At 40.7% G+C, this 72,089-nt stretch overlaps 2 protein-coding genes across 5 annotated transcripts; one reads left to right on the top strand and one right to left on the bottom strand.

Moving 5' to 3' along the window:
* Nucleotides 1-25,616: 25,616 nt before the first annotated feature.
* hlfa (HLF transcription factor, PAR bZIP family member a) lies at nt 25,617-42,235 on the top strand. The gene is made up of 5 exons (XM_028599771.1): nt 25,617-26,037; nt 26,970-27,326; nt 40,225-40,439; nt 41,136-41,354; nt 42,004-42,235. Exons 1-4 carry the CDS (start codon nt 25,932-25,934, stop codon nt 41,349-41,351), a joined length of 894 nt encoding a protein of 297 aa, XP_028455572.1. The 5' UTR covers nt 25,617-25,931; the 3' UTR covers nt 41,352-41,354; nt 42,004-42,235.
* Nucleotides 42,236-48,202: 5,967 nt separating this feature from the next.
* Nucleotides 48,203-63,994, bottom strand: mmd (monocyte to macrophage differentiation-associated). 4 transcript variants are annotated; one of them, XM_028599443.1, is made up of 8 exons: nt 55,203-55,368; nt 54,846-54,879; nt 53,800-53,881; nt 53,063-53,223; nt 51,937-52,011; nt 51,732-51,833; nt 50,575-50,644; nt 48,203-49,485 (listed from the first exon to the last, which is right to left on the bottom strand). In XM_028599443.1, the coding sequence occupies exons 2-8, from the start codon at nt 54,869-54,871 to the stop codon at nt 49,282-49,284; spliced, it is 720 nt and encodes a 239-aa protein (XP_028455244.1). In that variant the 5' UTR covers nt 54,872-54,879; nt 55,203-55,368; the 3' UTR covers nt 48,203-49,281. The 4 variants fall into 4 exon arrangements, with proteins under 4 accessions (XP_028455244.1, XP_028455243.1, XP_028455242.1 ...); XM_028599442.1 differs by having other exon boundaries at nt 54,846-54,947; nt 55,203-55,366; XM_028599441.1 differs by lacking the exons at nt 54,846-54,879; nt 55,203-55,368 and adding an exon at nt 63,770-63,994.
* Between the last annotated feature and the right edge of the window lie 8,095 nt (nt 63,995-72,089).

The raw sequence follows: 72,089 nt of genomic DNA on the forward strand, positions 1-72,089 counted from the left end.
GAGCTGCTGCAGCTCTACCCGGCTTTACAGAGCTTTAAAGTGATTTTCAGCTCATTGTTTATCTGTCAGGCCCAGAGTCCAACTTTACTGTTTCGGTTCACTCACACAGCTCTCATAGTCATTTTCAGTGAAAAAGCTCTAAAAAAACACTGTACACTACCTGCCCAGCAGCAAACAGCAGACAGACAGTTAGAGACGAGCTGGTGAACATAGTGGAGCATTTAGCAGCTAAAGAGACAGAGATTTAACTCAGGAGTTGGTGGAGACCAAAAACAGAGCTAAGAGTGACCCATTGGGATCAGATGTCCTCTCCACCCCAATCATTTTCATACATTTCCTTAGTTTCTCTTGTTATTTCCCTCCTGATTCAATTTATTCAATTTATTAATTTTGCTCAGGCTGAATAAATAACTGTCATGATAACCACAGGTGATGTAAGCTGTCATCACGTTAATGCCATGGACGAAAAGGCCGAATGCCTCTGAACACAAAGGCTGCAGGTTTTAAACTGATACATGGCCAGAACAAAGACAGCATACGAGCAGGAAAACATCATCTCTTTGTTTCCTGCTGCAGTTCTGATAACCTTTTCCTTTCCTCAATACCACATGGAGATTACAGATTTTTTTGAAGTCTGTCATGGTTTCATCTCAGCGTGATAAAAACCATCAAACTGGTTACTGGATTGAACTGCCTCGCTGTTTGTCGCTCCTTCAGTCATCTTTGAAACTCATTTTTATTAATTTTAATAATTAGTATGAAAAATAGTCTGAAGTTCTGGTATCTTGGACAAGAAGTGTAGCAGCTCATATTTATCCTATGCTTCTGCAACATACAAAAGGGTCGCAAAGATGCTTTTAGAAACAACAGAAAAGCAGTTTCCTCATATCATGTCAAAGTTACGGGAACATCCTTCTGTTTTTGTTGAGTGGTTTAAAAGGACAGGTGCCTCACCCAAAAGGTATGAAGGTGTGGAGGAGAACAGCGTGTAAAAAACAACAACTGTCAGGGGGTTTATTAGACTCTGAGTGTGACAGTCTTCAATTATCCTTTCACAAAACAATGTGATGCCGTGAGTAAAGTGTCAAAAAAGGTTATAGTAGTAGTAGATTGAGTGTATCATTAAAGTCTCAAGACGTGTGAAGTTGTAACTCCTGTACAGGAAAAAGACAACAACAACTCTTTGACTTCAGCGGTGATCCTTGAACTTAGTTTCAACCCCTTAAATCATGTCAATAAGCAAAAGAAAGCGACGAAAAATGGCTGGTCATTTGTTGAAATGGTTAAAGCCAGACTAAGGCCTTATTTACACTTTTCAGTGTCTCAAAATCCAGATGTGACGTAATACACTCAGCCATATGTTACCCAGATTACAAATCCGACTGCAACCCTCTTGGTTTTTCAGTACAGAGGGAAGTGGTAAGCTGTTTGGCTAAAACCACCACAACCACCATGGTTTGGGTTCAAAAGAGTACAATTGTTACGTAACTTAAGTTACATACGTAAGTTAAAAAAAAGGCAACGTTGACTTTTGGTTTCACACAGGAGACGAACAGCGATCTCCTGGGTGAAAGTTTGTTTGACCCATCCATCCACCAAGACCTCCTCCCTACGCTGACTTGCAGACAGGGCTGTGTTGAACCAGGGGATGTGTATGTCCACCACAACAAAGGATCCTAATTGAATTTCCATTGGCATTGTTTCTGTGGTGCCAGCATGTAAAGCAGTGTTAAAAGGTCATGGTCAATTTAAATATTTCAGTGAGATCAGGCTGCTTTTTTGCTATCAGATAGACATCTGACCTGCCCAAAATCAATAAGTGAGTAACGAGCCAAAAAGCTTAAGCTAAAACATAGTGTTACAATAGCTGAGTTTGCTAACATTACCTAATATTAGCCACAATAAGATATGGGTTATACCAGACATGAGTGTACTGAAATGAGCAAATGTGCATTTTACTTCTTATGAATTTAATTGTTTGTATTTGTAAAAGGAAGAATGGGTAGTTCAAAAGTTCCTTAGTTTTGCAGCTGAACAAAAATAAAGGCCATCCTTTCTCAGTAAGAGAGGAAATAACTTCTGAACCATGTCGTTTTATTTGTCCAAATGTAACCAGACCGGAAGATCCAAATGGAAGATCCGAAAGGTAGCCTCGGAGCAACCTCTATCTCACCTGGTAGAGTGTGCGCCCCATGTAGGCTAAGTCCTTGGCAGCAGCCTGGGTTCGAATCTGTCCTGTGGCTCTTTGCTGCGTGTCATCTCCCCCCCCTCCCCACCACCTTTTCTGTCTATCACTATCTCATAAAATAACCGAATGGCACCTGAACCTGCCAATTAATGTGCCACAGTCAGAAGCTCCTATTACTCACCTGAACATCAAACTGTGCCAAAAGCATCAGCAGGTTTAATCATCTTTAAAGGATTTTAATGCCAGTTGAAAAAGGTTAAAGTGTGCATGAAATGACTCTCTTAAGTAAATAATTTTCTACCTGCCACTACAAACATATGAAACAATCCTATTTGTGATAAAGAAATATGTTGGTATATGTTGTGTCCACAGTCTGCAGCTTGTGCTCATTTAACCAAAACTGCATTACAATTCTTTCTGCATTTAAGCATTGCAGTAAATGCTTTCCAGGAAGCAACAAGGATAGTGCACCATATTAGCATTGTTTCAGTGGGAACATGCAGCCCACACAGCTGCCTGCTTGTCTCAGTGTGTCTTTGTTGCCTGGTTCAGTGGTGGGTTTATAGCTGGTACTGTTCTCTGCCTCGTCCTCCACAGGGAACGACTCATCATCCAACATGTCCTGCAAAGATGGGGGACGCTGTCAGCTTCAAATGTTCTCTATATGGAGGTTAAAAAGGACCCAAATATTCAGCTCTATACTGCTTCTTGGATCTGGTGGTTATATATTTTTTTTAATTAGCTCCAACTGAAAGGCTTATGATGTCCACATTTTCTTCAAGATAATTTAAAAAAATTAACACACAAAGATATAAACTTTATTGTGAAAATATTGACCGTCCTGAGCTCCGACCTTAAAGATATACAAACCAGAAGAGAGTCTTACCCTGTACAACCCCTGAGACTGCTTTTATGAATGCTTACTAATCCTGCTTCTGCCTTGGGAGTCAAGCGGATAGACTAGGAGATCAATTCAATTAAATTTTATTTATAGTATCAAATCATAACAAGAGTTATCTTAAGCCACTTTACAGATAGAGTAGGTCTAGACCACACTATAATTTACAAAGACCCAACAATTCCAGTAATTCCCCCAAGAGCAAGCATTTAGTGTGACAGTGGCGAGGAAAAACTTCCTTTTAGACAGAAACCTCGAGTGGTGAGGAAAACTTCCTTTTAGGGAGAAACCTCTGACATACCCAGGCTCTTGGTAGGCGGTGTCTAACGGTGCTGGTTGGGGGTGTGATGAACAGGGGCAATAATAGTCACAATAAAGATAATGGAACTATGACTAGAATAGTAGTTGTAGTAGTTCATGGCATAGCAGGGCACTGCAGGACATAGCAGGGCACTGCAGGGCATAGCAGGAAGATCAGTGTGTTCCAACAGTACTGCATTTTCACACATTCACAGTATTACATTAGGACTCCCTGTATGGGATCAATATAATCTCTATTAACTGCATATGAATGCAGAATCTGTAGGCAACGGGAAAAGATTTTGGTATCGGAAGCATTCCGGTTTGTGTTTGTAGTCCGAGTAGTATAGTCCAATCAAGTTTGAGAGGGCTTTGGTTGCATGCAGATAAAACGTCTGTGTAGAGCGCAAAAGAGATGGAAGACATTGACCAAAACCCATCGGATATCATCTGGCGACGATTTTGCTTTTTGTGAACTTTTTGTTTTCAGCATTCATATGCAGATATCTGATAGACGGAGTCTCTCAACTCCAACTCCAGTCTCTTGTCTCAAGTTGCTTATAGGACATAGGACATTTTTGTGGTTCCCTGATTGGCACCACCTGTCTGTCAAAGGTGTCTCCATGTTCTTTGTTCAGCCAATATGGGTGGCTGCGGCTTGTTTTCTCTTTATTCAGTGTCTTTTCCTCCACACGGTGAGAGGTTTTCCAGGAAAAAGCTTTGTATGTTTTCAGAGAGGAAATGCAAAATTGTTCAAGTAAATCACCCGCAAAACAAACATTTGTCTGGTTTTTAATGCTTCTGAAACAGCCATTGGGCACATTGTGAGAAACTGTAAAGCTCAATTGAAAGCCATATTTATGTAAGTAAATGAATTAACAGCTCCTGGTGAGGCATGTTTTACTTCCAGACTGATACTCCTGCAGTGGCTGCTGAGAACCATCCTCCCACACAGTGCTGTGATTATTGTATTGGTCAGACATTAGACAATGACAGAAATAGCAGCATTATTGAAGTGGAGGTGGAGGTGGATGAGCACTGAGGTTTATACTGACTGTTCAGAGCTGCTATTGTCAATGCTGCAAGCTGAGGATGTAAAGATGGTCAGAGCAAGTTAAAGTAAGCACGTAAGAAAGCCATTCTAATTAAGAGGCGACTGGCTCAGAGGCGACCATGTTCGAGTGTATAAGTAAAACTAGGTCGCTTTAACCAACATACGTAAGAGTGACAGCATGAACTCCCCTGACTGTGGTTCAAAGGATCAGAGAGTTTGTGTTGCCTAGAAACTGAGAAAATGCTTATTCTTCAGTTCTCCAAGGTTTCACATTGTTAATGTTGCACCATCATCACAACTCTTCAGTCTGTGTGATACTGCCGGCCGAAAGGCTGATACTTGTGTACAATATGGTGTTAATGCAATATTTTAGACAGGAAACTACATCAAAGCCGTATTCTCATATGAACTCCGGACAATGTTTGACAAATCAGATGCAGACTTTGTCAGCAGTTTCCATTTCTCACATATAGCATACAACAGGAGATTGTCCGTGTCAGACGCGTTCTGACTTATTGGAAATCCTCTGTTTGGTTGAGGCGAGGGGTGGCGCCTGGGTAGAGCATGCAGGAGGCAGGACATGACACGGATTGCACCGTGGTCACGTTGCTGTTCCTTGAATTTGTCTGAGGATTTTGGCGTCGGCCCTTACCGAAGTTTCCGAATCTCGTTGTCTCTTCGGTTGGACATTTTCATTGGCGCCTTTGTGTGAATGACACTTCTTGTTTGTTTTCTTTTGGATTTGTGCGCGACATAATAGCAACGTCATCAACACGCCCACTCGCTCACTGTGACTTCACAATGAGCTGCTCTATGCACACATGGGCACAGTCAGTCGGCCAGACTTTGTACTAGGGAGCTGGCAGGTCTGTTTGAGGTCCGGTCCAACTGATTCATACATTTGCATACTCATTTGCGTAATGTCTAGATAAGTTCAGAGGTTGCAGTGCATGTGTGAAAGGGGCTTAAATTGCTTAAGCATTTGTTTTGTCTGAGTCACATGTATCAGCCATGATTTTCTTCTCAATGAGGTGACGTGTAGGTTACGAGAACAAGGACTAATCCTTTATTCTTGATGCAGGGTTATTCAAGTGGGAGCTTTGGGCTTGAATGTGAAGCACGTGTCAGTCAAGCATTCACGTTGTACAGCAATAACACAACTGCACACTGCATTATACTAATGACAAATGATGTATGTGATCCTTTTTCCCTTCTGCTTCTGTGTAAATATAATGACAGAAAGTGCCCTCTGGCACATTAAGGTGGCTTGTTAAGATTTTCAGGACACCAGAGGATTTAGTAATCCTCCCATCAGCTGGTCAAAGCTAGCAGCTGACTATTTTTGTTCTTGTAATACTACACCGTGCTATTTCTGTCATATTTTAATCGTGGCTGACCCCGTCTGCAGGAATACAAGCTGTACTGTACAGCATGGGTTATCATGGGGAGACATTAGTGTTGACGACATTATTAGTTTGCATGTACACTAACATTCCCCTAATTTTCGGAATATGATAAAATATGGCTAATGTAACCAGGATATTCCGATCGGATATTCCAATTAAGGCCTTTTTCCAAATATAGCATTCTCCAATTAGGACAAGTGGGATAAGCTGGTATTATTCAGGTTTTAGAAGCATTCTTTGGACATGTTTACAGCTCACTCACTGACCGCAGTTTGCAACAGTTTACGGCCTCTTGCCTGCTCTGTGCATTGCTATGGTTGTTATACACAAACCAACTAGCCAACAGTTTTTGCAAGGCTGGGGTAGAGTTGCATGCCCAAAAGAAAAGAAGGAGAAACACACCTACTTTTAAACATTATGAAAGACTTGGATATCAACAGGTTCTTAGATATGCTCAAATATCACAACTCCAACCTTTTCAAGAAGGTGGTTGAAGAACTGAAAGAGGAGGCTTTGATCGCACACATATTTTCTACAATATATCATACACTGAGGCTTTTTTGGTATAGGACTGACAAAACAGGTAATCTGAAGCCATTTCTCACTACTTTCTGACACCAAAATGATTACCTGATTAATAATACAAACTAACTTTTACATTCTAAGAATGTAAAAGTTAGTTTGTATCAGTTGTTTTTAGTCATAGACTGCATGGTTTCAGCTGGTACTGAAGTCATTTCAGTGCCGGTTTACAAACCAAACCTCCAGTTTTTCAAAAAGGACACAAGTTGCTCATATTTCAGAGTGACAGGGCGCCTGCCTGTTATCTTCACAAGGTTACTAGAGGGAGATTATAAAGGTCAGAGCAAAATGTCTAAAAGCAATGGAAATGGAAACATAGCTCAGATACTTTATTTTTTAAATGACTTACATCCTGTTCTTTCCCTTTAAGTAGCTTTAAGTGTTACATGTGTTGTATTGCACTTGTCTGTCATTCATTACCACATATATTCATCTGATCTTACATTGAGGCTAGATGAAGATATATTCAAACCCAAGACTCAGTGTTTTTTATGGCAACTCCATTCCACCGAATGGAAACAATTTTACATGTTTTGTGCATCATTTATTACACATTTCCCCAAAATTCAGCCTCTCGTATTTGGTATGTTTGGAACATTTGGATCTACATTACATGAGATATTACAAAAAAGTTTTGTACGTTTAAAAAAACGTTTGAAGTCTGTAACCACCACCAGGTCAGTGTTAAGAGGTTAAAATATCACAATGTAATTTGATATATACTCTTTGTTTATCTCTCTGTAACTTCAGACTGTTACTCCTTTACCTGTCCTGTAACTGCATTATTTTTAATTGATTGATTATTCTGCTGTGTTTCTGTGTGTTATTGTATTTGTGTGTGTTTATTCCTCTGTATAACTTTTAACAGAGAATTGCTTTAAAAAACACATACCGGTATGTGTCTCAACTGGTATCTAGGTTCATTGTTATGACCGGCTCACAGGCCACAACAAAAGAGGCAGATGCACAGCAAAGTTAATATTAATAAACTGTCATTTATTAAACAAAAAAATGCAAACATAAAGACACTGAGGTGGGGAAGTCAGGATCAGTCTGGTATGAGGGTGTATGGATGCAATGAGCGATGTATGGTGCACGTTGTCAGCGTTTAACAAATAAAATAACTAAACAAAGGGGAACTAATGCTGGTGCTAGCTGAAGGTATTGCTGCACACTCAGTGTTGGGGAGTAACGGAATACATGTAACGGCGTTACGTATTCAGAATACAAATTATGAGTAACTGTATTCCGTTACAGTTACAATTTAAATAGTTGGTATTTAGAATACAGTTACATTGTTGAAATCAATGGATTACCTAACGATATTTCTCTGTTTCACGAGTTTATTCACTCTGAATAAAAGGCAACTCTATCGCATTTTCCAGAAGCCCCGATATGAAATTGAAAAAAATTAGCTCCGTGATCAGTCACAATGGAGTCGGAACCGGCACGAGAGCCAGGGCAGCAATAAGTTTCTATCTTGGAAATTCAAACAGCATTTGACATTAAAGAAAGAACAGGGAGAATGAAATATAGCTAACTGTGCCGTGCAGCCTCTGCTTGCCAGCAACCAACCTCCTTTCATCGTCCAAATTACTCCACCTCCAACCTGAAGAAGCATCTTAAAGTAAGTTATTTTTTTAATTAGCCAAGGGTAGTCGTCTGCTGTAGTTTTACTGGTCACCTTGCTATTTTAACATTGACGTGGGACTTTCCATTCTCCTATACGTATACGTGCTGATTTACTAGCTCCAGAGCCGTTTAAAGACTGACAGCCCCGTTTGACATGCTAACTAACGTTAGCTAAAATTAGCTCGTGGTAGCTTAGACCGTGGTTAGATTTTTGTAGTAGACCTATGCAGTTTGGGACTACCAATACAATAATCTATCTGCTTGTTCAGGTACACATTCAGCCAGTTGGAATGAAAAGAACACACCATAATATGCCTGTTTAGTAAGCTGGATGTGATGGTCGCATTCCTACACTTATAAAACGCAATTCAATGTAGAAGTAATCCTGAAGTAATCCAAGTATTCAGAATACGTTACAAATTACATTTGCGGGCATGTATTCTGTATTCTGTAACGAAATACGTTTTGAAAGTATCCTTCCCAACACTGTGCACACTGGTCCCTGGGCAGGCAGGGTTAAATAGACTGGGAGGACTGGAGTTACCCCATTATGACCTCAGCCACAGACCTGAAAGTGATTGACCACAAGCAAAACAACAGTACACAGGCTCTGAGCCAGCCCACATGAAACGTAGTTGAGCCCCGTTCTTTAGGACTTCCTGTCTCCCACTTTGTGTATCACTGAGCAGATCTAGCTCCATAGCAACTAAATGCGTGATAGTTGTGAGTGCTATGACATTAGCGCCTGTGTGAATCACTTGGCCTGAAGGTTGGATGGCGAACCTCCAAGGGGCTTCCGTGACAACAGCCCCCCCCCTACAAAACCCATACACTCATACAATCACACACACTACTCCAAAGCCTCGGCTGCCTCCTCAGACACTGGCTCTGCTCTGGCCGTCTGAAGGCAGGAGGACGGTACAGCCAGGGCAGCTGCTGTTGCCCTACCAACACTCATACAACGGAAATAACAGACGGGCCAGACAAGCCTAAAGGATGGCGTGTGCCTTATCTATTCAGCAGTACAAACAGTGCATCAGTCTCTATATTTACCTGAGCAAATTCTCTTCTTAACTCATTTAACTAAACAAACCTGGTTCTATGTACACGAGCGTAAACATTATCCTATTATGAGAACCCAAGTTAAGATACTTGGCTCACTCCCATATTAAACCTGTTCCTGCAGAATGGAAAGTTCTTTCAACTTCAGTTCTGCCCAAGAAGGACTTAAACTGGAGTTCTGCCAATAGATGCATGAACACGTCTCTGCAAGCACAGAGGACATTCAGTCCTCTAAATGTGTGTCAATGGGCCTGTAAGTGCCGACATGCGTGATAACCCTGAGATAATCAGTTAAATCAGAATCACAAACGGCCAATGATGTGGCACAAGTTTTGACGAATTATCATCTTATGCAAAAATATGACATTGGCAGCATTTAGTCCAGATGCAGGAAGTGGCATACAGATAAAACTGAGGGTGTGGCATTTAACACTGACATCCTGGTTAAACTGTTTTATTATTTGAACATGAATCCAGTCTTCCCCTTACCTGCACCATAAGACTTTAGTGGCATAAACCTAAAGACCCACTGTGTAATTCTGTTGTAAAGAGCACAATAATAAATCTAAATTTCATATCTCAATGCTAGTGTTGGATAAAAACTCTACACCCTTTAGAGTTGAGTTATTTAGAATTGATCATCAATATAATTTGGGGGGAAAATTTAGGGTGTTTACATTAAACCATTCAGTGGCTTAAAGATTGCATTTAAAGGGGACTCAAATTTCTATAATCAATCCTGATGTTGGGTGATAGGCCTGGATTGCATTCAGTGTTTCACTCAATCCCAAAAGGTGTTGGATGAGGTTAAAGTCAGGGCTCAGTGAATGCAAGTCTTCATCATCATCTTTGGCAAAGGAACGTTCCTTCATCCCGTCAATGGATGTCTCAAGCAGCATGCGGGTTGAAAAGGGAATTATAAAGATCAAACGGTTTTATGGAGCCAGTTTTAGCCACACTGGTGCACTGATAACAAGAGGTAGGACAACAATATTGTTTTGTAAGTCACAAGTAAGTCTCAAGTCTTGGTTAGGAAGTCCCAGTTCAAGACCAATGATACCCTAGTCAAATCCAAGTCCTAAACTTTACAAGGACAACAAACATGTCAACTGCACTGGCGGCTGCTGTGCCATTCATCAGAAGCTTTGCCTTCTTCATACAACAAGGCCCAGACAAAAGAAGCGCTGAATGCAAAATATGTGGTATCAAGATAAAGGATTCTGGCTCAACCTCACCTGAAAACGCACCATGATAGGTTAGCAAACATGTTTAGCTCAGCATTGGCCATCTAACGTTTGCTTTAGCTACAACCTACAGTTGTACGACAGTCGTTCGCTAGATGTTAACGGGGTGATAGAATGATTATATAGGGTATTTTACACTTTTCCTTAAGGTCTCCTAATAGGGTATGTAACATTGGTTGGGCTGAAAATTGCCCAAATGCTATTTTATTAGGCCCTTAACTACCCTGTGAATATGGTTCTATTTGGAACAAGAGCTTTTCTTCCAAATATGGTATGCTCATGAATATTCAGAATGAGCTACGCGCTGATTGGTTTGAGCAAACTACATAGAAACACATGGGAGACTCGACAGCAGGTCTCATATTTCAGACACTGCAAAGTTATTCATTGTTTATCGGGCTATTTCGTTATTAAAATCACTTCTGAGACTTTTTTTAGCGAGAAATCAACTATATAAAGCTCAAATATGGGCCGTTTTACGGAACTTGATGGCCAATTGCAAATTTGGTAAGACTGTGTGTCGGAGTTCAGCGGCCGGTGCTGCCTTTGTTGCTGCCTCGCCACCCGGCCTGCCTTCCTTCACAGACCCCGGCCTGCTATGAGGTACTTGGAGCTCCGTCACGGCAGCCCACAGCACTCCATATCCATATATTATTCAACTATGACAGGGTAAAATCAGTTTTGCATTCTATCACCCCTTTAATTAAATTAATGAGGGTTTGTTTGTTTGTCAAACTTGTGGTATGTGGTTGTGGCTGTGCATCACCCAGCAGTCTGCCAGAGAGGGTAGGCGTAACTAACACAACAGACTGTAGCACAACAGTTGGTTGGTAACTTTAAAGATGAAAGAGTCTAAGTCAAGTTAAGTCTCTTTGGATACATCTACACTACTACATTTTGTTTACGCCTCACACCCACTATGGCATTTTCAGAGCCCCTAAAACGTAGACATTTGGAAACACTGCTGCCCCCGTTTTTATTTGAAAACTCCGGGCTTTGTAGTCTGGACGGCCACAAATGGAGACCTTTGGAAACGACTATGCACCGTCAGTCAGTCGGTTAGGTAGGCTCATATACCTTTCAGAAACAGTTCCACCTTATTGTCAGTCCAAGCAAATGAATAATTGCTTTTCCTTTTGCTATTGTTGTTCTTTCGACAAAGTATTTTCTGTATTTTCATCTTTAAACATCCATGATTTTCAACCGCGGAGTAACGTAGGACAATCTGCTTCCTGTTTACACCCGCATGCACATGCCTAGTGTATGCGAATGGTCATGTGATATTCGTTGTCAGCAGTTTTGTGCCTGAACACGTTCATTGAACGATAGTTCATGAACTTGTTCATATTTTGGGCGAACGTGAGCTGAACGGGAGTATTACTGCCTGATGAATGTTACTGTGAACTCGTTCATTCTGGTGTCTGTGAACAGCACGCTCTCTCAGTTTAACTTTGTTCAATAGGGTGGCAGATTTCTATAGAGCCTTCCAGGCGAAAACCTGGCTTAAACACACCATAAACGGGCCTTAATATGTAGCGGAAAAAACGCCCAATCTGGCAACACCAGCCACCAGTGTCGCACCGCCGCATGCGTCATCAAAACAAAAAGCAGCAAGGAGTCGACAAAGCAGCAAGGAGGCGTCTTATGATCATTTAAACGAGTTTTATGACAAGGTCAGTGAGGATGGGAAAAATCTTACATTTCTGTGCAAACTTTGCCCGCCGGCTTTCAAAAAGAAAATCCGCACTTCAGTCACATCCACAGCAAACCTGAAACGGCACATTGAACTGATTGGATATGAAGATGAAATCTGACGCATAGTTTCAGTGTTAAAACTGATAAAACAATTGCTGTCTGTAGTTGTATATGGGCTGTGGCAATCATTTTGAAAAATAATAGCTCACAGCAACATATGGAAAAAAAGAACTATGAACTAGTTCATTTTAGGAACTGTGAACTTAGTTCAAAATTTTGAAGTATGAACTATGAACTGAACTAGTTAATTTTAAAATTTGTGAACTGAACTTTGAACTAGTTCATGTAGAAAGTGAACTTTCCCAACACTGGTTGTCAGACCTGGTAATATGGACAGATGTTAGTTCTACTACTGGAGCTAAAACTCTTGTGTGGACGGAGATTGTTTTTGTCTCAAAACGCCGCTTAAAAAGGAAAACGTAGTAGTGTAGATGTATCCTTTCATTTTGTGAAGTCTAAAGTCAGCAGGTTCATGACTCAAGTCAATGTGATGGAAGTCCACAGTTGTGTTGATAACCACTGCTATCATCCATGTACAGGAGTCTTTCACACATGGATATATCTGCAGCATGGGAAAAGCCAATCAAAGCCAACTCTTGTTAATTGTGGAGGATAATCACGTGTTCTCTGGTTGCAGCAGTCACTCCCTCACTAAGGGATGCCTGGGCTCAACACCAATAACTTCAATCAACTGAACATCAGAATGGGAGCAGACAGCAGTCGTTTAATGAGGCGCTCTGCTGTGTCCAAATTGTTTACGCTCTGTGTCATGGAAAAATGAGAGTGCTGAATTAAAATGGCCTGCTGTGCCGTGTGGACATTCTCTACCTGATTTCTGCTTTCTGACTCACACCGCTCTCCGCACACCGCTGCAAGAGGCATAAACATGGAAATACACTGGCACATAACATCAACACAACATGTTGTTTTGTTTACGAGATAGGAACAGAGGATTGGGATAGATGTAGGAAAAAGACAATCAAAAAAGGAGGACAAAAAAAGAAACAAAAGGAGAGAAAACAAGGGGGAGACAAACAGAGAAGACATAGAGAGACAGAGGGCATGTGCTTGGAAACGTGTCTGTCCATGCTGACGGCATGTTACTCCAGTCTGAGAGCAGAGCACGGCAGGGGAGAATGTGTGTGTGTGTGTGTGTGTGTGTGTGTGTGTGTGTGTGTGTGTGTGTGTGTGTGTGTGTTATTTCTCTCTCTGCATGTGTGTGCAGGCTTGCTTCAGCAGCTTCAATACTATCTTTGTTTTGCAGAATCACACAGACTGAAAGAAGTCTCATTAGACTGAGTTTACTTTACAATCAGTATGTAATCAAACTTATTAATTTAACATCAACATGGGACTAAATCATCTTGTATATTTACATAAATGTTCTATCAAGATTCACTGTCTTTATTTTAAATACATGCATCTCAAATCTCTATATCCATCATATCAGAGGAGAGGATGAGCCTGGTCCTTCTGTTTAATCCTCACAGGCACTGTTGTTTTGGCAGGATTATTGGTTTCTCTGTGTGATGTCGCCTCCCAGTAACCCCCCCTCCATACAGGAGGAAATAATGTGCTACGTGAAGGCTGGCGAGGTGACTAGGTGACAAAGGCAGGATGCATTAACAAAAGGAGATGATACGCATCAAGACTCGACATGAAAGAAAAGAGGGAGAAAATAGACACACATGTTTGACAGTATGACAATAAACAGCTCTTTTATTGAGGTGAAAGACATCTTTACTCATGGAGAGCAAATCTGCAAATATATAAGGATTACAGAAATACAAAAGTAAATGTAATAAAAAATACAACATTTATACATTCTATCGTTTATTAAGGTATCCTTTTTGGGGGAAATTCAAATGTATTTATCCTTCATTTATTGCAAACATTTATTTATTAATTTGTCTCTTTTGGGCTCCCATTCCTATTAACCATAGTGCAGATAAAACAAATGCTGCTGTTTTTTTAATTCAAATTTGACTGTAATTCGCCCATCTCCACTGTGACTTTTAATATTGATCCGATCACAGAATATTTTGGTATCTACATTTATCTTAATTAAACTATCACATAATCTTTTTTTTTTTTGCAAAACAAATGTTTTTTGTACATTAACAAAACCAGCTTTTCTTTGAGTAATGTTGAAGCATTTGTAACGATAGCATATGAATCACTTTATTTTCATTAAAGCATTCGGTGAACCCTCGTCTTTAGGAAGCATTTTGAATTCATAATGTCTCCGCACTCATTTCAGGTTCTTCCTTAATCTGTCACCTGTCGTAAATGAATAAATCAATATAATCTGATGTACTAGAATATCTTATGGTATTCTTAAGATATAAAGTACAAGATCTACTGTATATCCTGCAAAAATTCAACCAGAATGACTCAGAGTGTACCTGTTTTTTGTCATTTTGCGTTTCTTTGTGCTGGTTTTGCATGTTTTTGTACTCATTTAGCACGTGTTGTGGTTTTGCATCTATTTTGAGTTATTTTGTGTCTCTGTGTGGTGGTTTTGCATTTTTCTTTGTCATTTTTCATATTTGTGGTGGTTTGTACCAATTTGTTTGTCATTTTGCATGTCTTTGTGATTGATTTGAATCCATTTTTAATCATTTAGCATCTTTGTGGATCTATTTTTAATAATTGTAGATGTCTCTGTGGTGTTTTTTTCTCTCTTCGTGGTTTTGATAATTTTTTTAGTAATTTAGCATCTCTTTGTGGTCGTTTTGCATTGAATCTCTGTAGTCATTTTGTGTATGTTTATAGTCATTTAGCATATCTTTGTTTTGTGTTACTTTAGCAACATCTTGTGAGTCAGGACCCCCCACCCCGTGGGCCTCTGGGCCATTCAGTAATCCATCCATGTAATGCTGTAAACAAATGCTTTTATCATTTTCATCTGATAGCTTTTATTTTACAGCACACACAAGTCTGAATTAGCACACTCCAACACAACCAACATGTACTGTAAGATTAGCAGCTGCCACAGCATAGGCTAATGGAAATTCAAGTTGTTTTCCCTCTTGGATAATTCTGCCTTTTTGGTAATTAATGCTGAGAGCAGAAAGAAGCCCCATTTCCACAGTACTTTCTGAAATTGAATTTCAAAAACACTGTGTGGTGTAATTGGTAGTGATGCTGCGTTGCTGTGTGGAAAGGAATCCGCCAACACTGTTTCTTGATTATAAAGGTTTATTTACATCGAAGAAATCAGCATCATTTGACAATCCCTGCAGAGCTCGGAGAGGACCTGTTTTTCCAATTCTCCAGTGGTCCTCTGACTTTCTTTGTTTTAACATGGTATATATTCTATAATGTGTGTAACATAGATGGGGGAGGAAACAATACTTTGACCAATGGCTATCATCCTTTTGGAACCAAGCCAACAAGATGTTTCCAGAGAAGTGTCCAGCGAATGTAGGCTAAAGTTCATACGAGTTTCTTTGTTACCAAAGCTTAAATACAAATCATATAGAATATGTAGAGCAAATATTAACAAATCATATATATGTCCACAGCAGTACTTGATTCAGACAATCTGAGCTTTTTTTTTAGTGGGCTCTTACAAATGAACATATTTTGAGAGAAATGCAATGAAAACAAAATATTCCTTCGATAACCAACATTCTGTAATCTTTTCAGACTCATTATTTTAGGTCTACTTTTTCACTAATTCATCTGTCTGCTTGTTAAACAGTGACGTCAATGACAGCAGAGCTATCTATCTATCCATGCATCCCTTTCCCCTCCTACCTCTATAAATGGACTCAGCACATTACAGGCTCCAGAAATACACAGTATCTGTCAGCCACTTGTTTCACCTGCAGCCCTCTCCGTGTGTGGGGGGGCACCTGAGTGCATGGCAGCGAGCAGAGGGATGTGAGTGTTTAATGCAGTGTGTGGGATGTGGAGATGAACAACCCTACAACTCAACATCTCTCACCTGCTGGCAAAAGGAGATGATGAGCAGGTAGGCGGGGAGTCCGCAGGAAACTCTGCAGAAAGCCTAAAGCAGAGGATTGTTTCCATTTCTCATCCAAAGAAGGGAGAATGCGGTTTGATGTAATTATGTTTCCATACCGTCAAAGATCTGTTACTTTGTGGTTAGGTGGGAAAAAATGGAATCTGTGCCCCCTGAAATGAGATAAATGATGAGGGTGAAGTCCTAATTAAGAGACGCATTTTTCATTTACAAATGACACATCAAGCTGATTATGTTTTCACAAAGAATTTCTTCTCCTTGGCTGGGGAAATTAGAAAAATATGAACCTGGCCCTCAGCCTTTGTCGTGACTTGCCTTTTTTCCAAAGAAAAAGGCTTTCCAGTAACTGTGATCTTATTGTTGTATTCCACATGGCCCAGTTAAGATGCTTCGGGAGGACTGACGCTGCACGTACGCGACCAACAAAGCAAGCGTTTGATGCTCAACAAATCTGGGAAATGTTTTCTAACAACTGCAGAAATATGTAAATTGAATGTTTTTCAGAACAAGGAAGCTGATCGTCAATACAGGGTTCATTTTGACTATAAGGGCTATGGCGCGGCAGACAAAATGTCACATGTCATGAACCAATGACACATGTCTCAATAAAACAAGCCTGAAGTGAGTTTGGTAAACCTCAAAATTTAGTTTTTTTAATAAGACTGTTTGACTCATGTCAATGGTTATTTGTCTAGGCCTATTATGGTGTTGCAATGGTGGTGCAAATCCCAAACCCTTCCCCTGAACAGAGATTGTCCAATCATAGAGCAGGAACTGTAAGTAGGCGCAGCAGGACTGTCTTTGGATTTCTACATGTTGAAGGTGTATGTGCATTATCTGCCGTATGATGTCATTTTTGATGTCTCTTGTCTTTTTTTAAATAATGCACAATTCTGAATGTGGTAAAAAAAAAAAAAGGATGACAGTTTGGTTCAAAGTTCAATACAGGCCTCAAAAAAACATAATGTTTCTTGTGCAGTTTATAGACGTTCCTAGTTTATGAGGTGATTATGTGGAATTCCTATGAGTTTTTCTGAAAAATTCTGCCAACAGCCTCTGATGGAAGGATGAGAAAGGCCCGAGTGAAGGTCTGACTGACTGAATAGTCTCTGCTAGGATGGCTGTGTAGTTTCAGACTCAGGACCCTGCTGTTACGAGCGAGGGATAACAGCCCGAGTCCATGTAATTGTTTCGCGAAGTGTTACGTAACAGGAATAGTTTTGTTGCAGATTCAGAATCATTTCAGCAGCAGCAGCAGGCTTAGAGCCTCAGTGCTGGATGATGGATTATTCCAGTATATTTCATCAAGCTTATTTGTTTCCCCGCCTCCACCTTCTGTTAACTCATTTCTCATGAAGAGAAATCTCGCTTGACCCATTCATGTCATCGGGTTCAGGGTTCTGCTTTGTGTGTTATACCTCTCACACACGGTTGTTATTGTTTATCTGATTGTCATATTGTCACAATAGTCTAAATGCAAAGGGCATGTTGATTTGATTTTTGATTTTTCTTTTGGACAAAAACTGTGTTATGATTAAAAGGTGTAACACACCTGTCCACATTTTTTTGGTCTATGGGGCTGTTTTAGTTCCAGTGATTTTTAGACAATAGTGTTTCCTGCTCTGTTGCAACAGTTTTGGGAAGGCCCTTTCCTGTTTCAACATGACAATGCACCAGTGCACAAATCCCTGGGTGCATTACCAACCAATGTATCTGGGTAATGACTCATTTTTACATATGAGACTCATGCAGGGATTTTTCATTAATAATAGCGGTTATGATAAATCTAGCATGGCTATTTTTGAAATTTGACTATCTTTGCATGTGTGCATCTCACAGTCTTTTTGGATTTTCGTGATCACTTGATACATTTTAGAATCAATGTGTCACAGAAGTCCTACATACATGACAGTGGACAGACCGGAAACAGCGCAGCATTATAATAGGCTGCACTGATGGGAAAGTTACCACTGTGACAATCATTTTAGCCTCCATGTTGACAATTGCTTTTCATTTAACAAGAAACACTTGACAAGCATTGAGGTGGATGTTAAGCTACGTTTAGTTTGCCCAAAGGAGGGATATCAGAAATAGATTTTCTGTCCTGTGCAAACAGTGTAGTGTCATGTATGCTTAGCTGGATGTTTGAGTGGAGACATGTTGGCACAGAGAGTCCAGTGTGTGTGCTCCTGCTGCTGTGTTAGACACAGGGATGGAAGGACATTATACAGCATCTGTTCACACTCTCACACTACAGGGACTGGGGATATAAATTTGGTCCCCACAAGGTTGGTCATTTATTTTAGGATTGAGCGTGTTGCGGTTATGGTTTAAAGGGTGGGTTCACCCAAATTAACAAAAAGTCTTATTTTGTCACTGTAACAGTACCTATCTATGCCGATAGTTTGGTTTTTTATGTGCCCACTTTTTGAGATATGCACCTCTGAAAGTTGTACCTACACCCCAATACAATGGAGGTGAACAGAATGTTGTTTCCATTTAAAAAAAACACATGTCTTTAAAAAAAAACACCATCCCAGTTGCTCTGGATATTACACAAACTTCAGACATGTCATCAGAAGTGTACAAGATTCTGTGTGTGTGTGTGTGTGTGTGTGTGTGTGTGTGTGTGTGTGTGTGTGTGTGTGTGTTTGCCACCTATGTGTACGACTACATAGGGATTAAGACCATGTTAGATGAGCAACCACACATTTCATTATTGCACATATATGTGTGTTATATATGTTTTTCCAGTTAGGCTCAAGTAAGAATTAGCCACCCACGTTATCACAGAATGTCGCCTCCTGCGAAAAAAATGTTCCCCCCCCATAACATTAACAATGTTCACAGAAAGAAAACTCCTGCTGAACATACAGTAAAATTCACGTTCTCGTAACCTTCCTTCTTATTCACTAAATGTAGATGAACAGAGATCAATCAACAAATGATCATTTATCATGCAAGGCAATTCTCTTTTATTGCCTCTTTTATATAAAGGATTTAGCCACAAAAAAAAGTTTTTCTTTATCTGTACAGCAAACATCATAACAAAACAAAAATGTCTAACCCTGACACTGAGGAGCAGCTAGCCTCTGTTAAACTGTGTAATCCTGTTTGCTTCCACACACAAGTCTTTGTAGTCTGCTCTCACAGTTAAAATCACATTTTCCTAGGATTAAAGTTCTTTGAATGTTTCTTTTTATGTGTCCTTGACTAACTCTTATGCAGTGATTCGGGCTCATGCTGCTCTGATCAGCTGACCGCTTTCATACAGCACACATTTTGTTCGGCTTTTACGTCACAAACGCCCTTCTACAGAAGTTTCTCACAGTTAAAAACACATATGATTCTTTTTGGGGGGCTTTTCCCTTTATTGTGAAGTGACAGTGGATAGACATGAAAGGGAGAGAGAGATGGGGGATGACACGCAGAAAGGGTAGCAGGTCGGATTCAAACCTGCGCCGCTGCAGGACTCAGCCTACATGGGATAAACGCTCTTACTGGGTGAGCTAGAGGCCACCAAACACGTATGATTCTTGCACATACTGCACAAAACACATAAAGGCACAAAGAGACAGGGGAGAAATCAGCTGTTTACCTGCAGCTGATTGGGCCCATCGTGTGACCCGTCAATAACCTGACGTTTAGGCTTCAGCCTCACTGCTGCTCTCAATCACTCATCTGTCTTTAGGAAAAGCGTTTCCGCTTCTGTGGCTGTCGAACAAACACTTCCTTGCCTCGAGTTATTTTTTTTGAAAAAGTACTGTACAACTGCTCAGTTTGCATACGATAAAGTATATTTGCTCACCATCTCTCTAAAACATCATTAGCTGTAACTTAACTGTACTTAACTTTCACTTTTTTTGCTTTTTATCCACATTTAAAGGGATAGTTCGGATATTTTCAAGTGGGGTCAGTGTATTACCTATTGTGATTGGCACACCCCCAGTTTGGAGAAGCAGGCCACAGTACGGACACAGAAGCTGTCTCATTAAGATACACAATTTAAAAGGCAAAGTCAGAATGCAGCCACAGCGTCTGACCTGGTTGAATTTCAGGGGACTAGAGGAGATTTTCATTCTGCACTGCTTTGAACTTAAACTTCTTGTGATGCAAAAAAAAAAAAATTGCTTTGATGTCGTGAAAAATAAGATCTTTAGTTTGATATAGCGTGACATTTTCATAGGCATTAGGACAGTTTCAGATGAAAGGATTTGTCCCAGTCCAGTCTGCACAATCAGCTCCTTTTATAAAGCTTTTGTCATTTTTCTCGTCATACAATTAGTTTTTCTTCAGCTAATTATTCTTGTCATCTCTGTTTGATTGTTTGTGGAAAACAAGATGTGCTAATGATACCGACTAACTAATGATTAAACAAAAATGATTTCGCAGAGTGGAGTGTGGATTTTAAACTATGACTCAGCAACTCCTATACTAGAAAGCATGAGTCTTCGTGTGCAACGACCCGCACAGATAGAATTGCAGTCTGACAACACCCATTGGCTGAAAGTAGGTCAAGTTTAGATTCATGTCATTCTTTGCTGTGGTGCTTTGTGGATTGTGCCCTCATTGCTCAGTTTGAAAGATTGAATCTGCAGCCCCAAGAAGCTTATTCTGTCATCATTGTAAAAAAAAACACCAAGGGCACAAACAATCACTTTGAAAGGAGGGATCTCTCAGTGGTTTTGGAGAGAGAATAAAATAAAAACATAAAAGAAAATCCATTCAGGAATCTTATCTGTGTCAAAATGAAGCTGCTATATTTCTAAAGAAATATGTTTTAGTTGAAAGCTAATTTGTCACAAAAATGTACTCTTCCACCTAGAAAAGCTAATAAATGATGGTTGTATACATTTGTTTAATGTGCTATATTTGGTTCTGTTTTGTTCCTGTCATTTGCAGTAAATGTTAAGACCAGTTTGACCTGAGAAAAGGCTTAAAACTTGATGTAAAAAAAAAAAAGAAATGTTTGACATAGTACCCAAACACAAGCTGAGCAAGTTGCCATTATTCCCTCCGTATTCATAGGCAGTCCTCTGACAGATGACTAGTGTTTTCCATGAAAATTTCCCACAGTCATAATTTTCTAAACTGTTTTTGGTTGGATTGAAAGAGATACCTAAACAACGTAAAACTGAAGAGCTGCAGTCTGTTTATGGGCCTGTCCATCAATTGTAAATGTTTGGCATACCTGCTCCTCAATACCTTGCAGAGCTGCAGTTGCATAAAAATTACATGAGAACAATTAAAACAGGAATTACTTTGGTAATAGACTACAACAGCCATTAACAGCATGCACTATATGATTGATGTGTGTAGGGGAAGCAAGTGTAAAATACTTGTTTGACTTTTGAAACATGCCATAAATCCTATGGTGCACATTCAAGTAAGCAAGTAATGTTATAAGTAGCATTTCTAAAACCTGTTAAATGAATGTATACATGTACAGAGAATATTCAGCACTAGCATTAGCTTGCACAATGGCCATATTTAAAATAAAAAGAACCATGGGCCGCTTGTGACCATCCTCCCCACCCCCATCCCCAGGTCTGCTGTGTTGTATTTAATTTGTGGACATTTTATTGAACACTTTTGATTTATTAATTATAGGCAATAAAAAAATTTACAAAGAAGGTGCCTCTCTGTTGTAATAACATGAACAGAGTGACATCAGACATTAAACTGGTCTCCTCAGACACTTACAGTTTTTGCCGATTACTTACACACAGAAATCAAAAGTATGACACAATTATCAAAACCTTACACACAAGGACCAAATTATGGCCCAGATGTGCACCACTATAAGCACAATGTCAGCCTCACACTTTCTGGAAAACAATACACACAGTGATTTGCAAAACACTAAACACACTTGTGTACATTAGACACAGAAGCATATCATGATGTCTCGTCCTTGCAATTCCAAAGCACTGACTGTCAAATGACCACACCTATGAGCCAATGTGTGAAACACAGCCATCAGGTGCACAAACACATGATTGCTTACAGTTTTTTTTCCGATTGCTTAAGCACTATTTTGAAAACAGGGACCATTTTTTCAAAACACTACACACAATTAGCACAACCACACACCCAGTCAGCAGAACACCTCAGACCCTTTGCTAAATGAAACACTCTTGCAAAAACTATACACTAATTTATAAAAATCATATTTTGTTACCATATGAAACACACACATTTCATATGACTTAATTCTGTATGAACCAGTTACACACTGCTGTTGCTAACCTAAAAAACATTTAGCAATTCTACTTCTCAGTGATTAGAGGACTGTAAATTAAAGGGAAACTTCACCGATTAGCATTGAGCTTTGTATCAGTAGAATCCCGGTAGTATTTTTGAATGACCATGCTTCCCTCCCTCATGTCCCCCTGAGAGGGGAGATCTCTGTATTGAGGGTCTGGAAAAAAACCTCAGATGACGCAAAATGACGATTTTTGCGTCATCTGAGGCTTTTTTGCCAAGAGGCAAAAGACCACAGCCTGTATTTAGGAGCCACTTCCGCATAGCCCAAAGGGGGTTGGACTGTCGGCTTTTTCCGGAGATTGCCGAGGAAAAAACGAGTGTCAGCCATCTTGAATCCTCGCTTAGCTTCTCAGCAGGAGCAGAAACTGTTCATCCCGACGGAAATTTTGGGACGCGAGCTTTTATTTTGAAAAGTAGACGGGACAGCATGATATGGGACGCTCCAGGCTGCAGCCATACAGTCTTGGAAATTTTAGAACAACAATTATGTGCATTCAAACTACCACACACGTGTACCACCGGGATACATTGGAACACATTGGAGAATATGCAGGACACTTTATTACGGACGCAATACTCAACACACTACGCAAGCTTTGCCTGCACGGAGACCAGCAGTGGTGCTTGATTCCTGTGGCCGGTAAAGTGACCTCATCAGTGGGGAGCGTTGAACGAGTGTGCCGGTGGAAAGCTAACGCTAGCCAGCCAGCTGTTCACCAATCGTGCTTGCAAGTGTCCGCTCATTAAACAAACTGGACTACATCCAACTTCAACGAAACTCCCAACGCGAGTTCAGAGACTGCTGTGCTGTGTTTTTGTTGTTGTGGAAATATTGCAGTGGACAATCCAGCCTGCTGTCACCGGGTAAGACTACTAGTGGAGGTGGGCTGTGTTATTTGGTGTCTTTCATCCATATCAGCCAAAAACCAATTTTCTGTCTTATCTTGGCCTAGAAGGCACCAATTTCAATTTTTTTTCACATTTCTACTACATAAGTGACCCAATTTAAAGAAGATCAGCTTTCCAGCGGTGAAATTTCCCTTTAAGTACACAGAGAAAATGCAAACATACAATAAGTTCACCAAACACTACACAAGACCAATGCTGCAGACAGAGGAAAATATAATGTCTTTCTCTCTATGAAGGCCAAATCTGTCAACAACATGGAAAATCACAACAAAACCTGTCCCAGTTTAAATGCTACAGTACTACAATAGTGTGCATAACACTGTTAGCTCAGCAAACAATGATATACAGACGAACATAATATACTGTATCCAGTACAGGTTACAATTACAGTAAAAAAAAAGAAAGAAAGATCTGAAAAAAACTGAAAATACAGTACAGAAAATACTAGACTTAGCTGCTGCATTTTTTTACTTACAGTTTTTTACAATTGCTTACACATTAAAATTAAAACTTTCCCACAAGTAGCAAAACATTACACTCAAGAAGCAAAACACTAGCCTAGATCTGCACAACTGTAAGCACATTGTCAGCTTCACACTTTTTGCCAAATATCACATACAGTGATTTGCAAAACACTAAACACACTTGTATGCATTTGACACAGACATTTATCATGATGTCATTTCCTTGCAATTTCAAAGCAAAGGCTTTCAAATGAACACACCCATGAACCAATTGGTTAAACACAGCCACCAGGTATGCAAACACATGATTGCTTAATTGTAGACACACCAATCGGGTTTAAGCACTATATAAAATACAGCAGGTAAGTTCACCTGCCTTCAACCAAAATGGAAGGAGTCAGAAGAAGAAGACTGAGAGTGAGAGGGGGAATCCACAGAGGAGGAGAGGAGGTAGAGGAAGAGGCCCAGCCAGATGTAGAGGCCGAGGTGGAGGTAGAGGAAGAGGGAGAGGGAGAGGAAGACCTGAAGCCGGAGAATGTGCTCAAAGAAGAAGAGGACCAAATGTATCAAATGAAAGTCGCGCAACACTAGTGGACCATGTTGTGAACCACGGACTGACGCTGAGAGTTCAGCCAAATCTTAGTAGATATACAGCGGCATCTGTCATAAGGACATTTCGACAAGGAAATGGGTAAAAGAAAATCTGTCTACAGTTACAGAAATCAGCTGCTCATTGTATGCACCATATCAGCACTTTTGATACCCATCCCTGTGATCTTTGAGGCGTGAGGGTCGAGAACGACAAGGAGGAAGGGGGCCCATATTCATGCGAGGGTTTACGATCTCCGGCCCCAGGCTCAGGTACCCCTCGTTCAGGCCATGGACCAATGTGACCAATTCAACGCCACAACTTTGCAAGGATGGATTCGACATTCAAGACGGTTGTCTTGCCAATAAGTATATTGCCTGATGTTGATGAAATTCTCTGGCCAGATCCAGCTAGGCAAAGAGATATGTATGATGTCTAGTATTTTCTGTACTTTTTCAGATCATTTTTTTGTTTGTTGTTGATTTTTTGTGATTGTAACCTGTACTGGATACCATATTTTATGTTTGTCTGTTGTTTGCTGAGCTAACAGTGTTATGCACACTACTGTAGTAGCATGAAAACTTGTGATTCTCCATGTTGACATGTTGACTGATTTGGATATATGGAGAGAAATAAATTATATTTTCTGCAGCATTGGTCTTGTGTAGTTTTGGTGAACTTATTGTAAATTTCTCAGTGTAATTCATTTACAGTACTCTAATCACTGGGAAGTAGAATTGCTAAAAGTGTTTTAGGTTAGCAACAGCAGTGTGTATCTGGTTAAAACTTAATTAAGTTAAATGAAACGTGTGTGTTTCATATGGTAACAAAATATGTTTTTTATAAATTAGTGTATAGTTTTTGCAAGAGTGTTTCATTTTGTGCCCTGGTAAATAAGTGTATCATTTTGATTTGTTGTGTTTAGAAAAGGAAAGCAAATCACTTTTGTGTCTTAGGTAGAGAATTGTGTGTAATGTTTTGAAAAAAGTGTTTTATGCAATTGAAAACTGAGTGAAAGGCTGAGAAATAGCTTATGGTTTTGGAGATTTGCTGTGTAGTTTTGCACTTTGAGTCAGAGGTTTCAAAAATCGTGTGACATGAAAAGATTTTGTGTGTAAGCAGTTGGAAAAAACTGTAAGCAATCGAACAAATCTGTAAATACAATATTTGTGATTGTCCGTAAAGGCAGCATATTCCAAGCGGTTGCTCGGAGCTACGGAGTATTTGTTTCCCCATGCTACTTCAACGCGCCGCGAGAAGCGTTGCCGCCCCCTAGGTGCTTTGACGTCACCGGCGTCCGTCTTTGCACATGGATGGAGAAGTGTACAGGCTCAGTCAAAGCTGTGCTCGCCCCGCTCTCCTCCTCCAGCTATTTGCCAGCCCCGTCTACATAGACAGCCAGCCGCTCACCGTCCTGCTGCTGCGCGGAGTCGTGTCTTCTCCCTCCGAGCTCCAGCGTCGTTTTATCCCCTTTGCGAGGATCTCCAAGGGACCGGCCAGCGAGTACGGTCGCGTCTCTTTTGGGGGGGAAGTTCAGATTTGTCTCTGCGACTTTTGTTCTCCAATTGCCCTTCAAGACATCCAGAGAAAATGGCCAGACCTCTTCCTATAAACCAAACTTTCCTGCCGCCGACTCACGGCGTACTGAAATCCCTGCTGGAAAACCCGCTAAAACTGCCTTTCCACCACAATGGAGGTACGTTTGTAACTATACTTGCACATACACTGACTCGGGTTTCGCCTCCTCTCTGTGGCGTTCCTCCGCTGGGCTATATTCATTCTGTAGACATCCATGTTTTTGACAGATAAAACGCCATAAAGGACACAGGTTAACTAAATCCACGGAGAGTGACTCCTCTTAAAATTCCACGAATGTTTTGTCGAAAAAGAAACTATGTAATCATATTAGTTGTCGTGTAGCAGAGATAAATAAAGCAGAATGTTGACGTTTCGGCTGAATGATAGTTGACTGACAGGTTGACTTGAACTTCAGCTCAAGCTAACAAGCTAGTTTAGGTATATTTATGATGTAAATTAGCATAATAAAAACCGATTTGCACGTGTCGTTTATTGTGACTAGGCTCTTTTTTTAGCTTGCAGTTGAGATTATACCCTTTAAACCTCCTTGTCTCTAATTGGATTTATGTTAGTGATAGCACAAGTTGTCGATAGAGGGCGTCTTTTCTGTTCTTAAGCTCTTGTGGATATTTTCTGTTTGTATTGAGTGTCCGACCTAAAGAGATCTAGATTTTAATCTTAAAGGGTCATTTCAACAAATAAAAACTAGGTTAAGGGTTACCTAACCCCTTAACCCTAACCACAAAACAATTGAATATATATATATATATATATATATATATATATATATATATATATATATATATATTATATAAAAAATATATAATTTTGAAAAATGACACAACATGCCTTGACAAACATTGAACTTTCAGTAAGGGGAAATAGTTTCCAAAGAAAATTCAAAAGTTCCCAGTTATCTTTTTTTTTCTTTTTTGGTAAATTTGAACTGACCCTTTGAACCCCAGGCATACTTTCTATGTATACCCATGCAATAACCTGTGATCCTCCTGCTGGGCGATAATGAAATGACTGTGAGCAAACATTTTGCAGGATTTGGGAAAGACAAGGAGGAAGCAAAGAAGCTGGACGATGAGAGCAGCACCGCCAACCACCCACAGTCGGCCTTCCTTGGCCCGACCCTCTGGGACAAGACACTGCCGTACGATGGGGACAACTTTCAGCTGGAGTACATGGACCTGGAGGAGTTCCTGTCGGAGAACGGCATCCCGGCCAACACAGAACAGGGAGACCAGGCAGCGCAGCAGGCACCGCAGGCGCAGCAGGCCTCGCCGCCCGCCCCACCCACCACGCCTACACCCACTGTGGTGGACCTCAGCAGCCGCGCTACCACCTCCATTCACACAGGCATGGCGCCTCAGACGTGTCTCCGCAGCCCCAGCACAGCAGGTAGGAACCACACGCAGTGGCGCCTTGAAACCTCACCTGCACACAAGGACCAGTGGGTTCACACACTTGTTCACAGATCCTCTGTGTCAGGGGAGGCTCTGGAAGGCTGTGAGGATGTTTACACACACACACACACACACACACACGCCCCTCCACCATTAGAGAAACCGCCATCCTAGAGATGCTACGAGAGAACACGTTTTTGTGGTTTGTGTCAGAAGGCATTGCCTCTGCGTGCAGATTTACATTTGTTTCTTATTTAGCTCCTAGTTAGAGCTTTTGACCACAGGTTAGGTACACCAAGACATGCTCAAGCTCAGATTTACAGCCCTAAACTGGACTTTGGAGTCCCAGAGTAAAGCAGGTTCATGTCCAAGGATGTAGCTCAGTCCATTTAGAAGGCTCTGCACACTGACTTTGTCTGCCATGAGTCATGTTTGCTTAATTTTCATTTTGTGCTTTGGTTGTAAAGGTGCATTGTAAGTTCTTACTCTGTAAGAGTTGGTTTTAATATACATTTTCATTTCCAAGATTTCCCTGCAGGGTTTGGTGACTACTGATTTTAAAAGCTGCGTTGCATTTCAGTGCTTCCGTTAGTCAAAAACGTATTTTATAAATTAGTGCATTGAATAATATTTAGCCTTTGTCCTGCAGGGTAATACATTTTTGATAAATTTCAAGGTGTTTTGTGAGATGTTGTTTTTTTTTTTTTTTTTTTTTTTTTCAACATTTGCATGTTGAGATCTACAACAGGCTCTACATGGAGTCATCTAAATATTTCAAGAAAGGTGGTGTTATAAACCTCAAAGCTAATACAGACCATTCTCATTCCAGTGTTTCAGCATTGTGGTGATCAAATAGAGCTTTTCGTAATAGAAAATCATAATATTGCAATGAGTTGACATTAGGCAGCTGGTATTTAGACAGTGTGTGTGTGTGTGTGTGTGTGTGTGTGTGTGTGTGTGTGTGTGTGTGTGTGTGTGTGTGTGTGTGTGTGTGTGTGTGTGTGTGTGTGTGTGTGTGTGTGTGTGTGTGTGTGTGTGTGTGTGTGTGTGTGTGTGTGTGTGTGTGTGTGTGTGTGTGTGTGTGTGTGTGTGTGTGTGTGTGTGTGTGTGTGTGTGTGTGTGTGTGTGTGTGTGATGTATAAGCCCTGTTTGCTTGTTTCACCTGTAAGTGCTGAAGAGGTGGAGTCCTGATTAAAAGCAACACGTATTGTTCCACTGAAGAGTGAATGAGTGCCTAAATAAAGTGTGTTAATGGACCAATGAGTCATATAATGAAATCACACAACCTACAATCGGTTAAATGCGGATTCACCTTGTGTGCAGCTGTGTATTGATCCCACCGATGATTAAAGACCAAATAGCTTGGATGATAATGGAGGATAAATGATTGATCACCATCCTGTCAACCTTTTCAAGGAGTGGTTTCGACCTGAGCAACAGCTACTCTTCAAGTCATTTGTCAGCTTAAATGCATGAAATCTGTCCCATTCTGCTTGTTTTTGGGTGGAGTCGTCCATGACGTGTTGTTCACCCTTCTGCAAGCAAACCGACTCACGGACAATCTTTTTTTCGTACGGCAAGTTCGCTACGTTCCTCATGCTCTCTTAAGTTTTTTTTTTTTTTTTTTTTTTTTTTTTTTTTTTTTTTTGGTCTAATAACCAAACAACTCTATTAGTCTATATAGTCCAATAATCTGATTATTTTCTTGATTAATAGATTAGTTGTTTGCTCTATAAAATGGTAACGAAAAAGTTCAAAAGTTCGGGCGTCTGGGTGGCTCACATGGTGTGGTGCGTGCCTATGTGCTCGGTGCTCGACGAAGCGACCGTGGGTTCGGTTCCGGCCTGCGGCCCTTTGCTGCATATCATTCTCCTCTCTCCCCTTTTCAGGTCTGGGCTGTCCTGTCAAAAATAAAATAAACGTAAAAAAAAAAAAGAATTCTTAAGCAAAAGTTCAAAGATCAGTGTTTCTCAAGGCCCAAGATGATGTCCTCAAATGTCTTGTTTTGTCCACAACTCAAAGACATTCAGTTTACTGTCACAGAGGAGGGGAGAAACTACAACATATTCCCATTTGAGAAGCTGGAATCGGATCATTTTTATTTGTTTTTTAATCAAAAATGACTTCGAAAATGACTGATTAATCAATTATCAAAATAGTTGGCGATTCATTTAGTAATGGACAACTAAACGATTTAAATCAATTAATCTTTGCAGCTCTAATTACATCTCACAATGATATAAACAAGCAAAATAGCTGTCACGAACGTACATTTGGTGCAGTGGATGTGTGCATTATGTCAGCTCTGACTCGTTTTTCGGCTCAGTGGGGGCACGCTGAACGAGAATCGGAAGTTTGGATCCACTCCCGCTTGTGAATCAAGTTGAACTAGTTCCTTTTTAAAAGTAAAAAAAAAAAAAAAAAAACGATTTGTTCGTAAATCTAACCTCACTAGTTGTGTCTTTTATAGATTTGGAAGGAAAAAAAACATTGAGATATTGTAATCCCTGTGCGTTCACCTTCACTGTAATGTGCTAAGTCTTTGCTTATAAAAGGGCCAGACAATGTAATTTATCACATTAGTGACATTATGAATGCCTTCCTGAACTCCGTATAACTTGTATCAAAAACTTATTATTATGTATTTCATTTCAGGTTTGACAGACACAAAAAACAACAGTGTGGGACAGTAACAAGCAACAGAAGATTAGCCTGAACAATAATGAAACAGACAACCTTGCAGGCATAGCACGAGAAGCACAGACAGGCACAGCAGACGAGACGAGATGGAATCCCATTCAATTAAAGTGAGAAACGTACAGCCAACAGTCCAGGCCGAAAACCCCCCTGAATGTTTAACTTGTCAGACTGTAATTAATTAAATGTATTCATAGAGCACATTTAAAAACAACGCATGTTGACCAAAGGCCATTTATAGAGGCTTAAATGTACAAACAAAGAGACTGAGAATGTTAACTTAATCCATTACTTTTAATCATTTTAACTGGTGATTTTAATTATGACTTTTAATTTAATATTTGTATCTAAATAGTTAGAAGAATTGATTGAAACACTAGTTGTTTAAGGCCTAGCCCTAGACAGTTTTATCATGATAAAGATTTTAGGTCATATCATCTAGAACTAGTTTTATGATAATTAATTTTTTATTAATTATTATTTCATGACTTCTCTAAAAATCCCTCATGAGGTATTTTGTGTGTGTGTGTGTGTGTGTGTGTGTGTGTGTGTGTGTGTGTGTGTGTGTGTGTGTGTGTGTGTGTGTGTGTGTGTGTGTGTGTGTGTGTGTGTGTGTGTGTGTGTGTGTGTGTGTGTGTGTGTGTGTGTGTGTGTGTGTGTGTGTGTGTGTGTGTGTGTGTGTGTGTGTGTGTGTGTGTGTGTGTGTGTGTGTGTGTGCATCTTCACATTTACCTCTCATGTGAACACGGCTGGGGTTTCCTGCAGCGTGCCGGGCCATGTGACAGACACATGCAGGCGCCGTGTGCAGCGCTGAGCTGCAAAACAGGAGCTTGTCACGGCATTAAGCTGCTTCCCTCTCCCCCCCCACCTCTCACTTTCACCCTCCCCTCTCCTCTCCTCTCCCTTTAACACTCTGCACTTCCCGTCCAGTCTTCCTCTCCCGCCCTCGCCGGGCTCAGCTCTGACACAACCTGGACTCGGAGCCAAGGCACAGGCTGTACCCTGCAGAGATCACATGGAATCTGGTGTACTTGTGTCACGTGCGTTCAATGTTGTTCCAGTATGTCGAGCCTCGTCTCGCCTAACCAGCCATTCCACCACCACTAACGCCACCACCACCCACAACAACCACCACAATCCCTATGTGTCCACTTGCAAGCAATACAGCAGGCGGCTGATAGCATTGTTATCACAACTATCGAACAGATGAATGGGAGTTTTCAGCGTTTTCTCAGTCTGAACGGACTGCAGATGTTAAGGGGATCTGTAGCTACGTTTTACATGGAGCCTAATATTCCGATTTATTTATCGTTTAAAAGGCCCAAACAGAATACAACTGAACTGGACCTCTGCTGACAGTTTGTTGTGTCCTATTCAAACAAGTCCACAGAAAAAATGAACGACGCCGGGATAGACAGAAGCGTTGAACAAATTAATAAACCACATGTCACACAGCTGTTCTGATTTTAAAAAGTGTCAGCGCATGTAAACACAAGACTGTATTAGATCACATCCTATGTAAACAGTTGACCCGAAATCTTCAATCAAAATGATTTCAATCAGAATGGAACAAAGTGTGCATGTAACTGCAGCTTGTGTTGGTTCAGGAGATGGACCCCTGTGCGCTGTTGGCAGGGGCCAAAGGGGAAGTCTGATTTATGAGGAGTCAAAGGGTGTGTTGTGGTGCATTCCAGTGTCTTAGTCAAGGAAAGGTTGCTCAATCGGCACATTTGAGAAACCTCAATCAGCACATTTGAGGCGCTAAATGTGGGGCTGACGTAAGTATCAACATGTAGAAATAATTAAGTGTGTCAGAGAAGGCTAAGAGGCAGCAGTCGGTCAATACTTTTCAGTGTACTTATCAGACCTGCACTCTGAAAAGTATAAATGTTGTATCTTTGTAGAAGCCAATTTCCTATGGCCTGGTTTCTTGCAATCTGAGTAGCTCTCCTCTCAAATGTCTTGTCATTTGGTCTGCGGACAGGATCAGCATGCCCTGCATGATTAACCTGCAGGAATTATTATTATTATCATTATTAGAGGAATTTAATGTCATGGAAACAAAAATAAATTCAGCAGGGTTTGGTTGATACATTTAATGGATGATGTGTTAGTTAGTATCCTGCAGATGATCAAGTGGTTTATGTTCTTGTTCTGATCTCTTGGACTATGTATATTTATATTTGCAAAGAAAATAATACTAGCTATACTGCCCTTATTTTTTATATTATATGACTGTTTTTCTGAAAATGTCTTATTTTTATAGTTTTTCTATTTATCTGTTTTGTCTGAAAATGTCCTATCTGTGGTAATGTTTTATGTTTTGTGTGGACCCCAGGAAGAGTAGCTGATGTTCTGCAGTTTTAAATGAGAACTATGCAGTTCTTTAGCTTCATTTACCTTAACTGAACAGCTTCGGAGTCATTGGAATGGTTATATGACTTTTTTCAGGTTGAATGGTGGACGTCTTGCTCCCCGCTAGTGCCTTTGAGCAGAAAAACCACCTTTGCAATTTTCGCCACCCTTTCAACCTGCCTCAGCGTCAGAAGTATCGCGTGATATCAGGTCTCGCGATGTAACGAATTGCTTCCCGGCACTGCACGCATACAGGAACCGGCTAGCTATAAGAACAAGGTAGCAATAGAGTTTTTAACACTATTGTCACAGCTGAGCCGGCAAAAAAGAAGCAGAAAGCTAGGAAAGCATTGCCAGAGGAACAGAGAGGAAACGGCAGACTGACCGAGCGAGGAGTCAGACATGAGTAAACCTCGGAGCTGCCAAATATCTATTCTGAAGCTGTAGGGGGAGCTCTATAGAGAAACCTGTGAGCAAAAAGCGATGTGAAATGGCCAAAACTGCATAGAGCCTCTTTAACAACAATGAAGCTATATGGCACAGAGGAAGAAGATATATCACGCAATACTTGCACCAGTTTGAAACACATTTGCAGTTTGCAAATTCTGAACCGAGTTTATAGCAAATTCGGTGCTAAAGGGCAAAAGATTTTATTTATTTTTTCTTTCTAAGTGCAGTCTCTGAGAGAAAGAAATGTCTGTTGTTGGTCCCGTGTTCCACCCAGGTCAGAGTTCAGGAGCTCTGTCCCTGCACACAGATACTACCAACAGCACAGCTTATCACTACCTGTAGTTTTATTATCTCCATAGCTGCACGATAACACAGTTATCCCCAGTTACTCTGATAGGATCATCTAGCGTGACACCAACCTGCAGCCAGCGGTGTGCGTAAATAGATAAATACTGTCCCATCAATTTACAAAATTCCGCAGGTATTCAATCAAGAGTTATTCCAGCTTTTACACAGCTCTTTTGTAGGTCAACTCATGACTGCCTCTTCCTGGCTTGTTAATTTTAGATTTCCTGTAGAGGAGGGGAACTATTTTGTGAATTCACATCCACGTCTGCTTCCTCTTCCCTGGAATGTTTCGAACGTCAGTTGAGGACATTACAGGTTAATGAGCGGGCTTGTATGTCTACTTTTAGCCCGTGATCATGCTGCTGTGTTTTAACTTTGCTAATTAGGGGATCAAAATTACCCGTAAAGATTTTTTCAGGTTTGAGTGCAGGCCTGACAGATTGTCTAAGACAGCGTCTTAGACAGTGAGTAAGTAGTGAGTAAGTAGTTTGCTGTCTGGCTGGGCTCAGTGTATGAATGGTGGAAGGTCATGTTGGGCCATATGTTTCGGTTCTTAGCTTATGGATGGATTACCTGGAGATAATCAGGATTTCCCATTATAGGTCCGTGTGTGTGACTGGGTGTGACTGGGTGTGACTGGGTGTGACTGGGTGTGACTGGGTGTGACTGGGTGTGACTGGGTGTGACTGGGTGTGTGACTGGGTGTGTGACTGGGTGTTGAACCTCAATACGGTGAAGCGACGAGTCGACAAAACAGTTAGTTGAATGACAGAAAAGGTATTAGAAACAGTTTTGATTACCAATTTAGTCAAATATGCCAAACACGCTCTGGTTCCAGCATCTCAAATGTGAAGTCCAAGCAAGTATAGTAAGTAAGTATAGTCCAAGCAATTAACCATTAAGTCTAGATCAGGAATGTACCGATCTGACTTTTTGAGTACCGATACGATACTTGGGCTTTTGGGAGTCAGTATCAGCCTGATACCAGTATCAGATTGAGACATCCCTAGTCGCGTCCCTACTTTTTTTTTTTTTTTTTTGGTACCGTAGCACCGAGTATCAAATCGACAACACCCAAAGTCTGCCCTGAATGTCCGATCACACTCAGTCTTGTATACTTCAGTGCTTAAACGATAAATCGGTTAGTTGTTGAAAAGGAATTGATCAACAATTTGAATAACTTTTTGATATCTTTGGGTTTTGGATTTGTGGTTGGCTAAAGCAATATATTTATGCTCTTGCCAGGTTTATTTTATAATTTTTTTTTTTTGGGACATTTCATTAACTAAATGATTCATGGATTAACCAAGGAAATAAATTGGCAAATCAAACTGTACGTGCCAGTTTTAGACTGCCAGTAATTTTATTAAGGTAGCCAGTTTTTGTATGGCACTACTTGTTGTTAAATGGAAAAAGTGTTTTTTCGGAACACACGTTGATATTTGTTTAAGTAAAATGTGGGAAAAATTGGTATCCAATTGAAAAAATGCCCATCCTTACCAGCCGTACATGTGTGTAGTGTACATGCATTGAGGCATATATCTGAAACATATGTTGTTGTTACGTTTTCACGTGGGTATTTTTCCACATTTTTTGTTCAGTTTTACAAGGCGATAATTAGACGGCTTTAATAGTCCTGCATAGTTTTTCAAACGTGTGTGTGTGTGTGTGTGTGTGTGTGTGTGTGTGTGTGTGTGTGTGTGTGTGTGTGTGTGTGTGTGTGTGTGTGTGTGTGTGTGTGTGTGTGTGTGTGTGTGTGTGTGTGTGTGTGTGTGTGTGTGTGTGTGTGTGTGTGTGTCAGCTCATCACTTCCTCTGGGTGGGACAGTGTCTCCCGATGTACAGACAGCACAGACGACTGAGCACAGACTTCCTGTTTGCTTGTGATTTGTACCCAGAGAGCAGTCAGAGCCGAATTTGATGGGCCCCCTTCTCAAATCTCCACCGCAGCCAACGGAGGAGAAAAAAAGCAGTTTGACCGCGTACACTCTGATAGGTCAGCGGCATTGACTGGCTGTCATCGCAGGCTCACACGTACACACATGTAGGTCATGATGTTCTAGCTGGCAGCGTAACGGCAAATGACAGCTAATGAAAATGCCGGCTGCTTTCATTCGTATTTCCAATCGTTTCTCATCGAGCTTTTTGTGTCAAGTGAGGAAATGCAGCTGTGGTTTGTATGACAAAACAAATGAGCGCTAATGTGATAAATCACAGAAAAACGGTTGCATTTGGGTCAGCTAATGGAAGTGAATCGCTCTCCGCTGGTCGGCCCCGCAGCTTCAGATCTATTAGAGAAGCTCTGCACAACGGGAAGACAGACGTGAAGGCATGAGGTGGTTTGAGATGAGCTGACAGGAGCTGCTTATAGCTGCAGAGTTTTAAGATGAAACGGTTTGTGGAGGTATAATTGCTCACCTGTGTTTTAAACTGTGTGATAGCAGTCACCAGTGAACCATCACCTTATCGTGGTGGAGAGGTTTGTGTGTCTCTGTGAACCTGAGGGCTGTGTTGTCTGGAGCTTTGTGCTCCTGGTAGGGTCTCCCAAGGCAAAGTGGTCTCAGGTGAGGGGCCAGACAAAGAATGGTTCAAAAACCCCAATGAAAAAGCTAAGCAGAGATGGAGTGACCCTGCCCGGAGGAAGCCGGGGCCCCGTCTGGAGCCAGGCCCAGACGGTGGGCTCGCCGGCGAAGCGCCTGGTGGCCGGGTTTGCCACGGAGCCCGGCCGGGCACAGCCCGAACAAGCTACGTGGCAACTCCTCTCCATCCCATGGGCCCACCACCTGTGGGAGGAACCGTTGGGGTCGGGTGCGATGCCACATGGGTGGCAGTGAAGGTCAGGGGCCTCGACGGACCAGACCCGGGCAGCAGACGCTGGCTCTGGGGACGTGGAACGTCACCTCTCTGTGGGGGAAGGAGCCGGAACTGGTGCGGGAGGTGGAGCGCTACCGGTTAGATCTGGTGGGGCTTACCTCTACGCACAGTCTTGGTTCTGGAACCATACTCCTGGATAGGGGTTGGACTCTTTTCTTCTCCGGAGTTGCCCAGGGTGTGAGGCGCCGGGCGGGTGTGGGGATACTCACAAGCCCCCGGCTGAGCGCCGCTGTGTTGGAGTTTACCCCCGTGGACGAGAGGGTCGCCTCCCTACGCCTGCGGGTTGTGGTGGGGAAAACTCTGACTGTTGTTTGTGCATATGCACCAAACAGGAGTTCGGAGTATTCGGCCTTCTTGAGACCTTGACTGGAGTCCTGCATGGGGCTCCAGTGGGGGACTCCATTGTTCTGCTGGGGACTTCAACGCACACGGGCAATGATGGAGACACCTGGAGAGGCGTGATTGGGAGGAACGGCCTCCCTGATCTAAACCAGAGTGGTTGTTTGTTGTTGGACTTCTGTGCTAGTCATGGATTGTCTATAACGAACACCATGTTCGAACATAGGGATGCTCATAAGTGTACCTGGTACCAGAGCACCCTAGGCCAAGGTCAATGATCGATTTCATAATCGTTTCATCTGATCTGAGGCCGTATGTTTTGGACACTCGGGTGAAGAGAGGGGCAGAGCTGTCAACCGATCACCATCTGGTGGTGAGTTGGGTCAGAGGGTGGGGAAGACTCTGGACAGACCTGGTAAGCCCAAACGTGTAGTGCGGGTAAATTGGGAACGTCTGGAGGAGGCCCCTGTCCAACAGACTTTCAACTCACACCTCCGGCGGAGCTTTTCGTGCATCCCTGTGGAGGCTGGGGGCATTGAACCCGAGTGGACAATGTTCAAAGTTTCCATTGCTGAAGCTGCAGCGAGGAGCTGTGGTCTTAGGGTCTTAGGGTCTTAGGTGCCTCAAGGGGCGGTAACCCACGAACACCGTGGTGGACAACGGTGGTCAGGGAAGCCGTCCGACTGAAGAAGGAGTCTTTCCGGGATATGTTATCCCGGAGGACTCCGGAGGCAGTTGCAGGGTACCGAAGGGCCCGAAGGGCTGCAGCCTCTGCCGTGAAAGAGGCAAAGCAGCGGGTGTGGGAGAAGTTTGGAGAAGACATGGAGAAGGACTTTTCGGTCGGCACCAAAGTGCTTCTGGAAAACTGTTCGCCACCTCAGGAGGGGGGAGGGGGAACCATCCAAGCTGTGTACAGTAAGGATGGGACACTGTTGACCTCAACTGAGGAGGTAATAGGGGCGGTGGAAGGAGCACTTTGAGGAACTCCTGAATCCGACTAATACGCCCTCTATGTTAGAGGCAGAGCTGGAGGATAATGGGGATTGTCGCCGATTTCCCAGGCGGAAGTCACTGATGTAGTCAAACAACTACACAGTGGCAAAGCCCCGGGATTGATGAGATCCGGCCCAGAAATGCTCAAGGCTCTGGGTGTGGAGGGGCTGTCCTGGTTGACACGCCTTTTCAACATTGCGTGGAAGTCTGGGGCGGTGCCAAAGGAGTGGCAGACTGGGGTGGTGGTTCCCCTTTTTAAAAGGGGGACCAGAGGGTGTGTGCCAATTATAGGGGTATCACACTTCTCAGCCTCCCTGGTAAAGTCTACTCCAAGGTGCTGGAAAGGAGGGTTCGCCAATAGTCGAACCTCGGGTTGAGGAGGAACAATGCGGATTCCGTCCTGGTCGTGGAACAACGGACCAGCTCTTCACTCTCGCAAGGATCCTGGAGGGAGCCTGGGAGTATGCCCAACCGGTCTACATGTGTTTTGTGGATTTGGAGAAGGCGTATGACCGGGTCCCCGGGAGATACTGTGGGAGGTGCTGCGGGAGTATGGGGTGAGGGGGTCTCTTCTCAGGGCCATCCAATCTCTGTACAACCAAAGCGAGAGCTGTGTCCGGGTTCTCGGTAGTAAGTCGGACTCGTTTCAGGTGAGGGTTGGCCTCCGCCAGGGCTGCGCTTTGTCACCAATCCTGTTTGTAGTATTTATGGACAGGATATCGAGGCGTGAGTCGGGTGGGGAGGGGTTGCAGTTTGGTGGGCTGGGGATCTCATCGCTGCTCTTTGCAGATGATGTGGTCCTGATGGCATCATCTGCCTGCGAACTTCAGCACTCACTGGATCGGTTCGCAACCGAGTGTGAAGCGGTTGGGATGAGGATCAGCACCTCTAAATCTGAGGCCATGGTTCTCAGCAGGAAACCGATGGAATGCCTTCTCCAGGTAGGGAATGAGTCCTTACCCCAAGTGAAGGAGTTCAAGTACCTTGGGGTTGTGTTCACGAGTGAGGGGACAATGGAGCAGGAGATTGGTCGGAGAATCGGCGCAGCGGGTGCGGTATTGCATTCAATCTATCGCACCGTTGTGACGAAAAGAGAGCTTAGCCAGAAGGCAAAGCTCGATCTACCGGTTTTAGTTCCTACCCTCACCTATGGTCATGAAGGCTGGGTCATGACCGAAAGAACGAGATCCAGGGTACAAGCGGCTGAAATGGGTTTCCTCAGGAGGGTGGCTGGCGTCTCCCTTAGAGATAGGGTGAGAAGCTCACTCATCCGTGAGGAGCTCGGAGAGAGCCGCTGCCCCTTTTCGTCCGAAAGGAGCCAGTTGAGGTGGTTCGGGCATCTGGTAAGGATGCCCCCTGGGCGCCTCCCTAGGGAGGTGTTCCAGGCACGTCCAGCTGGGAGGAGGCCTCGGGGAAGACCCAGGACTAGGTGGAGGGATTATATCTCCAACCTGGCCTGGGAACGCCTCGGGATCCCCCAGTCGGAGCTGGTTAATGTTGCTCGGGAAAGGGAAGTTTGGGGTCCCCTGCTGGAGCTGCTCCGCCTGCCGGTTGGATGAGGCAAATACTTCAGATTAAGGGTTTGTTGTTTTTTTTGTTTTTTTCTTCTAGAAAAGTAGTCGCTGTTCTCTTGCTTTAAAACCCCTGCACCGGACACTCAGGCTTGCACCAGTTCTAAATGGATCAGCCCCTTGAAGACCCAAACATGTGAGCTCGGAGGGATAAAGGCAGCTTTCAGCTCCCCCTCAGAGGCCTCCTGCTCCCTTCTCTTCACCGCGTGTCCTGAGTCCAGCTTTAACAGGCTTTACACAAAAGATCTGCTAAAGAGGACTCACTCATGACATTGCATGACCTATAACTAAGGCTGGGCATTGTTCACAAATGTTTGGTACCGATACCAGTACCGTGACTTCCATGCCAATTCCTAAACAATACTTTTTTCGATACCAATTTTATAAACCAAAAAGAAATTACAACATTACACATTAAGGCACAAATCTTTTTTATTTTTTAGCTCCTACCACGTGAGCCCCCTCTCTGTGCGTAGCGTTGAGTTTTTCCTGTGTGTCAGTCAATCAGCGTCATTATTAGATCTTGGTAGAAGCATGCTGCATGCTTATTGGCTCACTCACGCTGATGAGTTGTACTCATTGGTTGTTTAGATTGGATATGGAATGCTGAGGCATTTTTTTGATTGTCAATACTTTAGTGGCAATTCTGTCGGTGCCTACAAAGCATCGAATTCGGTACCAAGCCCTACCTATTACACGCAGTGGAAGTGCCACCGTGCCTTTTAGTGGTGCCATTTAGACACATTGGAGTCTAAATCAGAGGTGTTAAGAGTTTGGTTCCTGCCGACTTGTCCCCTCTTTAAATAATTAGAGGTTTTCAATTAGGGCTGCACAATACAAGGATAATATCTAATTGCGATTCTTTTCGACATTGCAATATGATTCACGTTATTGGAATGATCTTTTTTTTTATCATTGTTTTCATTTTCATTGACAAATTTTAAAAACCGAGAATACGAGGATCTGTACCATACAAAGATGTTTTCTCTACTTTTCAACACGCTTTACACCCTCTTTTCAAGAAAATAGGATGATTCTGTCCACTCGCGGCCGGGTTAGCTCAGTTGGTAGAGCAGGCGCACATATAAAGAGGTTTACTCCTCGACGCAGCGGCCGCGGGTTCGACTCCGACCTGCGGCCCTTTGCTGCATGTCATTCCCCCCTTTCTCTCCCCTTTCATGTCTTCATCTGTGAAAATAAAGGCCTAAAAATGCCCCAAAAAATAATCTTTAATGTGTGTGTTATTTTTGTGTTGCCCCCCCTGCAGCACTGCCCTCAGCCCGAGACACCCCCAGCCCCATCGACCCAGAGTCCATCCAGGTGCCCCTGGCCTACGAGCCCGACCCGCAAGACCTGGCTCTGTCCAGCGTGCCCGGCCAGGAAATGTTCGACCCCAGGAAACGCAAATTCTCCGCCGAGGAGCTGAAGCCGCAGCCCATGATCAAGAAAGCACGCAAGATCTTCATCCCCGAAGACCTGAAGGTAAACTGCTGCTCTGTCTCTGTCTGCCATTGTCAGATGTTTGGGCCTGTTGTTATGTCACCATTTTAAACCTTTTTAATAGGAAAAAAAAAGTAAATTGTAGTCAGCAGCTGTCACCTCCAACATGATGCAAGTCTTTAATTCTTCTATCTATTTAAAAATTGATCAATAATAAGTTGTTAAAAAGCTTTGACGTTGATTATTTTTGCAAGGGAGAATGCTTGAAATGTTTTCTTACTAATGTTAAGACAGCAAATATACAGTTTTTTTGATTTGTTTTTTACACCGCAGATGAGTCCAAATAATGTTTTTAATTTGTCGCTACAGCAGCAAAACATGATTACCTTTTTTTTTTTTTTTTTTTTTTTTTTTTTTTTTTTTTTTTTTATTAGATGTTTCTAATGAAAAGCTCCAAGGTTTTCAACAGCTGATCTGTGGATTGGAGTTTGCTGTATTTACTTTTGATAATAACTTAAAGTGACAGAGTTGGTTCATGTCTCGACCCTGTGACCCTGCCAGCAGCTAGAGGCCTTAATCATGGGACTTATTAAACCACAAGACTAATCATCAGACTATGGGTCCGATGACAGAGAACAAACAAATCATACAAAACTGTACTTAAAAAAAAAAAAAAAAAAGTAAAAAAACCCTCCCCTATGTTGTATTCAGTGCTGACCCGTGCGCTCTGCTCCCCAGGACGACAGGTACTGGGCCCGCCGCAGAAAGAACAACGTGGCAGCCAAGAGGTCCCGGGACGCCCGGCGGCTGAAGGAAAACCAGATCGCCATCCGGGCCAGCTTTCTGGAGAAGGAGAACGCCGCTCTCCGCATGGAGGTAGCAGAGATGAGGAAGGAGCTGGGCCGCTGCAAGAACATTGTGGCTAAATACGAGGCCCGGCACGGTTCCCTGTGAGCCCCCAAACCACCCCCCTCCCCCCCTACCCTCTCCCTCCCAACCCCACACCCACTTCACTCCCCCAACATGCCTTCCATCGAGTTTGAAGGACAATGTGTCTCTTTTGGTGGAACTGCCCCTCTTCCCTCCTCTTCCTCCTCTCCCCTCAACCAACACACACCTGTATGATTCTGGTATTATAACTGTCATTTTGACTTTGATCATAAGCTTCGGTTTGTCTGTTCCTTCTATTTTCTGTAGACATCACTTGACTAAATATTGACAGTACATAGATGCGTATATGTATTTACAAACTCTGAGGAGTTGTGAGCCGACCCACCAGCTGAGTCCCCTGCTTCTTTCCATTTTTGAGAAACGATGCCATGCTGTTTGTTGTTCACTTTCATACCAATTTTATACGCGAGATTAGGACTGAAAACAGTTGTTTTCTGGTTCTGTTCTTCTACTACTACTTCTTCTTCTTCTGTGTTATGATGTGACGTGTCCGAGAGCCTGCTTATACCCCACAAATCTTTTGTTTTTTAAGCCCTGTAAAAGTAGTTTTTTTTTTTTTTTTTTTTTTTTTTTTTTTTTTTTTTTACCATCAGCAACATTATCTTCTTTATAACTTTGTCCTTGATGTTCATGTTTTATTTCAGTTGTCTAACCTCCCAGCGCTCCAACACATCTCCGCTCCAGCTTCTCCAACAGCACTCTGGGTATTTTAATGTTCAGATAGCACTTTATAAAAAACAAAATATAAAAATATTTTTTTTTTTTTGCTGTGCAATCGTGGGCGTAGCTTTGCAGTTTATTTTTTTCTTCTTCTTCATCAACCAGCAATAATTCCTGTCCAGAACTAAACTAACAAGACTACCTACATGTTTCTAAACCCCTTCCTGCTCCCCGGCAGATCTCCCGTCTGTTTTCAACTCTCATTAAAAGATAACTTTATATAACCTCTGCACTAATGCGTGTCTCACAATCTGATCCGTGCAATGTTTCCACTCGCTCAAAATTTCTTCTTCCTCATATTTATCTACCTTTTCGTTCTCAGATGGAAGATTGTTTTTTATATATATATATATATATATATATATATATATATATATATATATATATATATATATATATATATAAATACTACTCTTGACATTGTCGTTTAGCCTCCTCTTTTCAGATTTAAGCATGATTTTTTTTTTTTCTGTTTGACTTAGCATGATTTAATATTTTATTTTAGAAATCAATACAGATGTCTGTAGTCTCTCATAGTAGCTCTGTGTTTGCCCTCTTTTTAAAGATGGCTGTCGGAATGTAAAAGATTTTGACAAAAGAAGTTGGCTGGTGTTGTCCAATACTGTGGTTATGCCAATCAATTTGTTTACTGCAGACCAAATGATTCACAACAGAGACGATATATTGGTTACAAGAGATATGTTTATATAAACCTATTCTATAAGTTGTTCTTTTTGTACAGTATTTTTCCTATACATTACTGAACTATGTATTTTAAAGGCACAACAGAAGAATACAAATATATATATATATAACTCAAAGACCAATGCATATAGTGGTATTTTGATATTCTATGTTGTAGTTTTACAAAGACTTTCAGAGATATTCAGCAGCACCCAAACCTCCTGGGCATTAATATTATCATTATCACTACAAATATCATAATTATTATTATTATTATTATGACAACACTCCTGCTTGTGTTGGCGCCACCTTTAGGCTCCCGTGTCATATGAATCCCATTTAACTCTGAGGAAGCAGATGCTGAAAACGCAGTCCAGAAGAGAGAATGTACAGTTTGGCACTTTTTAAAATCCATTATCTCAAATCCAACAAAAAAACACACATTTGTTAATCGTGTTTTTAGTCTTGTGACCTTTCCCCGACACGTTCCGACATTTAAGGAGTTGTCCAGACGTATCTTTCTTCTAATGGTGAATATTCGTAACTTTTTTTTTTTTTTTTTGCGCAGCTTGTGAGTCTTTTCTGATCTGATTTGACGGGATAAAGTTACTATGAAGGAAGGGAAATCTATAGCTGGTTACTATTGCTACTCCTTTGTGTGATTGGTTCCTTCAGCCAATGCCGTTGTAGCAGGTCTCTGTACCTGAGTGATGGACACTGGGAAGCTTTTTATTTTTTATTTTTCTTAAAGAAGTCTTACAGTGACGTTTCCCCAAACGTTAGTTGTGTTGTAGTGTAGAGCTGCATGCTGCTTTTTTCCAATCAGGCTGAGACTGCGACTGATTGATGTTTTTGAGGGCTGATATTGACATTTCTGATTATCGTATGGAAGTCCAGGCATGTCAAGATTAAAATCATCCAATTGACATTTTGGGATATTATTTGCTTACTTGCTGACAATGAAAAGATGAGATGAGAAGATTAATACCACGTGTGTGTGTGTGTGTGTGTGTGTGTGTGTGTGTGTGTGTGTGTGTGTGTGTGTGTGTGTGTGTGTGTGTGTGTGTGTGTGTGTGTGTGTGTGTGTGTGTGTGTGTGTGTGTGTGTGTGTGTGTGTGTGTGTGTGTGTGTGTGTATTACATATGAAGTTAGCTGTCGCTTAGCTTAGCACAAAGACCAAAAGCTCTGATCGATTTTTCAAAAGAGGTGTAATGATGGGAAAGCCCAGTTTGTAATTTAATCGTTTGTTGGCCATTTCTAAAATGAGAAATTAATTTCACCATTAATTGTTGATTTTAAAAACGCAAAGTATTTTCTTTTAATGGAGTTCTCAGTTTACATTTGGCAGTCATGCTGAAAAAAACCATAAATTCGACATAGATTTTTTGACATATACGCACATAAATGGCAAATGAAATTTCAATTTGATTTATTTTAATAGTGACAGCCCTTGACTTCCATATTTTTGTGCCGACATTTTTTGAATTGTGAGGCGTCAGTGTTTGGTTCTTTAAAAACATTACGACCCACATGAAAGGCAATATCAGCCCAATAAAACCGGTCAAATCCCAGTCCAGACTTGGTGGAACATTATCGATCCAATCCAAAGGTGTGTGCGACGTGAAATGTTTCTTTTTTGTCTAACCACAAACTATTGTCTTAGTATTTTTGCGCTTTAGAGGGTTTCCCTTCTGCATCTTATCTGCACAGATGCACACAAGTGTGAACAGGGTTTCGTAGAGAAGAGTGAAGACTGGAACGATGCCTACTGAGCATCTTTTTATGAAATCATCTATATATGAGAGAGAGAGAGAGGAAAAAGCCAATAATTAATCCATGTTTACCCCAAAAGTACCTCACTGTCGAGTGATTTCACTACCTCACCCGGAAACGTTAACCATAATTCTGAGTCTATTCCAGTGCCTTGAATACACTGACTGTTCCCCAGTCTCTCAGCAATGTAAAGTTCTCATCACAGCATCAATCGGATAGGTTCAGATCTGCACTGAAGGGCTTCTTAGAGCATCAGATAATAAATATATACACTGACAAATCTGTTCATTTCTTATTCTGGACATTGCAACAGACTTGTAACCATTGTATTCATGGCAACACCAACGGACTGTTTCAGAGTGTATAAAAAATACAACGTAAATGTGTGTTTGGTCTTGATTGTCATGGAATGGATGCTTAACATATGTTTGTGATGTTCAGCCCTCTGTCTCTCTGTAATTTATAGTGTCTAATAAAATCCCAATTCTTTTCCTCAGTGTCTCATTTCTCTGCTCATCCATGCAGCTTTTTTATTAATTACACATTCTTAAAATTATAACGGAAAGCCTAATTATCAGTTGAGCCGGGTGTCAAACCTCTAAGTATTGACCATAATGTGTCCGTAGCAGCAAGTATTGAAACCTGTATTGAATGGTGTTTGAATCAGGCCTCCAGTTTAATCATTCTTTTAGATAAGTCTGACTTTGTTTTACACAGGCTTTTAGTATGGCTTCTTTGTGCATTTTTTTAGGTTTTGGCTAATTTTGGTAAGTAAAAATAAGGATCTGTAATCAAAGCATTTTGATATATGAATCAAAACCTGGGTAATGTGGAAGTAGTATTGAAAGAAAATGGGGCTTGTATCGACTGAAATGTGTCTCTAGCACTGGATGCTTAAGTCTGGTTTATAATTTGATCAGATATTGACATTTTTCTGTTTTTAGTTTGGTTTATTTTGGCAAATCTTTAGTTATTTGGAAGCACATGTTTATTAATTTTTTTTTAAAAGTTTACTTTTGGCATGTTGTGTAAAATGTAAATAAAAACAGAATACAGTGATTTGCAAATCCTTTTCAACCTATATTCAGTTGCATACACTACAAAGACAAGATATTTAATGTTCAAACTGATAAACTTGTTATTTTTACAAATATTCACTCATTTTGCATTTGATGTCTGCAACACGTTTAAAAAAACGACCTGGGACGGGGCAACAAAAGAGTGGGAAATTTCAGGAATGCTCAAAAAACACCTGGAACTTTCTACAGGTGAACAGGTTAATTGGAAACAGGTGAGTGTCATGATTGGGTGTAAAAGGAGCATCCCCAAAAGGCTCAGTCGTTCACAAGCAAGGATGGGGCGAGGGTCACCACTTTGTGAACAACTGTGTGAGCAAATTGTCAGTTTACGAACGTTTCTCAACGTACAATTGTAAGGAATTCAGGGATTTCATCATCTATAGTCCATATTATCATCAAATGATCCACAGGATCTGGAGAAATCTCTGCACGTAAGCGGCAAGGCCAAAAACCAGCATTGAATGCCCGTGACCTTGGATCCCTCTCGCGCCACTGCACTAAAAAACCTCATTATGTGAAGTATATTACCACGTGGGCTCAGGAACACTTCAGAACACCATTGTCAGTTAACACAGTTTGTTGCTACACCTACAAGTCTAAGTTAAAACTCTACCATGCAAAGCAAAAGCCATATATCAGCAACACCTAGAAATGCTGCCGGCTTCTCTGGGCCCGAGCTCATCTGAGATGGACTGACGCAAGTGGAAAAGTGGTGGCCAGGTTAGCTCACTTGGTAGAGAAGGCGCACGTATGTAGAGGTTTACTCCTCGACGCAGAGGCCCAGGGTTCGCGTCCCTTTGCTGCATGTCATTCCCCCTCTCTCTCCCCTTTCATGTCTTCATCTGTCCTGTGGAAATAAAGGCCTAAAAATGCCCCAAAAATATATATATATATATATATATAAGTGTGATGTGGTCTGACGAGTCCACATTTCAAATAGTTTGGTTGTTGTTGTTGAAGTTCAAAAGCCAGCACCTGATGGTATGGGGGTGTGTCAAAATGCGTGAATATTTGCAAAAAAAACAATACAGTTTATCAGTTTGAACATTCAATATCTTGTCTGTGTATTCAATTGAATATTGGTTGAAAGGATTTGCAAATCATTGTATTCTGTTAACATTTGACACAACATCCCAACTTCATTGGAGTTGGGGTTTGTATATTCACAAATGTAAAGGTCTTACTGGAACAAATGGTCTTTTCAGAAAAAGATAGAAAAAAAAGAAATCTAGACAATTTAGGAAAGGTTCAAATAAAAACAAAGGCTCATGGGGAAATTCTGCACCCTAAAATATCTCTCTGTAATTCTGTCTTTCCAAGAATTTGTGGGAGAGATGTGGGTGGCTGATGCCTTCTAATCAATGTTTCCATCGTCTTTCAGCAGTAAAAGATTTTAGCACTTTAATGCAACAGATTAAGTAAAAGACCATTCGTGAATGGACGTTTGAGAAGTTTGGTTTAATTTGGTTTTAAAAAATGGGTTTGTTGAGATTTTTTATATATATATTAAAATATTCCTCAATATGATGCATCTAAAATTACTTTTGGTGGCATTGGTATGGAACCATGTTTACTTCACCCTTCTTATAATCAGTGGCCAGTGCAGCAGCCACGGTATACTTAGACAAAAGGCCTCTTTGTATGTTTTACATATCTGTCCATATTTCAAATCCTATCAGAAAAAGTACAGTACTCCGTGGAAGGTTCTTGTTCCTGCAGGAAAGGAATGTCTGATGATTCCCACTGAAAACAACAGTCAATGCAAACAGAAAGTACATTATGAATTGAGGATCTTTTGGCTCAGACGTGGGAGGGGGGGCATTATCATTTTTTATTGTCACATTAGAAAGGTGATATTCAGTATAGTGGAGGGGCATTCATGTATATGCAGCACCATTAACAGCCAATGGGACATACAAGAAGCAGATGGGTCCCCCCCCCCCGCAAAGGCCAGGATCACGTAATCAACGGAACGAACAACAGAATATACAAGCATTACAAAACACAGTGGTTCAGGAAATTATTTCAACAAGAGACACAATCAAGAAATATCCAATCATTCAGCTTCATACATCACTAAGAGGGAAAGGTAATGTTAGGAATCTGGACCCATTAAGCAAATATACAAAACCAAACATCATGAGACAAAAACATGAACATGAAGTTTCTCCACTGATCAAACCCAGTTCAAAAAACAGACAGGAAACACTGTTTGTCCTAGTGGTGTATGTCAAAAACAAAGAGAGAGAGAGAGCGAGAGAGTGAGAGAATCAGTGGAAATGTATTTCTGAGCTACAGTACAAAGGTTGTGCATACACACTCTACTGCACACTGTTCACATTTTTAAGAAAGTAGGAAAAAAAATCTTTCATCTCATCATCATATTACCTGACCTGATTTTCTCATTTGGCTCATTAACTAAATCCCAACTCACCTGTGTCACCTACACACACACACACACACACACACACACACACACACACACACACACACACACACACACACACACACACACACACACACACACACACACACACACACACACACACACACACACACACACACACACACACACACACACACACACACACACACACACACACACACACACACACACACACACACACACCCTGAAATGCTGTTTATACACCAGCAGGGGGCGCTAAATACTTAAAGGACAAGCTAGATCCCTGAAAACCGAGGACTGTATTTGGATACTGGTCAGAAAAAATAAAAAATAACAAAAAAACATGCATTGGTCAAGAGTGTGTGATGGGGATCAGATAGGGTTGACAATGTAATCACTTTAAAAAAAAAAAAATAATAATAATAATGAAAATGGGAAAACAAAAAAGAGCTTTTCCTTATCATTTCTTTCATTTTTTACCGACTTCAAAATGCACCAGCAGAGCACAGACAAGGGCTGGGTATAAAACTTCAAAACACTTTTTGGTTCAGAATATGAAAAGGTGGCATCAAATATTTAGTAGATCATTCTTGGATAAGATTTCTGATTTCAATCGAATTTTGCCCCCCAAACTATTTGTTCTTGTACAGTTGTTTGTGTTTAGAAAACATTTAAGATCTTTGGTTTCTTTTATTAATTGGAAAACATTTTTTTTGTGTGTTTATGTTTCTCATAAGCATAGTACTGTATCAAAAAGTATAAATTTGGTACTGGTACTGAAATATCAAATGATACCCAGCCCCGCTACTGCTAAGAGCTGATTTTATTTTAGCACCTCACTCGATATCCCCCGTGTTGATATCACCAGCTGAAATGGATGAATCTCCAGGTTTTGACACACAAATGACTCCAATGTGGAATGTGACTCACTTGAAGCGATTAAAAAAAAAAAAAAATCCTATCAAATTTCCCAAAAACTCATGAATGTGCCAGGGTTCATTGTAAAAAGTCTAAATTCCCTCCCTTGCTGTCAAGATTTTTTTTTAGACTGAAGTTGTACAAAACAGCTTGGAAAGTAGCTTTTGTTTGTCAGGGAGACGCTGAAAAATCTGTTCTCCACGTTAGAAAAAAAAGTAAACAATTTATGGTCACTATTTTTGTAAACTCGTTTGCAGCTTCAGCGGGCAGTTGAGGGAGTCAGTGTGCAGGCGCCTCTGCTCAGAAGCACACGGGGAAGGGGCAGGATCGGGCACCCGGCCTTCGGCTGGGGTCACGACTGGAGGAGGGAGTCTGCGCCGCGGGCCTTGTAGAGGTATTTCCAGATGGCGTAGTAGTGCACGGCCGCAGCCAGCGCCACAAATACGTGCCAGATGGCGTGGGCGAAGGGGATGCGGCCGTCGCTCTTGAAGAAGAACACGCCGAGGCAGTAGATGAGTCCACCGCAGGCCAGCTCCTGGAGGCCCTCTGTGTTGCTCTGTAGAATCCACAAAACAGGGAGAAATAAATGAGAAATGGTCTGTAACAAAACAGGAGCTGAAGTAAATACTGTCCAGAAAGAATATGTACATCGGGTGTGTATTAAAGGACAAATCCGGTGCAAAATGAACCGTACCGAGTCAACCGTTCTCTGGGATCTGTTTCCATGCTAATCGAATGTGACCAGTTTTAGCCCAAACCGCAAATTAGCTTATAACGCTAGTCGTCGGGGCATGGGTAAAGTAAACACTAATGTCTTTATAATCCATCTTTTTAATAAACTGTCTGTACACTTACAAAGCTCGCAATGCTTCGGTTTACATGTAGGGACCCTCATTATGCTACCTTTGAAGTGTGATGCTATTTTGAGCCTTGTTAGTGGTATAGAAATAGCGATTTCTTTTTACTTTACCCATGCTATGCCCCAACGACTAGCGCTATAAGCTAATTTGCGGTTTGCGATAAAACTGGTCACATTCGATTAGCATGAAAACAGATCCCAGAGAACGGTCCACACGGTACCCATGTGTTATTAACCCCTAGGGTCATTTTGCGCCAGATTTGTCCTTTAAAGCGTGGAGGATTCAGCTTGATACCCACTGAGCATGTGCAATAATTTGTCCGTAAAATAAATGCCATACGGGTACAGTGTAAACATTAGAACGTTTTGTAGTTTGTACTTAATAGTTTCAGTGGGATACAAGGAGGCTGTATCAATTATAACCACGGGGGGGCAGCAGAAATGAAAACACAGATTTAAAATGATGAAACTCGGTTGCATAAAGCAGTACGTTTCCTGCAAAACCTACTAGAACCAATATTTACAGTTTGTACAACCCCAAAAATAATACACTTGTAACGACATTTATTAATAAAACTAATGGATTAAATGAATCCTCCTTCTGCTGGGGAACTCCCTGAAACCCTCTGAAAACCCTTTTCAACAAGAAGAGGAAGTAAAACCCATTCATAACACGTCCACCCGGCTGCGGCAGCCTGTTGGCCTGCTGGGCTGAAGAAGTAATGATGCAGGATATGCAAATAAACTGAATGGGACTGTAAATAGATTCATAAATGTAAATATTACCATTGATGTCATGACTGATGCAGGGAAAAAACCCATCATCAAGTAGAAAGCCAGCTCGACAACTTTATACCTGTAAAGACAAACATAAACGCAACATGGTCCCCGACACGGTCAGTGGGAGGCAAATTCAAGAACCTTTTAGACACGGGCATATGTTTGCATAAGAAATCTGTTCAATAATTATACCAGAAAAGAAATATGTGTTTCTGTGTTTTTTAGACTCTTTTTCTTGGCAGTTCGTGAGGACACTGGCAGCCAAGTCGTTGTTGTGACAACCTCGTGCATGGGGCACCGCTCAGGGCACAGAAGGTGTTAACACTCCGGACGGGCTCTTCATGGCGACTGAACACCAACAATGAAATGAAGCACTGATCAAACATCCACTTATCTAGTGAATCTAAACCGATCAGGACTTCACATATGGCTTTAGCTCAAACTAAAACTCATACACAATCTAAGAGGTATAGGAGTAGTTGGGTAGACCATACACATTTTTTACTTTTTACTTTTGTATTTATGTTGTAAATCTTTTTCAAGCTATTTTTCTGTAATCTGACCCATGGGTGTCCACTTACAGTAAGAGTTTTTTAGAGAGTCTATGGTGGATGGTTGAAAACTGGGATTGTAAGTCATTTGTATAATATGGACTTTAGTGTCTGCTTTCTTTTTCTCTCATTGTATTCCTTTGGTTGCTAATGTCACTTTTTTCCTTCTTTGTTATAGGGCTGCAGTTAACTCTTTGTTTTCATGTTTTCATTATGGATTCACATGTCGATTATTCTCTCAATTATTCTCTCATTGGTTGTAACTACAATGTCAGAAAATATCCCTAAAAACCCACAGATACTCGATTTAAGAATACGAAAGTTACAAATAAAATACACATTTGTGAAGAACCAGTGCCTTTTTGCAGTGCATTTCTTTTCTAATTTAAAATATATTGGTTACCAAAATGTAAACATCCAACAAAAATTATGTTTAAGATTGAGATTTTTTATTTCATTTTAAAAAGGTGCTGCACAGTTATAATAGATCATATAGATTACTGGTAGTTATGGTCACAGACTTTCTGACAGTTCCCAACCGATATATTTTTAAATTTAAAATATCACATACATGCACAATCACCGGGGGATCCACCGGTTAAATGAACTCACTTTTCATGATAGTTGAAGACGTATATGGTTCCAGCAGCAGCCATGAGCCACACAAACCAGCGCATGTGTGCTGCCAGAGGGCCCAGTTCACGAAGGTTCAACCTGATTAGACACAAGAAAACAAAACAGCATTAGCATCTATATTAGGCCGTCATTTACGACTCCACAGCCTCTGAGTATTGAGTGTCCTCTGTGTGACACTCACCAAGGTGTGTAGGAGGCAGCAATGAAGAAATAGATGACCACTCTGTCACACACGTGGAAACAGTGTTCCATGGACCTGAAACAAACAAACAGGTGATTTGTTTACTCAAAGTCACAGTGGTGCAAAGCAGGAACATTATTTGCATGTTCTTACAGGGAAAAACGCTCCGGTTCACAGGAAGTAATATCAAGTATTCCATAGAAGAGTAAATCTAAAATAAGGTTTTGGGCTTGGCATTGAAGGAAAAGCACTGGTGTTCTGGTAAAAGAATCTGAATCTGAATTATTTAGTCATTAGTACGGTTCTTTGATCAAATTCATTTAAAGAAAACTTGTGTCAATTTTGATTTGAACTGTATTTCATTTAATTCATTTATGTCTGCTTGTGTTAAGGCAACATTTAACATTTGGGAATGTACTGTTCTTTTGTAAATTAACAAAGGGTTTGTAGAGAGCTCTAAAAGTAAGGTACTTAAAGCAAGTACTGTTTTGGTATATGCACTAATGTAAAAAGGTATCAATAAAAAGTCCAATAGCATGCATCTGTGAAGAAGGCTCTGCCTTTAACAACATTTAAACCACAGTGAAAACACAAATCTACCAATGTAGGAAACAGCGGGAATAGGCAAAAAATAATAATTTAGGGCTATTTTTCTCCTGAACATATACATACTCCCAGGGTTTCTGCTGCATAAAAGACCAAAAGATGACAACAACTTATGACTTCATTCATTAAGCGCAGTGTGCAATGAGAAAAACAGAAACAAACTTTTTTAACATGAAACTTGAAAACCAAATAACAGCACGCCAAAAGCACAACCCAGCAACAGAGTGAAGCTAATGAACGTAAAGAGATGAAAATATCCTTGTCAACAGCGAGGCATCGATTTGTTGTTGTTCTCAGAGTGGACACTGATATTGTACTTCCAAACCTTTAACTCACAGTCCAGCTGTACTGCACATCATTGTTTTTACACTAAATATTACAAAAGGAATGATTGTGTCCCTCGCTCTTTTGTCTATTACGTGTGTATGTTTTTTTTTTTTTTTTTTTTTATGACAGCTGGTATTGGTACATGTCGTGGTTCTCTGCCAACATGGTGGCTCGTCATTGCGATTCTCCTCACCTCATGTGGCTCCTCTTCCAGGTGATGATATGAAACACAGTGGAGACCAGGAAGAGGGCACAGAGGCCCATACCGTACACCCAGGCTGTGATCCTCTCCCAGCCGTTGTCTGACAGACGATGCAGCAACGCCATGCCCACGAAGGCTGGCACGATGAGGAGCTACACACATGGAATAAAACCATTAAAAGCAACGTACAGGACGAGATATTCTACCACACTCTAATATTTTCAGAGCGATAATGAGGCCGAGCAACTCTGAATTTGAGATGAAGTCATCTATATTACATTTTGCTGCACCTGTATCCAACAAATCTGAATCAGAAACCCTGAGGCATATAAATGTATTGATTTTGCTATACTACAGGCAAAAAGGACTATATCTCTCCTCTGGAAGAACATGGAGGCACCTACAATTGCTGCTTGGATCAAGAATATGGCGCAATGCATGTCCATGGGGGGACTGACATAAACTGTATATTGAGAGGCAAATTGGGTGGTGTATGGGAAAATCTGGAGGCCATTTGACCGGTTTGTAAAAGAAGAAGACATAGGGGAGATGCTACTTATATATCTCATATCATTTGCTTTTTTGTTTTTTGATTGTTGTAGTACGGCAGAGGTTGAGAGAGAAATGTTGTTGTGGGTTGGGACGGGGGCGGGGGAGGTGTAATTAAACGCATTGCTTAAAAAAAAAAAATCATCTACATCAAATAATTAATAATTCAAGCCACTCACTGCATGGGTGTAGCAGTTTGCAGCATGCTCATAGCAGGTGGGCTGGTAGCGGCAGTTAGCTGAGGCCCGCCTGTTCATAAACCTGAAAGACACACACACACACAAACACACAAATAAAAAATAAAACAAATAAACAACAATAGAAGGCTGATGCAGCACCGTATAACTTCCTATTATGATGATTCTGGCCATACAGAAAGAGAACTGATTGACAGAAATGTTGATTTGAAGATGTTAACTATATTGCAATGCTCAGTTCAATAACAACGTGGGATAAATAGAGCAGCCAAGTCAATCAACAGAGCAAATAAATATGGACTATAATCTTTACTTAGAAACTAAGTAGGCCTATAGACCATTTCACAATTGTAAACATGAACATTCTAAATGGCCAAAAGTTGATTTCCTGTTGCAGTGTACGTGAATCACATCATCTGACAGGAAGTTGTATTTTTTGGAGACTGAGCGTGGCTTTTTGATTTTTGCCGAGTTTAACCTGCTTGAGATGTAATGACTTGACCAAAATGATACATTTTATAACAACGTTATTAACAATGTTAATAGTATATAATAGTCAATAATATATAACCATGCAGACTATTTTAAATGTATTGCCATTTCAAAAAGTACAGGTACAAGTACTAATACTGATGATTTACTCAATAACATTAAATTTCCACAATTTTCCAAAGCCAATGATGACATCTTGGTTGTCAAAGTGTCTTGTAACAAATTCTCTTAAATCTGAAACAAGAGAATGAGCTGCAGTTTTGCTTGATCAATGATTATTATTATGTATTATAAGTGTCAAAGTTAAATGACGATACTTCTTTTTCTATGCATAAAGTTGAAATTATTGTATAATTACACAGCAACTTCAACATCATGTCACTCCACCTGAAAGGACAACAGGTTTATGCTAACGGACATAAAGAATGAGGTAGCGTTAACTAAACACATAAGCCATAAAAATGGGCAAGTAATGTCAGCAACCTTAGCCTGACAGCTCAGCTTTTTTACAGTGACATTTTTTAGATTCCACAAACCTCTGAAAGCTGTTTACTCTCTTCATTTCAGTGCCTTATTCACCACATGAAGCACAGAAAAAAAAATCAGCAAACGCCAGCAAACAAAAGAGCTCCGAAGCCCTGTTTACAAAGGGGAGAATAAAACAATAAACTGTTCTGACAAACCAAAGGAAACGGAAGGCCCAGCATTAGCTAGTCAGCTAACATTGTGCTACTCATTAGCTAACTTTCACTAACGTTATAGCTAACGTTACAAGGCACCGGCAGCATCTATACTCCTACTACAAAGGCACCATTTTAGCCTTTTTCTTAATACCATTCTGTAAAAATGCTCTTTCACTGCCTCTTCTTTAAGCTAGAAATATCCATAAGTACCAGCGGCAGTCAGGACAAACCGAAAGACCCCTGCAAGCAAGCAGCTCCACCGGTCAATGACAAGCTACTCCCCGCTGAGCAGCCGAGCAGAAAATGATATCTTTTTGTGCCTCTCCGCCCATCCAGTGGTGAGATGTTGAATGACTGCGGTGTGCGCCAATGAGCAGCGAGACGACTGGCGAATTGGCCAATGAGATGGAAAGGAGGTGTTCCGTATGCGATATTACGAATCCCACTATGGCCACGCCAAGACCCCTTCAATAGCGTTCACACCATAGATATAGATGGTTCACAAACTACTATTGGCCAGGCGTCCATGCTTACATGTACAGGTCCTATCCCCTGACCAATCCCCTAACCCTAACCTTAACCACTCGAGGTGAAATGCCTAACCTCAACCAATCGAGCTGCTTCGTAGGGCGGGTCTTGGCGTGGCCATAGTGGGATTCGTAATTTTGCGTTCCGTATAGAAGCGTGACAGTCACATTCTCAATATGCAAATATTTAACAGGATATTCTTGAGAAAAGAACAAATAAACATGTAGATAAATGCATGCATACATAATTTCTAATAAACTCTTTACCTTGTCTCTGTGTTGTTTGTTGTGATGTTCAGTGACCTGATTATAGTTGCATGTTTAGTGTAAAACTGCTGTCCATTCATATGTTTGTACCACCTTTTATGGCACCCTTTATAATGGGTTTATAAGTTGTAACTAATGGCTTTAATAATGGTTGATAAATCATTCCACTTTATAGATCTATATAAATATAAATATTTATTAAGACCTTTAAATTAAAAATCCTCCTCCATCATGCCATTAATTGTTGTAAAAACACTTGATTAATTAATTAATTAAACATTTTTCTAGCTGTAGAATTGATAATAAAAAAAAGTTTGTAAATGAAAAGTAAAAACAAGAGTTATGTAGAAGTTTCTCTCAGATGGAGGATGGCCACACTGATTGTGTCAACAGCTTGCACCATCAACTAAAAAACTGATGCTTTAATTAATCTTTTAATGTGTTAACAACTTCACAATTTTTTTTTTTTTTTTTTTTTTTTTACAGAAAGCACACACAGCTTCCTGACATCATGGACAGGGAAATGTATAAATGTGCTGGTATAGCAGGAGTCATGTCTGTTACAGCCGACAAAGTGACACAGTTGGACAGTGAACTGCACACAGTGTCACACTGTAACAGCTCAGTTACATAAAAGCACTGTAACTTGATCAGTGACTCTTACTGTATAACAGTGTGTTTATGTAAGACCAAAGTGCAATCATCAGGCTTAATGACGTTCATGCTTTGCACTCAGTTGCTGCACACAACAAGAATGTTTTATGTTTCAGCAGATACAGATTACCACTTTCTCTTGAATAAGAAACAGTGACCTACAAAGATAGGTCTCTTATGTATCAGAAATTCATGGAAGAATTGTGTATTTTAAATAAAGGTATCTGGGCCTTTGTTGTACCCGTAGAAGTTACTGTACCAGGGAGAGCAGAGAATGGGATTGATCCAGACAAAGAGAGAGCTCATTGTGTAGTGGGGTTTTAAAAGGGACATTAGCACAGACAATGGGTCAGTGCAAGAGGCTGTACATCAGGGCACAGTGTCTTTATGTTTCTGGCTTCAGCCTGCTTTTTTCCACATGCTGCTACGCTAACACCTCTAATGTGATACAGACCTGAGAGCAGGTTGGCAGCGTGTCACAGCAGCTCAGGATATCTTTCTTTCTGTCCTGGCTGTTAACAATCCCTGTCTGTGTCTGATTCTTGCTGGTCACCTCCTCTGTTTTGGTGGTGGATTACTGTCTCTGGTGTTTAACCTGCACACTCTCAAATCACGCAGCAACATCAGTTAACAGCTACTACCCCTGTCTCTTTATGTTGAGATTAGCAGCAAGACTTGAAGGAAATATTTTTCAGTGGTAATATGTGGAGGATTTGGGTTATGGTTTATATTTTTGTTTGAGATCAGAATACCTTATTTGGTTTAAGTTTAGAATGTAATACACTAAAGCCCTTACACATCCATGGTCCAGGTGTTTTTACTTGCTTTGCCTGATTGTACCTCTTCACAGGACTATGTGGGCATCATACAGACTGATAATAAAACGGTCCTGCACTGATTTAGCACTCCTATGTTGTCGGACTGAAAAAAGGATAAAAATCGGTACAAGAGAACCAAATATTTAGTCTTTTTTTCCGATGCATTCCTTTTTAAAAAATAAGACCTTTTTCCTAAACTTAACTATTCGTTTTGGTGCCTAAACATAGCTGTTGCCGCATGACGCTCACTTTTTCTCAGCTAACCCCCATAGCTGTATCCCTTCTTGCCACAACCATCAAAGCCGGTTTCTACATTACCCACAATGCAACACGATTGCAACAGGTTGGTCATAGATTTGGGTATGTCATGCTAGCAGCAGCCAATGCAGCCTCAAGTCGTTTACATCAGGCAGAAATAAGCAGGCTGGTCTGGCAAGCTCACGTCTCAAGACCAATAAAGAAGTCCTGACAATTTTTTAATCCTGCCATTGAAGCTTATATTAGGGACAAATTCAAGCATGCCTTTCCTGTTTCACCACACTTAAAAAAACCCAATAACAAGTAATGTTTCTGCCTTCACAGGTGCAACAAAGCTAGTATGAAGATTGGGGGACCTGTCAATCAAACTGAGTTTGCGCACACTCACACAGTCTTCAGAAGGGGTCTAATTAGATAAAAAAAAAAGTGAAAACCCTGATCTAATGAATATAGTTCTATTTTGACTCTGTAGAATATTTTTACCTTTACAAAACCAACTCATACAACTGCCTTCAGTTGTCCATTGATGTAAACAATTGCAAGTTTTAAACATGGCAATCTTTCTCATGCCAACCCTCCTATCCTTCTGCATTCATCACGGAGCTTTCCAGATCCACCTGCTCCTCCCTGCACACCTGTCCCTCGTTGCCTCATCAAGCCACACCTGTACCTCATCAAGCCACGGCACATAAATATCAGCCAGCTGCTCAGTTGGCAGGCTGTCTCCCTGCTGTGATGGTGCATCTTTTTTGCCTGTGACCCTTTTTTTTTTCCCCTGTTGTGTGACCTGCATTCCTGCCTTTACCCCTTTGGGACTTGAAATCTTATGGAAAAATATGGAACAGCAGATGCAACTATAGCCTATAAAAATGGGACCGGTCTGTCAATTATGCATGCATACTCATGTATCACCAGCATTTCATTTCATCCATTGGAGTAAATTTAGTGTTTCAGTTAAAGAAGAGTGAGCTTTTTTTATTAATGATTCATAATTTGACCTCCAACAAATGCTCACATGTGGGTTAGGGTTATTGAATGTGGTTTTTTTTTTTTTTTTTAAAAATAATTATTTTTACTTTATGGTGAGCATTTGTATAGAGCCCCTGAATGGACATGGGGAAATATTTATTTTTATCTTGTGCTCACAAGAAGCAAAGTTTGACATGCACGCCAAACTTTCTCATGCACGCAAGAAACTTTCTCGTGAGCACGATATATTTTCTGATGCACAAGAAGAGAGAATTTTCCTAATGAGCACATAAAAGTATCTTGCACTCATGAGAAACAAATCTAAGGCTAGCCAAATTATGCTCTCAAAGTACTGTTAGCGTTATCTGGCTAAAGTTAATATTTCACATTCACAGTTGAAATGAGTTAAAAGTAACCTTATCTTTATCCCCATTGTTTGCTGATGACAATATCGGGTACATTTCGTTTCCTTTTTTAGGAAGATGAATACCTCCTTCTCGGCAGCCATTCTGACTCAGGTTGGTTTCTCTTGAGCATGAGATACTTTCATGTGCTCACAAGAAAAGTATCTCCTGCTCACCAGAAAGTTTCTTACAAGCACTACAAAGAAAAAGTTCCCAATGTCTGCCATATATTGTATTGTTGGTTGGAGTGATAAAGTTTGGATGCAACAATTTCTGAAACTAATATTATCTCATCAGCCTGATAAGTCAGAGGTCAGATATGCTTTTGTTTGTTGCTTAACCTCATTGTCACCCCAGCTGACGTGGAGTTCAGCATCCTAATCTTTACCCCTGAGCTGCTTAGATATCATAAACTATTTCACACTGAGAACACAAACGAAAAGAATACTCTACAGGTAAATACTCCAAACTATGGAGACACATGTTTGGAGGAGGACTGAAGCAAATGTATGGGTTGTAGTATATTGCAACATCTACTGGCCTTGTAGGACAGATATATAGAGTAGGGGGGACGAACTTAGAACAAAAGAGGCTTTATGTACACGTGTGACACAGGGAGAAACTGCTTTATAATTGGTTTACTGTGTCATGCTAGAATGCATGACCCCAATTCACCTCCAGTCAACTATAAAGCATAAAAAAAATCCTCAACGTCAATAGGCCTACTTCTAAAAAAAATTAAAAATAAAAATAAAAAAAAGGCTTCAACAGAAGGTGCTACAGAATTAGAATAGAATAGAAAAATCAATTAAGTATTGACAGCAAAATATGTCCACTCAAACTACAAAGTGAAAAGAACCTTGTGCAAGTTAAATGAATTATACATTTTGCTATTTGGACACTATGTGTATGTCCCACAAACTAAACAGTGTGTTCAGGTCAGCAGGAGCAAGTAATCTTGCGGCTAACAAGCTGAGCCTATAGTGTGCTCTATATTGGAAAGCACACTGGTACCTCTGGCTGAGGATTACGGAGTGCGCTGAGGCATGGCTGCCTTCCTGTACTCATGTTACACCTCAGAGTCTCACACAGAAGTCCATTGCTTTGATTGTACTGTGTCAAACTATTTCACTATCAGGGTAATTTATTTTCTATTATAGCAGTGTGTCCATATCTGGTTGAGTACTGCAGAGAAAATCAAAAGCTGCCATTATTATTTTTATTTTTTAAACCTTTCCATGTATTTAAATTTGATCGCTTTTTAAAGAATATTACACATATTCCAGAAGTGCCTCTGTCAGAACATGTATACCCAAATGCAAATTGAAATCCAATATGATAATGACCGCAACGATGAAAATCATAATAGCAATCAAACATTTCCCAAGTAATAATCCCAAAATAATATTCAAATATGTAGTCATAATTGCCAATAAATAATAGATCAAACTGCGTCTCATTCGTCATATCGGTGGACGTAACAGTTTATTTTTAAATATAATTCTTTATTATGAAAATGTTCAAAGTGAAAAATTAATAATTCTTTATTATGAAAATGTTTAAAGAGAAAGCATTCATAAATGAGGCCCATTGTTTGGTATCTTTTACAGGGTCAGTCGTGTTGACAAGCCAAGATACAGGTCAAATTCTTTATTAACCTTGTGTTGTCCTCAACGTTGCTCAACGCAAGGCCAATACAAAACATCAAATAAACTGGATGGGTCCCGGTGACCCGAAGGACAACACAAGGGTTATGAAAGTATGATGATATGTTTCAGTAAATGCTTGGAATGCTTCAAATTTCAGAGCAAAAGCTTCCCTGCACCTACAGCAGTGCAAGTGCTTCTGAGTCATGAGGGTGTAATCATAAAAACTAAGGATGTTATGTTGCATTTACTTGTGTGCAGGAAGTCGTGTAAGTAATAGTGTTATTTCATAGCAGAAATTAAAGATCATTATGTTTCCATACTTTGTTTGCAATACTATCATTATCACATACTAATAGCAGCCAATTTTTAGCTCCACAAACAGGTCTTAGAAATGGGGTCATTCTTAGTTTTTCACATGGTGTTAAGCTAGTTCCGTTCTTTCAAAGAAGAATTCCTCTAGCTGGTTAGATACTAAGTGGCAGGGTTGGGACGGAGGTAAGCGGATAATTACTGTGATTGTTTGGTCAGTCTTTACTAGAATTGCATAATGTGTGAGAAATTACAATGAGAAATGATCCAAAAACCAAGAGGTAGCAGCAATGTCATGGTCTTTATAAACATATAAAATGCAGATACATTCAAAGCTGATAAGATGTTAAGATGTGATTTGTCTTAATTACTGTATTTACCATCTTTTTTTTCTTTTACAAAGAATACCATTGACCTATTCTATGAATGAGATCACTTTTCTGACCATTTCTTTGAAGGAGCAGGATTACACTGAGCTCCAGGTTTCTGTCCATGTTCACTGTGAGAGTTCTCAGATCTATGAGATCTATTTCTGTTGAGTGCTGGCAGCTCAAACTGAAAGCTGTAATCACAGTGTGTTGAATAATCATATACTGCTAGGTCACATCGTTTCTTTATTAACCAGCAAAAATTCTGTTTCCTGCATCTCCCTATCCTTATGTACTATCTCTGATTTGGATTATAACATTATTCATACATTTCTTCCTGTAGGCTAAAAACATTACTACAGATCCTCAAACCTGAGTGGGCAGAGTCAAAGAACCACCGTTTTTTTTTTGCTGCAAATCTGAATACAAAGACAAACTATGTAAAAACAAATAAAAAAATAAATAAAAAAATTGAAATATATCAAATGCTCTATATTTGATTTATTAGCAAAGTGTTTGCAACTTGAGTCATTCATGTCAAATACATACACAGTATATGATATAAAATATCGTACACTCCCTATTGTGGCCTCCAGCTTTCTATCTTTTATAACTTCCACTGAGTTTAAAATCAACCAACTGGTTTTATTTTGACTCCATTTAATGTTTGTCTGAATGAAACTCCAATCTGAGGTATTTTCCAAGAGGCCTGTTCAATGACTTATCTCCATGACTTTCTTGAGTAAAACCTGGCAGGTTTTTTTTTCTTTTGTTTCTGATTTGACAGGCTTTGGGGTTTCACTCAACACATGTATCCAGATAACTCATTTAATCTGCTCGGAAGAAGCCCCTGCTTTGATTTCAGGCCAGCCAATCAGTCTGATTACTGCATAACGCTGCACGGAAGATCCTTTACAATGACTGACCTGGAAAACTGTTTGGACAGAGCCGGAAGGAGCATAAAAGCAGATGCCGAATATAATCAAAATGAATAAATAAATACTGAGAGTATTAGAGGAGAAATCGATCATAACAAGTTCTCATCAAGACTTAGGCCTAGTCCACACCTATATGGGTAATCTTAAATATGTGTAACCCCAACCCTTTGTTCTAAAATAAAAAATCTCATCCACACAAGCACTGTTTAAAAACAAACCTCTGTCCAAATACCCTAACCCTAAAAGCCATGTTGGCCAATCAGAAGTCTTGAAAAAGCTTTTACCGGAAGGCTCCCTGGCTGCAATGACACATCCTCGCTCCAAAGCATTCAGGCTCCTCTGTTCCTCTGTATAGTAATGGGTAACTGTCCATTCATGTGTAAACATTTGACATTAAAAAGTCCTGTTGGGGATAAAAAACAGTTGGTCACATCCGCCATTGCACGAAATGAAATGTCGCCTCATTTGTGATGCGTCAAAAATGAGAACAGCACACACATTAACAGAGTTTCTGAAAAACTTCACCCTGGATGGAGTTTTTAAAAGATCCTTTTTCAGTGACCTAAAACGCAGTTTGTGTGTGGATGAAAGGCCAAAAGAGAAAAGCTGTGTTTCTAAAAAAGAATCAGTGTATGTGTGGTCTAGGCCTTAATGGTGAGTTCATTCATCCTGAACTGAGAGAACGGCCGTGTAAACTGTACTCCGTTTACTTATCAAACACAGCTATCGTGTGCTTCATTCTTGTTTACACAAAACTTTGTTTTCATGTTTCCACAGATGTGATTCACCATTACTGCACTTGAGTGATATGAGCGATATGTGAGACAAAGGAAAAGCTTTCAAAGCTTAAGCTTTTCTTTACGTTGCTTATCTGCTCATTATCGCCGTCGAACCGTTCCAGATGAACAGCAGGTCAACTTTCAGCCAAAGTTGTCCCTGTATAGTGGCAGGTAAGTGGAGCACTGACTCGGTCAAAGGCTTAACATCGACCTGTTGTGTGCGTGGGGTGGTCAAAGACAAACATTTGAAAATAAGAATGTATAGACGTTGCAGGTCAGGACCTTGATCCCTTGATCGCAGAGCTTTCACCCATCTCTCTGACGCTTTGACAACCACATCCGTGCACATCACACTTCCTCCAGTTATGTAAGAGGTTACCGTCTATCCAGATTTAACCAAATGTTGAACACTAATCCCTATTTGGCAGCTAATCAAGAGCAATGCACCCTTGATTTTGATAGGGTAGTTAAAATAGGTTAGAGATAATAGTTTCATCGATGTGTTGGAGAGGAACAAAGTCCAAAGACATCAAGGAGCAACAAGTATTTTTCTGTTTTAAAGGTACTTTTTTTTGTCTTAAAGTGCCTCATTTAAAATCTAAAAAGAGTCAAAGATGTCAATCTAACCCTAGGTTTCTCCTCAATAACACTTGTCTGTGTTTTCTTAACCTTAACCCTAATCCTTCAACAGAAATGCCCTCTTTATTCCTTGTGCTTTATCAGTTGTGACAGTTGTGACATTTCCAGACTGCAGGCTTTGGCTTCAGCTCCTTCAGATAAAGAGGGATTTCACATGCATACACAACATAGACTTCAGCACATGTCAATCTCCCTTACCGTGCAAGTCTGGTCCTGTGTAGGTCAAATCCTAGCATTGTCCCAGCGAGAAACAAGGAGATATAAAAAAAGAAATACAAAAAAAGAGTCAGGTATATACAAAGGTGAGTCTGCTGAGTCTCGCTCAGACCATCGTGCTCTTTTTCTCCCTGAAGTCCGAGTGTGTTGGCTCGTGGTAAGTTGTGATCATGTTGGCCGCGTCCCACCGTCCCACCGGGGCTGGAGAGCTCTGCAACACCACCAGCCTGACGGGAGACTGAGCCGGCACCGGGTCCGGGGCGTACTCCTTGGTAGGATCTTTGCCCCGGCAGTCATACATGATACACGATATCAGGAAGACCAGGAGCAAGATAACGTAGCTGGCAATGAGGATGCAAAGGTTCAAAGTGACAGGGTCGATCTCCTGGTAGTTTTCCAAAAAGCCCATGGTTCCTGCTTCATGCTGGGCGGCCGTGAGGCCCTCGAAGAACAAGCACGTTGCAGGTCTCAGAGGAAGGGAAGGTAGAAGGTACCGACGGCTGCCACAGACTGAGAAACACTAAACAAACCTGGTGACAGCAGGGCTTTCTTCCTCTCTATCCTCTTCTATCTGTCTCCCTACTGTCCTCCCCCCTACCTCCCTCCCTCCCTTCATCCTCCCTGCCTCGCTTCTGTCTCTCACCTCTCTGTTTCAGATGAGCACCGTCGATATGTGGCTTTGTGGTAAAAATACTTTAATCCGCGCCACTCCGCCAACCTTGAATTTTTTTGCGATCAATTGCTCCCTTTAATAACTTAAGCTTCAGTTGTAACTGCAACTGTGACAGACTCTGTGTTATATCATCTGCTAGCAAGTGAACATTAATTATTGTGCATGTGACGTATCTGAGTGCATGTTTTTGTGTGTGTGGTGTAATCCTAATCTTGATTGTGAGTGGGGATTGACGGAGGAAGCCATCTGGCTAAATAGAGGCCACAGAGCGCGACTAAAAAAGCCACTCATGCCAGCACAAGACTTTATCAACCACAAGACAAAACATTTGAAAGACATACATTATTATTATTATTATTATTATTATTATTATTATTAACTAAAATTATTTAGTTGAACATGCAATCTGGACATATTACAGTGGCCTTCTTGTTCTATGTGTGAGAATCCTCTCCGCAGGCAACCAGGGAATCAGAGACGGGATTATCACGGTGGACAGCAAACTCCTTTGGTTTATCATCTCTGGTGACGCATGACGAAGCACGCCATGATCGAAGGGGGGCTTGCAGGTATTAAAAACCTGTATGTTTGTGAGAAGGTGACACTTTAGTATCTCAGTGCATCTGTACTTCTTGTTGTAGTGCATGTGTTTGGGATTACTGTGAGACTGACGGACAGCAGAGGGCAGCATTTAGCAATGTTAGCAGTGGGAGTAGACTGAAGAAGCAGAGATGTAGGCTGAACTATGACCCAGACAAACTCTTCAGGAGACCAAAGGGGGGAAACACACAGAGCCCAAATAAAGCAATAACTCACACAAACTGACATGGACAAAAAGTCAACTTCATTACACAATGTTTTCTGTGCATGTCCTCCCTTTTGTTTTTTAAATGTTTTACCTTTTAAGCACCTTTTCATGGTGCAAAATTAAGGCTGTGTCCCAGTTCCATACTGCACACTGATTCTAAGCAGGTCTTAATACAAATTAAGTATACTTTTAAAAGAAAAATAGTACTTAAAAAGTGTGTGAGTGTCCTGGTGATGGGCGCTATTGTCCTGCAATGCAATGCACAAAGGAAGTGGAAACTTGGCTCAAAAAAAAAAAAAAAAAAAAAAAAAAAAATATATATATATATATATATATATATATATATATATATATATATATATATATATATATATATACATATATATATATAATGGGTAGAGGTGAAATAGCAATCTTAGAAAAGAAAATTAACTGTGATTCACAAGTGATTTATTTATTAAAGTTCCAAGGCACTCTTCTGGCAAAAGGTTTAAAAGCCTTTATTTAGATGGCTCTTTCATATTGAAATTGTTTGTGCCTTAAAAATAGAGCTGTGTAACAACCCACAAACAGCCTTCTTCAGGCTGTAGCCCTCAGCACACAGGTTTTTCTTCTGTAGATACAAACACCTGATAATTGCAAATACCTAAGCAAGGAGCCAGTGAACTCACAGGTAACAAATGCAAAGTATGACCACCAGATGGCTCTACAAAATATATAGATGCAAGAGAAACAAATAAAAAATAAGAAACTTATTTACTATTTTGGAAACTGTCAGGTCTTGACTACAATTTAAAATGCAGTTGTTTGTTTGAACACAGTTTGTCCACACAAAATAGGTATGTATTTATGTATTAACACTGTATGTGCACGGTATACAGTGGTATTCTGCAGGTGTATACAATATACAATCTACAATATGTTACCAGAAAAAAATAATTTCTTATAGGGGTTGAATCTTTTGCAACTGAAATCCAAAGACTAAAACTTCAACAGCTGCACCATAGGGAACAGAATCGACAGGGCAGCACACTGTTTTTTTTCCCCAACAAAAAACGTATTCATAACATCAACAGGGAGAGCATGTAATCAAGTACTAATCTGCTCAAGCTCTCCTGCAGAACAAACTGTCAGTCGTGATGTTTCCTGCCTCCTGTGTATAACAGTGGGCAGCAGATGTACACATTACATCTGCAGAGCACAGAGTGACCTCACTCTTCTCTTCATGTTAATAATCCCTCTACATGTTCAGGAAAGTGATGTTCGAAGCGTAAGGCTTGACCCCGATCTTGTCTGACCTCCACACAGAACCGCTGTTCTGGCTTCAGGATGAGAACTGGGTAAGGGGGTTGTCAGGCTAACATAAGCGACCTGCGACCTCACTGACATATCATCTGTCAGTGAAAAATGATGACCCACTCCAGACGTCAGCATCTGGAGAAGTCAAAGTGCATTCCACATGGTGGAGTCAGTGATGACTGCACCATTTCCACTTTTTATTTTCATAACATGCGTCACTATCTGCTCATCATAATTGATTGCCTTTCATGTAACAACAGGGATAATTAAAAAGGCTTTATAATACATCAGTCTGGATTAACTGACTCCAGGGGGACAGATGTCTCCAGTTCATAAATTCATAACATTTTTTTTGATAAATCTTCATTGCATCATGTTTAGGCCATAGAGTTTTCTTCAAACAAAACATAGGTACAAGACAGGACAAAATTATATGGTGAAAGTTACAGATGACATCCTAATTGCATCAGAAAAAGGACTCTGTACTTCTGGTTAGACTATCACATCCTATTACAGAGACTGGGACATTTAATTGGCATTAAAGGAACCACATTGAGCTGCTTTAAGTCCTATTAAAGGTGCAGTAGGTAAGCCTTATAAAACTAACTTTCTGACATATTTGCTGAAACTGACCCTATTTTAATAAAAATAAATAAATAAATAAATACAAATCTGTCTCCTCTGGCACCACCTACAGCCTGTTTCCAAAAATCCACAGTTCTCTGTTCAGATCCACAAATCAGGGCTGGGGGATGGGGTGTGTAACTGTGTGTTAATCACCGCTCATGCACACGCATTCATTCTCCCTTGTGGGGGGAGGGGCTTAGGAAACCGTTTTGGGTTTTAGCAGAAAGGGGGGAGAGACTGAGAAGTTGTTGATGTTCAAATTTTTTGGCTAAGCCCTGGATCTTCGAAATCCTACCTACAGCACCTTTAATCAGATCGATCTGTATGTAATTTGTAGATGTTAATAATGAATCATCTAAGCATGTTGAAGTTAGTCACAGGGTTCCACAAGGTTCTGTGCTTGGACTAATTCTATTCACCTTAATTAAAATTCCTTTAGGCAACATTATGAGGAAAGACTCCATAAACTTTCATTATGCAGATTGTACCCATCCTGTCTCAAAAAGATGCAGGAAAAACTAGTCCATGCACTTGTTCCGTCTAGGCTGGATTATTGCAAGAAAGTCAAACACCGTCTCCATGTTTAAGAGTAGGCTCAAAACGTTTTGATAAGGCTTAGTTAGGGCTGGCTCAGGTTTGCCTTGGACCAGCCTCTAGTTATGCTGCTATAGGTTTAGACTGTCGGGGAACTTCCCATGATACACTGAGCTTCTCTCTCCTTCTACCCTCTCCATCTGTATGCATTCATGTCCCATTAATGCATGTTACTAACTTGGCATCTTCCCCTGAGTGTTTGTGCGTTCTCGCCTCGCAGCTTGCCATGGATCATGGTTGTGCCTGGATCGTGGATCTTAAATTTGCTTATTCGGCACCATAAGGCATGATAGTTGGAATTAACATGATTAAATATCTGACAATTTAGCACTATTGGATGCCAGGAAATGTATTACCATTAACTTTAAACACATTATTAATTAACACTTAAAATCGTGCATTGGTTTTTCAAACTATTTGCTTCCTTACAAAGCTTATTACATAGGAAAACCACAAAATATGGCATTTTCTGATTCAGATTACTAACATGATGTGGAGTAAAAGCAACATACATAATGTAATAATGACAAAACAATGGTTTCCAGCAGGAACTAATTGAAACATAAACTACTTGAACAAAGGCTAAAAGTATAAGCCCTCTGGCAGTTACTTGTTTCAATGTTTCACCATCCTTACATTCCTACATTTAAATAAAAAGTGATACTGGTCATGCAGACAATTTAAATCAATGCAAATGTTATAGACCCTCTTATTTTAGATGCGACATGTATGAATAAAGAAATCTTGCAAGACTTCAAAGAAGAAGTACCACTCTTAAAGACAAAGAAAAGCTATAGTTTGTGTCAGTTCAACCAAAGATTTAGAGCTCTAAAAACAGCAGTGTGTCAGAGGAAGAGTGGTGTTTCTGTCCTGGGGATGTTTGTGTGTTGTGGTCTCGGGGAATGATTAGCTCAGAGGATGTAATAGGTTTGTCTTTGTGTATACCAGGCCTCTTGGGTGGAGTTTCTCCTGCTCATATCTTGGAGATAGATCTTCCCCAGCGCCAGACTCTGGTGCCAGGGAGTCCAGCAGCCTTGCTGGGACCTGGAGACAGACATAGGGAGAGATGGGAAATCATGTGTTGACAAATTCTGCAGGAGCTTTTAGCTTCAGCTTGAGACTGTGAGGCGAGGATGTTAAGGGTTTTGTATCTGCTTTATATTCTGCCGCTGTCTCTCAGGCATGAAGCCCCAACAGGTTGTTTGCTAATTTTCACAGCGTGAAGCAGAGTCTCCCTGCAGTGATCGCCACCTCAATCAGACACACTGTGACCTCACCCCTGCTCTCCCACCATCAACCATCCCAAAAACAAATGAGGAACAATCCATGTTCAACCCGCTGTGGCCATTTGATGTGAACTTACACAGGGAAACATCTGTGTTTTGCAGTGCTTAAGTCTCATAGTATGTGAAATAAAAAAATCTGATGAATAACTCCTGTGACAGAGACATATTGGATTGATTACCTATACCTATAAACAGGTATTAAAAAACAAAAAACGATCGTTTTAAAATACAAAATTTGAAATTGAAATACAATTTTTTTTTTCTTTTCATGGTCAAAAGGGAATGAGAGATCTTTAAAAATGTGCTTGATATTCATTTCATATAACAAAAAATAAAATCACTCAAATAGAAATGAAAAAAAGCCTGTTTTTTCATATTCAGAGACCAGATGTTGTCATTTCCAATGTAACAGCGCCAGTGTACCAGTGTTGCTTTCAGCACAGGCTAAAATGACTTTGGAACATAGACTGTTAATATGAATATTTACAGTCAATGCTTTGGAACCCTACTCTGATGATGCTTGAGTGGACTTTTATTTAAAAATGTCCCATTTATTTATTTCCCTCTCCCTGCCTCCCTCCGACTCTCCATCTCTTAGTAGCGACATTATGCAACATGACCCCACACAAATTGCAACATAAACTCTTTCAACTGATCTAGTCTCATAAAAGTCTTCTCTATAACATAAAAAGTCCTAAGAAATCCCAGAGGTGGAAAGTATTGAAAAATATTGAAATCCGTAATGCCAGATTCCCTTTGAAGCCTATGTTAAAGAGACACTACAGGTGAACAGGGAAAATATTTGAACTAACAGATATCTCCATTAAACTTCCCCAGTTGATTATTTACATGAAGACAGTAATGTCTTGTATTACAAGTATTCTTAATGTGTATGTTTAATTATGCAAATGACTGAGGCATTGTCTAATTAAATATGTGCTAATTTGCATAAATAATGGTGTTTCAGTATTTTTCAACTTTGACTTGAACTTATATGTTATACAGGAGACTTTTATGAGTAATAAACATTTGTCAGATTTTCTGTTGCAATTTGTGGGCGATTCACTCCTATTTTTCTCACAAAATGCTTGTATTATCTCCCACCCCCCCACCCATTTTTTCAGAGCAAAATCTCCTCACATTTCTTGCAGAAAATCCTCTTGCACCCCCACTTGCCTGTGATATGCGCACAGAGATTTCTGCACAAGACAGGCCTTTTTTTGCTATATCTAAAATCACATCAGAGTAGGAATCCAAAGTCATTTTAGCCTGTGCTGAAAGCAACACTGGTACACTGGCACTGTTGCCTTGGAAATGCAACATCCGGTCTCAGAATGCAGAAAAAACAGGCCTTTTTTCATTTCTGTTTTCTAGTGATTTTATTTTTTGTTATATGAAATAGGAAATTAAAATCAAAGTGTATTTTAAATTTCTCTCATCCCCTTTTGACCATGAAAAGGAAAAAATGCCTTGTATTTCAATTTTCAAATTTTGTATTTTAAAACAGAAATCAAACCATTCCTTTTTTGTTTTTTAATACCTGTTTATCAAAGGAAAATTGAATGACCAAAAGATACACTGACCCTGCCGCATCAGTAAGAACATGTTTCTAATGGAAATCCCTTAGAGGCATTTGGTCATAAATCAAAGTATTGGAGGAATTAGAAGTTTAAAAAGTCAGTTATTAAAATACACCCTGAGGGTATATATATATATATATATATATATATATATAAGTCACACTGAATAAAAAGCTAAGATTACAGACTTGAAAGAATGAAACTTAAAGAGAGGAGTGCTTCTCAGTCACAGTTACACAACAGAACGGAACACCATTCATGTTCTTTTGACCCAGTGTCCATTTACTGGGACAAAGGGGAATATTTAGTTGAGTCTGAAGTTGTCTGCAGGTCAGAGGGCTCTGAGAGGAGGGTGGTGAACGTGATCCTTGGTCTCCGTTGTGTCTTCAGACTGTTTGAGTTACTGCCAAGACGTTCCATGAGGTCAGCAGGGAGGTGCCGTTACAGCACCAGGAGACAGCTGAGGGAAGCTCCTGCTGCGCTGCTTTGAACCCCAACACTCCATCACAAACTTTCAGCTGCTGGCGGGTTAGGAATCCGACTCAGAAGTACAAGAAATTTGCCTCGGTTGGTGCACACATAAACATATTAAACATTAATATGAAATAAACAAACCATAAATACAAGAAAAAACATATAACAACATATATGTATGTATGTATGTATAACACCAAGCGTGTTTGATCTTAACCAAAATTTGCTTTTTACTTTATTGGAATGCCATAAAAGGACTCAGCCAGGGCTGAGGGATATCTTTGAAAATTGTGTATCTGTTATTAGTTTTTATTATTATTCTATATGATCACATCTGTGAAGAAAGACCCAGGTGGACACCAGACTTTCCCTTTAACATACAATGTCGATGTCATCAAGCCCCTCATCATAATATAACTAGGAATTAGGTGTCTGCCAAACTACCAAATCAGTTCAACTTTCCTTCTCTATCAAAGCCCCCCCACTCAACTTTCCTTCTCTATCAAAAGCACCCCCCCTGAGTGTGATGATGACGTGCACTGAGTGACTTCATCTCGAAACACGCAGAAGAAGAAGACTGGAGGAGGGTGGGGTCTCAGCAGCGGGTGACGGACGGGCCGAGGATCTTGCAGATCTGATAAAGGCCCAAAGAGAGCCCTTTCCTTCCTGAGTGGTGGACTGTTTGTGTTAGAGCGTTGTGCGTCTCTTCTTCTGGGTGTGGGAACCTGCTCCTCCCAGAGTTCATGGTTTCCTCTCATCAAGGACCGGCCCCCAGCCTGCTGCATGTGCTTCATTCAGAGGATTGCACAGGGCTTTAAAACCCCATATCTACTGTACCTAACCCTAACCCCTTTTTTTATGTATAAACATAACGTTTGCTTTATCATACTGATACATGTAACAATTTCATATTGTATTATTGGTTTTGATTTTTGACTTTGTATGCCATGCATCAATTAAG

The sequence above is a fragment of the Perca flavescens genome, chromosome 15 (assembly GCF_004354835.1).
Source record: "Perca flavescens isolate YP-PL-M2 chromosome 15, PFLA_1.0, whole genome shotgun sequence".
Lineage (NCBI taxonomy): Eukaryota > Metazoa > Chordata > Actinopteri > Perciformes > Percidae > Perca > Perca flavescens.

Bases quoted from the DNA above. Each gene is read 5' to 3' on its own strand.
- mmd (XM_028599441.1), bottom strand. From the start codon at position 63,807: ATGCTAGGATTTGACCTACACAGGACCAGACTTGCACG. The intron at 52,012-53,062 runs GTGAGGAGAATC...TGTTTGTTTCAG, and splicing joins TGGAAGAGGAGCCACATGAG to GTCCATGGAACACTGTTTCC. The intron at 50,645-51,731 runs GTGAGTTCATTT...TTGTCTTTACAG, and splicing joins GTCTTCAACTATCATGAAAA to GTATAAAGTTGTCGAGCTGG.
- hlfa (XM_028599771.1), top strand. From the start codon at position 25,932: ATGGCCAGACCTCTTCCTATAAACCAAACTTTCCTGCCGCCGACTCAC. The intron at 26,038-26,969 runs GTACGTTTGTAA...AACATTTTGCAG, and splicing joins GCCTTTCCACCACAATGGAG to GATTTGGGAAAGACAAGGAG. The intron at 27,327-40,224 runs GTAGGAACCACA...CCCCCCCTGCAG, and splicing joins CCGCAGCCCCAGCACAGCAG to CACTGCCCTCAGCCCGAGAC.